Genomic DNA, 72089 nt, shown 5'->3' on the forward strand with positions numbered 1-72089 from the left:
ATTTGGTCCTGCTGCTGTAAGTTACATGTGTATGATTGTATGTTTATTAAATCTTTACAACTTGGAGCCCATGGTCGTCCTTGGAATCTCCTCTAACACCATGTAACTGCATATTTGCAATCAAAACCATAGATTTACTACAACGGAATAAATTCAAACATGGAATTTGTTTACAGTTGGGGCAGCTTGAAGCCTGTTTGTTTTTACAGCAGGTCCAGTGTGAGTGTATTCGAAACCGATGAACCATAAAGTAGTATTTATGTTTTGCAGAATAGAAGCTTGTAATCAGTATTGATTAGTTTTTAGTTAACATAAAATGACTCACAATTGAATTGGATTATATCAGGAAAGCTGACGAATTAACTGGGACAGCTTTCCCATTTGTGTTCGCTATCATAAAGACAATGACCCTTCCAAAACAAACATATTCTCTCCTTCATTTGTCCAATATTGTTCTGCAAATTGTTTTCCATTTATTTAAATGATGATCATGATAATGATACTGCTGTGCTATACGGTTGCTGATGGCTCTTGCTTGTTGCCTGCTGCTACTCATTACTCGCAGACATGGAATTATAGTTTTATCACTGTCTCAATGGTTTCCCTGTAAGCTGAAAATCCCTTATTTTATTGTAGTTTTCGTTATTGATTTATGCTGTAGCATCCATCTCTACAGTCAAAAAATATAAAGAATCAACTCTATTGAGCTAACCTTTTTGTCTCAAGCATGCATGTCTTGTTGACTTGAGATTAAGATGTTGATAGATAAACTTACACCATAATTTTCTGTTCCTTTTTTTAAGATGGGGGAGTGAAAAAGAAAAAAAAAAGGTCTTTGCTACAGTTAGAATCTTTAATTAAATTAGATGGTATTAGTTAAAAACTTAAAATTTTGGTTTCTGCCACGTTACGTGGGCACTTTAGGCCAACTGCCCCCCTAATTTATTGGGTAGGATCGTAAATGAGACCACAGATTGTAATTTATTCAAGTTTGATTCGGTCAAAATTTGATAAAAACTTGATTTGGATAGATTTGAGTCGAGTTCGAACTTGATTTTAGTTATTAACGAGTTGAAGTGAACTATTTGATACCTTATTCGAAATGATAGCGAGTAACTCGAAAAAATAATATATTAAAATTTTATTTTTAAATTAAATTGTTAATAATATTAACATTTATATGTTGTTTATATAAAAAAGTACACTATAAGGCTTTTATGTACTTAATGTCTAGGTTCGAGCTTCAACCAAGCTAAGTGTGAAAATGTGTCAGGATTGGAGAAGAAGAAGAGGAACGGCGAGAAAATATCGAAGAACATTTGGGAAATGAAGGTCGAGGGTTAGGGATTGAAGAAACAAATTGGGAATTCAATCAGGTGAAAGGTAAGGGGTTACTTACAGAGCAGGCCGAGCAAGAGGATGGACTGAAGGAGAAGCCCAAGACAGAAGGCCCAGTACCTGTGAAAGAGAAGAAAGAGAAGAATCAGTTAGTTACAGCTGGACTGGCAATTAATGATTGGCCATTGTAACTAAATAATTAACAGAATCTGGTGTAAATTTCCTTATGCAAATTGAATGATGAATATCTCTCTCTCGTCTGAATTCTCCTAATTCTTCTTCTCCTATCTCTCGTCTGAATTCTTCTCCTAATTCCTTCTTCTCTCAAAAACTATAACAATTGGTATTCAGAGCTTTGATTCTGGCAAAAATTTCTGGGGGGCATGACAAAGAAGAACCAGTCTATGGCGGAAACTGATTTAGCGGATACAAAAACAGATTGAAGACTTAGCTGCTTTGGTGAAGAAGGGGCAAGAAAACTAATCCACCTAAATGGTGGGAGACTCAAGAGAATAGAATCACTGCATTAGAGTCCAGAATGGCCACTAATCAGGGTTATGTGAAGGAACTGTTAAAGATTCTGACAGGCAGGAATGAGGAACAGGAGCATTCTACTGATGAGCAGGTACAATCTCCTGATGAGCAGGTACAATCTCCTGATACTTCTAAAAATAAGGACAGAAATCCTGTTTTGGTGACTGTGGTGAATGACAAGTCTAGATTTACCTATAAACCGGATGAACCTGGGTTATTAAAGACTAAACCGGATGCATGTTTAGCTCTTAAGAACAGTTTTAGGCCTGAAAATCAAGTGGGTGAAAACAGTGATTCTAGACCTAATCTGTTTGGATTGGAAACTGAAAAAAGGGGGCCAGGAGGTTCACTTAACAGTGCTGGAACTATGTGGCACAAACCTAAGATAGATCTACCATTTTTTGATGGGGTCAATCCTAGGGGATGGATTCAAAAATGCTTAAAATATTTCTCTATTTGTAGTGTTTCGGTTGAGCAAAGAGTAGAGGTAGCTACTATGTATTTGACAGGCAAAGCAGAAATATGGTTTGATGGATATATAATGAAGAAGCACCATGTAACATGGCATGAATTTGAAGCTGATATCTGTCACAGATTCAGTGATAGATCTTTCTGTGATATTGTGGAAGAGTTTACTAAATTGACTCAAAAAGGATCAGTGGAAGATTATCAGGAAAAATTTGAGGAGTTACAGCCCTATATGTTGTTGCAGAATCCTACTTTAACTGAGGAGTTCTTTGTATCACTTTTTATTAGTGGTCTAAGAGATGATATTAAGCATAGGGTCAAGGCTTTGGATCCTAGAAACTTGTTTGAAGCATGTAAACAGGCCAAGCTTTATGAACTTTCTGTGGAGTTTGAAAATAAAAGATTAAGGCTTCTTTTAAAACCCACCCTACCCAAACCCCATATCTATGTCTAAGACACCTGCTATGCCAGTGTACAAAGCTGACCTCATCATCTAATCCAAAACAGAATCTTATGGATTATAGAAGACAAAATAATCTTTGTTTCAAATGTGGAGAGAAATATTTACCAGGCCATCAGTGTAAAAACAGGCAGTTCAATATGATGACTGAAGAGATTGATAATTTTCCTGTGGAAGTTAGTGCCACTGATGCAGAACAGATTCAGCAGCCAGAAGAAGAAAATCTAGAAATTTCTATGAATGCCATTACGGGTTGTATTGGCCATAATACTTTGAGAATTCAGGGTACTATTCAAGGGAAACCCCTGAATATCTTAATTGATAGTGGAAGCACACATAGCTTTTTAACCCCTAAATGGGCTGATGTTGGTATACAGATTACTACCCCTAATCCTCTGGCTATCACTATGGCTAATGGCCAGAAATTATTCAGCTCAGCTCGTTGCAACAAGGTAGAATGGCAAAATGGGCCATACTTTTTTACATGATTTTAGGCTGCTTAAATTGGGAGGAAGTGACATGGTCTTGGGGGTTGATTGGATGAAGTTATTCAGTCCAATACTAATGGACTTCAACAACATGACTTTGAGCTTTGATTATCAAGGGGATCAGATTTGTATTCAAGGTCAACAGCCCTCTAATGAATTACTACAAATTTCTGGAGCTACACTACTTAAAATGTCGCATGGGATTCAGATATTTTGGGTCAGTTGTTTTATTATATGGATGGGAAGTCTATTATTCCTACTGAAATTCAACATGTGTTGGATCAGTACAGATCAGTTTTTGATGAACCTAAAGGGTTACCTCCTCAGAGATCTCATGACCATGCTATTCAACTCAAATCTACTGCTACACCTGTCAATTTAAGGCCTTACAGATTTCCTTACAATCAAAAGGCTGAAGTGGAAAAACAGATAGCTTCTATGCTTTCTTCTGTTATTCAACCTAGTAAGAGCCCATTTGCTTCTCCTTGCCTTATAATTAAAAAAAAGGATGGAACTTGGAGATTTTGTGTGGATTACAGAGAATTAAATAGTATGACCATCAAAGACAAATTTCCTATTCCTATAGTGGAAGATTTGTTGGATGAGTTACATGGGGCAGTATACTTTCAAAAATTGATTTGAGGTCAGGTTATTGGCAGATCAGAATTAAACCTGAAGATATTTACAAGACAGCCTTTAGAACTCATCAAGGTCATTATGAGTTCAAGGTAATGCCTTTTGGTCTTACTAATGCTCCTGCTACATTTCAGGCACTTATGAATGAATTATTCAATTCTTTTTCAGAAAATTTGTTTTAGTTTTCTTTGATGATATATTGGTATACAGTAGCAGTATGCAGGATCACATTGAACACTTACAGCTGGTTTTAGAGGTGTTAAAGGTGAATCAATTATTTGCAAAATGGTCCAAGTGTTTCTTTGGACAAAATCAGGTGGAGTATCTTGGTCATATTATTTCTGTTGCAGGGGTATCTACTGACCCTAGCAAGGTGGAAGCTATGCAGAATTGGCCTAAGCCTAAAACTCTTAAATCTTTACGAGGATTTCTAGGCCTAACTGGATATTACAGAAGATTTATCAGAAATTATGGCATTATTAGTAGGCCTTTGACAATTGTTGAAAAAGGATGGATTTCAGTGGACTGATGCTGCTTATAAAGCTTTTGAGGATCTTAAATTGGCTATGTGTTTTGCTCCAGTTTTGGCCTTACCAGATTTTTCTAAAACATTTTATCTAGAAACAGATGCTAGTTCTGGAGGTATAGGGGTTGTTCTTTCACAAGAAGGAAGACCTATTGCTTATTTAAGTCAAGCTCTAAGTCCAAAAAATTCAGCATTATCTATATATGAAAGAATACCTTGCTATTCTCTTGGCTGTTTCAAAATGGAGACATTATTTGGAGAGTAAATCTTTTATTATTAAGACTGATCATGAGCCTCTAAAGTTCTTTTAGAACAGAAACTGACTACCACTATTCAGAAAAGAGGTTTGACAAAGCTTCTGGGGTTGGACTATACCATACAGTATAGAAAAGGGAAGTTGAATGTTGTTGCTGATGCCTTATCTAGAAGATGGGAGGATCAGGCTCACTACTTTGCTTTACAAGCTACTGTTTTAATACCTGCTTGGGTTCAAGAGGTGGAAGAAAGTTATCAAGAGGATACTTTAGCTCAGTATTGGATTTCAGCTCTTACTATTAATCCTACAGTTGACAGTAAATGGAAATATTCTAAAGCTATCCTTAGATACAGTGGTAGAGTTTATATTGGAGTTCATGGCAGTCTTAGGTTGAAGATTATTAAGACCTTACATGACTCCTCAAGGAGGCCATTCAGGAGCTCAAGCTACATATTATAGGATTCGGTCACATTTTTACTGGCCAAATCTTAAAGCTATGGTTGTTACTTATGTGAGAAGTTGTGAAATTTGCCAGCAGATTAAGGTAGAACATGTAGCAAAGCCTGGTTTGCTACAGCCCCTTCCTGTTCCTAGTCAGGCTTGGGAGATAATCACTATGGATTTCATTGAAGGTCTGCCTACTTCATTTAAGAAAAATTGTATTTTGGTGATTGTGGATAAGTTTACAAAGTACACCATTTTTTGTCTTTGGCTCACCCTTATTCTGCAACTGAGGTGGCTAAGTTATACCTAGATAATGTGTATAAGTTACATGGCCAACCTAAGATGGCCATTTCTGACAGAGATAAGACATTCACAAGTGTGTTTTGGAGGGAGTTAATGAAACAGTTGGGCACAAAGACATTTTTCAGTACTGCTTACCATCCAGAAACAGATGGACAAACGGAGAGAGTCAATCAATGCTTAGAACAATATTTGAGGGGCCTTTGCTTCTATCGACCTAAGCAATGGGCTAAGTGGCTACCATGCAGAGTGGTGGTACAACACCACTTATACTGCTAAAGATAACACCTTTTCAGGCGTTATATGGGTATAAACCACCTATTATGGTTTGGCCTATTGAGTCTACAGTACAGACTATATCAGAAATAATGAGCAGTAGAGAGGCTACCAGACAGTTGCTAAAAAATCAGTTGCAGATAGCAAGTAATAGAATGAAGCAGCAAGAAGATAAGAATCGAACTGACAGAACCTTTCAAATTGGGGATTTAGTTTACCTGAAATTGCAGCCCTACAGACAGACATCGATTGCCCTGCGAAGAAACTTGAAGTTAGCAGCAAAATTTTTTGGACCTTATCGTATTCTGGAAAGAATAGGAACAGTCGCATATCGCTTGGATACCTAATTCTTCTCGGTTGCATCCGGTTTTTCATGTCAGTTTACTGAAGAAGTTCATAGGCGATTCTTCCATTGTTGCTACTGATCCTCCTGCAGTAGATGAAGAAGGAGAAATACAGATTAAACCATTGAAAATTATGGCCAGAAGAATTATAAATAGAAACAGTAAACCTGTTACGCAACTTCTGGTTCGCTGGGAGAATCTTGCTGCAGAAAATGATACTTGGGAAGATTACTCGACTCTGAAAGGGCAGTTTCGGCGTTCGATCCTTGGGGACAAGGCTCGTCTCGAGGGGTGGGTATTGTCAGGATTGGAGAAGAAGAAGAGGAACGGCGAGAAAATATCGAAGAACATTTGGGAAATGAAGGTCGAGGGTTAGGGATTGAAGAAACAAATTGGGAATTCAATTAGGTGAAAGGTAAGGGGTTACTTACAGAGCAGGCCGAGCAAGAGGATGGACTGAAGGAGAAGCCCAAGACAGAAGGCCCAGTACCTGTGAAAGAGAAGAAAGAGAAGAATCAGTTAGTTACATAGCTGGACAGCTGGCAATTAATGATTGGCCATTGTAACTAAATAATTAACAGAATCTGGTGTAAAAATTTCCTTATGCAAATTGAATGATGAATTTTCTTCTCTATCATCTCTCTCTCATCTGAATTCTTCTCCTAATTCCTTCTTCTCTCAAACTATAACAAAATGTTTCGAGTTTAAGTTTTCTCGAGCTCGAATAGAGTTTAATTTTTGATTTTGAATTCAACTCATGCTTGACAATTTTAAGCTCACGGATTTTTTAGTAGAGTTAAATTCAGCGATACTGATTTACAGCCTTATCGTCTCATCATTTACAGACCTAGTGATGGGGATTTAGATTTAATAAAAATCTCAAAGTTCTTTGCTTAGGTGAAAACAAAAACTTAAACGAAGAGACAACTTTGGAAGTTCATGCCACAGAGTGCAGCAATGCTTATGATAGTGTCAAATGGCAGATGTCTGAAAAGATCATAACAAACAAACCCATCCTTTTCTCCCCATTGCTTCGAGTACTACAGAGCTAAAATAATTGGTCCAATCGTTTGTCTTTGCTACCTTTTCTTTTCAACTGGCATCTTTCCACTTTCATACCTTTACTGGCAATGACATGCACATATGATAGCATATTTGGAGTAGTTAAGCAAAATATGGAGCTTTAACAACTATTAGAGGGAAAAAACATATTTGGTTGGTGTTGCTTAACTTTCATGGCTGAACGTAGCTGAAAACCCAGTTTGTAATAACTAAAATAATACGAGGCAAACATAATGACAGAGAGAGTAGAGAGGTAGCTGTTGAGGTGGGGATGCTTGGAGTGTGTATATTTTTCTCAGTCAACGACATACTTTAAGTGGGAAAACGTTGACAGATTACGAATCAAAACAGAAAGATAATTAATTTGCTTTTCCCTGTTAAGGAAATGGCTAAAAATCCCTTGCAACACAATGGGGTCACGCTGAAGAATCACTCCCCCAACACATTCACGACACCATGTTAGAGGTATCATGAAAGCTGACAAACATAATTCACCCACAAAAAACCCTTTCTTCTTTCTACTTTTAGCTTCCATGGTTAAATTCTTAAAATATTCAATGGCTTCACCCTTTAAATTGGCTCCCCTCCTCGCTTCCACTCCCTATCTTCCAACTCTCACAGCTTCTCTTCCCAAATGGCTACCTTTGACACTTTCTGCTTTCTGTGCTTATGCTTGTTGATGTGGTATTATCTTCAAGCTTTCCCTGCCATGGCACATGAATGGCCTGGAGGAGGCTCGACCAGGTTCTATGTTTTCAAGGTCAATCCATCAAATGCATGAAATACCGTGCTATACAATTATCTTTATGTTCTCGTTTCTGGTTTTTTCTAACTGTGAAGTGTACTTTTTCATTGCAAACAGGTGCAAACCTTGAGAGTTTCTAAACTGTGTAACACCAAGGAGATTGTTACCATTAACAAGATGTTTCCGGGACCTGTCGTTTACGCCAAAGAGGACGATCGAATCATCATCAAGGTCTCGAATGAGACCCCCTACAATGCCACCATTCACTGGTATTATCAATCAGAAAAGTCCAAAGGTTTACAAATTGTATATCATTATTAATCATTGCGCCCTGTTATTTTCCTAGGCATGGTGTTGGGCAAAAGCTATCATGCTGGTTCGATGGTCCATCTTACATCACCCAGTGTCCCATTCAAGCTGGCCAGACTTTCACGTACGAGTTCACGATGGTGAAGCAGAAAGGCGCCTTTTTCTGGCATGCCCATGTTTCTTGGCTAAGGGCCACTGTTTATGGTGCCATTGTTGTGTATCCTAAGACTGGGGTCCCTTACCTTTCAAGCATCCGTACGAGAACATATAATAATCCTAGGTATATATATATATGATCTCCTTCGATCCGACATACCAAAATACTTAAAATAATGTGATCAAATGTGTTTGGTGATGATGATCAAATGTGGCAGGGGAGTACTGGCTAAAAGATGTAGTGCAACTTGAGCAACAAGTTCTAGCAAGCGGAGGAGCCGCTCCACCGGCCGATGCATTTACCATTAACGGTCACCCAGGCCCTAACTACAATTGCTCCTAAAACGGTATACAACATACTTAAAACACTAATTCTTTACTGTATGTGGTTACATTTGGTCACTTGCTTTGATCATGGTGTGCAGATGTCTACAAGATCAATGTGGTTCCCGGGAAGACATATATGTTGAGGCTAATCAACGCAGCGTTAAACATGGAGAACTTCTTTGCCATAGCTTATCATAAATTAACAATTGTGGAGGCCGATGCTGAGTACACCAAGTCGTTCATCACGGACCGTGTGATGCTGGGACCGGGGCAGACCATGAATGTCCTTGTCACAGCTGATCGGCCCATAGGAAAGTACTCCATGGCCATGGGACCTTACATGTCTGCCCAAAATGTTTCGTTCCAAAACATATCGGCGATTGCTTACTTCCAATACGTAGGTGCAACCCCTAACAGTTTATCGTTACCTGCTAACTTACCTAGCTTTAATGATAACCTTGCTGTAAAGACTGTCATGGATGGTCTTAGAAGCCTTAATCCTGTTAGTGTTCCAAAAGAGATCGATACTAGCTTGTTTGTCACATTGGGATTAAATATCAACAAATGCCGGTCCAAGACGCCGCAGCAGAATTGCCAAGGCACGAACAATGGGACATTTGCAGCTTCCATGAACAATATAACCTTCGTGAAGCCCACTGTATCTATTTTGGAAGCTTACTATAAGAAGATCGATGGCTATTTCACCGAGGACTTCCCCGGGGCACCACTTAAATTCTATGACTTTGTCAATGGGGCACCAAACAATGCTCCTAATAACACACAGGCCATCAATGGAACTAGGGCCAAGGTCATCGAATTTGGAAGCAGGGTCCAAATTATCTTCCAGGACACTGGCACAGTCACAACCGAAAACCACCCGATTCATCTCCACGGCTACAGCTTCTATGTTGTCGGATACGGTACGGGGAATTTCGATCCGCAGACCGCAGACCGCAAACTTCAACTTGATCGATCCACCTTATATGAACACAATCGGTGTCCCTGTGGGCGGATGGGCGGTAATTCGGTTTGTGGCCAACAATCCAGGTAAGATGTAATTGTTTTTACAATGAAAATTGAGATCCCTATTACTCATATATTCGGTTGCTGTTAAACAAAGTAGAAATTGATTTGTTTGTATGGTATTAGGGGTTTGGTTTATGCATTGCCACTTGGACATACACCAATCGTGGGGATTAGACGCGGTGTTGATAGTGGAGAATGGGAAGGGAGAGCTGGAGACTTTGCCTCATCCTCCTGCAGACATGCCTCGCTGCTAGACCACCATGCATTGAAAAAAAAAAGAAGAAGCTCTTGATATTTCTCACCAACTATTGCTTTAGGTGCAAGTATGTTATATATTCCATTTCTCTTTAATTGGGATTGTCAATTTGTGTTTGTAAAGATTGGAGGAATAAAACCCCACATTTCTTTTCCTTTCATTTCCCTTATCCACCACTCTTTTTTGTCTAGGCCTTTTGGGATATCAGATCTCAGTCTCCTTGATGCAAATAGGTCCATCATATGCTGGTCTTTGGTTAACGTAGAGGGTTATTTATAGGAATAATATTCTTTTTAACCTGTTTTTTTTAGTTAAAATGACACTCAAATAATATTTTAACTCAAATAATATCCTTTTAGATTTTGGAATTTCGAGTATTTTATAAAAAATACTAATTATTTTTAACTGATGTATCCATACAAATCTGATTAAGTATAAAAAAATATATTTGACTCAAAACAATAAATTTTTGTAATTATTTACTTGAATATAGTCTTCTAAACATTTACTCATTGAATGATTGAAGAACACTCACACACAACAAACTTGTGCCTGTGCAAATACATGTTTCTAACACATATGGCATGCATGAATATGATTTCTTTTTGAATAAAGTTCATAGATACTTTTATACTTTTAACTCATTATTATTCATTTATTTCATTTTAACCCTGAATAATGTTAGTGCGTCGCATGAATGATCTGCCACATAGATAAAGATGTGTCTGGCCATATTAGTGCCATTTTGATTAAAAAAAAACTTAGAAATGGTATTGTTACTATAATATTGCCTAGGATATAGTAACCGTATTAAAGATAGATCAATCAAACTGTCATTTGTACATAAATTATATATAAGTAGTAAATTTCATCTGATTTGATTAATTTTAGTCTCATATTTTGTAAATTTTAAAATTGTAGTCCTAATCTAAATGATACAAGAATAATATACTTAAGTTCTTGAGATTCAAAATGATGAAATTGGACAACATGAACTAAATCTACAACCACCGAGAAGAGAGGATCAAGTTGACTTTACTGAAAGCTAAGGGGAAACCAAACCATATAAACACTGCACATCCGCCATTAAAATTTTAATGCATTTTCATATATTGAACAAATCCTGTCTCTACCTCATAACATTGTAGTTTTCTATTTCTTTTCCAAAAAAAAAGGGGTAAAGTTAATATGCAAAGAATTGTTTTCTATAATCAATTCTTGCAATTGGGTAATCAAAAGTTAAATAAAGGAGCTTCTAGTCAATAACTACTTAACTACATCACAATGGGTTTGATGCTACGAAACCAATATTTTTCAGAACAAATACCTCTCACAGGTTGAAGACAGATGACTTAGCTTGGCTTAATCGCATAAGAACAGCAATCCAAATGTAGCACATCAGTGGAATATCGAAATAGACAAACCAATGATTTGACAAATGCAAGCAGCCGCCACTATGGGCCAAAACCTGTTAATGCATTGCGACTGCCAATTATTATGCAACTACCCAACAAATCATGAAAGCAAACTAACCCCACCGGTTTTTTCGGAAGTATTTCCTGTCCACCGGCTATAAATCTACTCCTCGCGCACTCTGGCTGATGAGTCGCTTTCCTGAAAGACCCCATCAAAACATCTCCAGTTGTATGGCAATATAGACAACTTCAAATGGGACCAATCAATTGGTATGGCCATGTAATGTGGATACAAATTAAAGAATAATATCCAATAAAATCCAACTGGCCATTTTCAGACATCCGATTCAACTAAGTACAGGAAAAGAATGTTGAATATAACTAAGATTTAATTCCACAGTAACAGACCTGACAACCTTAGTTGGCCGGTAAAAGGAAAAGTATCACCTTGATATCCAGATCTACTGCTCATACTTATGTTTGTCGGTTCAATACCACATATTGGTACCAATTTGGACGTAAGCTTACACCCAGTGATGCGCAAATTGGAAATCAACCAAGCATAAATGATTTTAGCCCCACAAATCTGAACAGTGAAAGCTTCAACATCTGTGACACCATTCTTGTTTTGCTAAAACCAAACATGGCAAAATTTTGAAGTCTCAATAAAGCTAATGGTGAATTGGTAATCCATAATTTTGAAATGACCTGATCCGTCCATCCCAACCAGCTGTTACAATTACGAGGCCCCAAGAATGAGATGCACTCTGACAAGACGTCTTAAGCAACTTGTACTGACATTTACACATTGCAGATGATACAACCAAGGAGTTCGGAAGGGGGAGCTGTTCCTCTGGCCAGGTTGCAGTACCCTTGGGCAAAGATTCAGAGAAAAATCCATGGCCCAAAGAAAAACGTTCAGAAGAGGAAAATGGTAATTTGTGTTGAGAGCTCTCGCTCAACTCAGACTGCAATAACCCAGTATTCCCATTACATGTCCGTGTGCTAGAAGAAACTATGGGTGATGGCACACTTCCTGCCATATTTGAGAAAATAGAGTTTATAGATGTCATGCCACACCAAGGTATGGCTACTGATGCATTATTTGAGAAAAAGCGTTCACAAGACCAATTGTTTTTTGCTTGGGGAACTGGTCCATCCTGGATAACATTGTTCCACACATAGACATTAGAATCTTCACTTGCTGAAACAATTCGCATTCCATCTGAGGTAAATGAAGCAGATATCTGGCTCCCTGCATTCTGCAGACCTGTAGATAACACATAGCCATGTAATAAAAGAGTAAAGCAAGCAAAAAAAAGTTTCAAAAGTGAAACAAAACACCCAAGTTTTATGTAGTAATTTCCTATCCATTTGGTAAGGAAACAATGTATTAAAACATGTAATAAATCGTTCCTTCTTTTTTTCCCCCCACACCTCCCAACCAATAAAACATGTATGCCACCACTTTCCATTCACCTCAGACCCAAAAGGGGAAAAGCATCTTCATATGAGTTTGAGAAAATCTCCTTCAATGACTCCAATTTGGGTAGTTCAAACTTTGATAAATGTTTACTCTCCTACTTGCAACACTTATTTTCCATCTCAATGCATCATTAAATCAGGCAAACAACTACCTACCTCGAAATTTGCAGACCACATCAACATCATGGAGGATTCGAACTTGTGAATCAGCAGAAGTAACCATCAATTTATCCGGGTCCCCAGGTGCAAACTACACGATAATCTCTTTATTAATTTTCAAATGCTTGGAAGCTTGGTTAAGGACAGATATTTCAACAACAGAATGAGGAAACAGATGGTAATCATCATACCTGAAATCCAGTTATCCTACTGCATACTGATTTCTTCTTACTGCGTAAACATATTTGAGCATTAAGTTGCAGATGGTTATCTGATTTGCATAAATAATACCAGTTAGTGTTTCCCAAACAAATTAACCTCCAAAGAGGCATCTATAATAGGTTTGGTAGAGAGCACATGGTATTTGGATGAGATAAAAAAATGCAAATTACCTGTCAACAATACCATGTTGTCAATTTTAAGTACAAAAATATTCAGCTTAAAGAAAATGGAAGCCACAAATATGAAACAAGAAGATTCCACAGAAAGTCCAAAGAAAAAATTTCAAAAGGGATGCTCACCAACATCCCCCTTCATATTGCAAAAGTAACCCAAAGTTATTTATTAACAACTTGGATGAAACAATTTTAGCAGAAAGTAAACTCTTCACCAAAAATTAAATCAAGTGATATTAACAGGCAGCAGATAATCTTTTTCATTTCCTCAGTTCCTCTTGATCTCTGCAGGCCTCCAAACTTACAAGTTTCTGACACAGATTGTTCAACACAAAAGATTTTTTTTGTTGTTGAAGTTTTTAATTTCCTTCAGCCAAAAAGTATTTTGATGATATCCTCGCACCATTCTATTTCAATGTATTAAAAATGGTCAAATCTAAGAAGAGTATGATTAGTCCTAGTGACAGCTAGATAAAGAGTTAAAGTTTCCAGATCCTAGAATTGCAATATCGCAGATGTTGAACAAAAAACTGATTTTTCATAAAGGGGACTAGGGAACTAAAGATAATATACCTGAAGCATCATAAAAGCGGCAATTTCCATTCATAGAACCAATAACTGCACCCTGCAGAGAGAAAAAGAGAATTAATGAACTCAAAATCCTAAAAGTCAATTGCAAAATAACTTGGTTAAGAAAAGCTCCATTGAACCTTTCCGTCAGGACGATAGCAAACAGCTGTAACGATATCTGTCACGTCAGTCCAATCAACAACTTGACCACCAGGAATTTCCCAGATGCGCACTTTCCCATCTATAGAACCACTTATGAAGTAATCATCATCCACTGGATTAAATTGAACGCATGTTACTGCATCACATAGCAATAAGAACAAGAACAGTTATAATGGTATAAATCACAATGCCAAAGGTGATTGTTCACCTTAATAGACATTTCTATAACAAAAAATAAGATATGATAAAACTCAAGTATGGATTCAACTATGCTACCATAATCATTGTGGGCAAATACTTTTTGACATTCGTCATATCCAACTTGCCACAAGCGAACTGTCTTATCAACAGAGGATGATAGAATATGCTGCAATAAATAAATCTTAATAACAAACCAAATAAATTCTAGCAAATTGTTTCAGAGTTGAAAGCAATTACTGACCTTATTCTTTGACCAAGAGAGGTCCAGGACCTCCCCACAATGCCTGCGGAACTCATGGATAGGTTTATCTAAAATTCGAAAAACCTTCCGAGGGAAAATGACATAAGTTGAGTCTGAAATTTTCTTCACTCTCTTTGATTTGCCATTTTTCTCTCTGTCCACGTTAAGAGGAACCAATTCAGAAAAGTTATTTACTGTGAAGTAGACACATGAAGGATCAACATCGTGGATGTCAGAACTCCCTGATCGTTGAGACTCGGAAACCTGCCACACACGCACAACACCATCTTCACCTGCACTTGCAAGGTACCGACCATCAGGGCTAAACTTCATTGTTAAGATTGACCCTTCATGAGCTTGGATCTCTTGCCCCTTGTAAACAGCTGAGAACTCCTTTGACTGCTTCTTGTATGATCTAACTCGAACCATTTGAATCCTAGCCTCTGTACTTGGATGACAATCATTGGATATCATTCCGGCAGATCCAACCTGCCTATCAACGATGCAAGCAACAGCACCTAACCGTCTAAGCCATTGGTTTTTCCCCTGCTTTATTTCTGGCCCTAAATCGGAAACACCTTTGACTTCCCGTCGCATTGCTTGTTGAACTACAGGGGATAAGCCAAGCATCCTTTCGAATTCATCAACCGTAAGCAAATGATTAGACCCTACTTCCCGCAGTTTCCTGAGCATTCCATCCTGACTAAGTTCATCCACAATGAACTCTGTCCCATCATCCAAATTCTTAATCCTACACACAAGATTATCATCCAATGCCGCATCTAACAACTCCCTGGCATCACTTGATGAACAAGAAATGGAAGACTTACTGGAATAAAAACTATCAGAACTAGATGATCCTAAGACCGCTACGCTCTTCTCCATAATTCTATCAGTCTCTACTTCAATTTCATCACGACACAAATTAGAAGGATCTTCCCTGGCAGTCTGATCTACACTTAAACCCGCCCATTTCAGGAATTTATCACGACGTTCACGAATGCTACTGAGGTTTTTAATCCAAATTTCAAATCCAAAATTAGCCGGCATCGAATTGATGGACGTGGAATACTCAGAATCAGAATTCTCCGGGCAATCGGATCCTGACTCAGATACAGAGGTGACATCTTCGCGGGTGTCAAAAAATTGATCATCCTCTTCACTTAAACTCCCCATCATTATTAACTCTTCAGTTCAACGTCCTCTCACAAAAACGAAAACCCTGGGCAATGTTCTAAATCCCCTACAAGGATAACGTGAGAAACAGAACAACAAAACCCCAGAAATAAAAGGAAACAAAAAGAAAAAAAATTATTTCATATTCAGAACTACCATACTAATACCCAGAAACACATATCCCAACTAACCCTCCCCCCAAAAAAAACTAATAAGATGATATAACGTTGAACAGCTTTAAAGCAAAACCCAAATCCCAAAAACAAATGTAAACAAACGGATCAGATATGTAAAGCAATAAGAAAATAAGCAAAGGATAAAACAACAAACTTTCGATGAACATATAAATAAGATTGAGTTTCTCTTTTTTCTGCAAAAAAAAAAAAAACAAAAAGTAGGAAAGGTAAAAAAGTGATATAATGGGTAAGGATTTGGGCACCTCGAGTTTTCGTTGAAAAGTCCGTCGAGCCCAATATACGACTTATTCATCACATCACATCACATCATCACCTTCCCAATTCCCATGGAGATTAGAGAATCAGAGAGGGAACAAAGATTACTTAAAAAAACAAAACAACAAAAACTAAATGGGAAGTAGTTAAGTAGAAAAGTTGAGGTGACAAAATATGGGAAGGGAAATCTCGAAAGGAGTGAAAACGGGTGGACTATGGCCCGAGAAACAAGATTTGGAGAGGCGAGCTTTGTTTGCCTTGCCTTGCTGTCCTGCCCGTACTATTTCCACTTTTTTTTATTTGAATTAATCAATAATATATAATATATTGATCGACTAATTAAGATTGAATATTATAGAGTCGAGTGCGATCCTTCTAATCTAGTTTATTTCATTCACAAACGTCAGGATTCGAACTATTAACCTTACTTAAAATCTAATGTATCATCCCACTAGACCAACTTATTATTGGTTTTTCAACTCTTTTTTACTTCAAAGTAATTAACCATCTTAATCCCTTCAAACTTTCATTTTAATTTCATTGATATTTTCAGTGGCTGTAGATTTAATTGCATTAAGTGTTTGGAGATTATAACCCGCTTAAGAATTATAAAAACATTCAATTAATGAGATAATTGTATATGATCCTTAAGCTATGATATTTATTTTATATTGGTTCTTAAAATTTAAAATAATTTATTTTAATCCCTAAACTATAACTCTCAATCTAAATTAATCTTTAAATTTTAAAATATTTTATATCAATCCTCAAGTTATGATATATTATACCTGATGTGCGATTAACTCTCAGTTTATCTAAAGAAAGTTATACTACTTTATTAAATTTTAAAAAATATATTAAGCGTGATTAAAATTATGTCAAGTGTTTTTTATATTCTCTTAAAAACCATCATTTTAATATTATTTGTAGCCAAAAAAAATTTACAGTGCATGAAATAATATTTCATATTTTTATTTACTTTAATTATTCGTACGTTGAAATATAACAACAATAATAATAACTTTTTATGTGCATAGTTAAGTAGCATCATATATATATCGATGATAGAATTTTAACTCTACAAGGAAGATTAAAAAAATATTATCATTAATTAAAAGTTTAAATAAAAATTAAATAAAAAGTATAACGAATTTTAAATTTATTTATAAAATACAAAACACTTATCAAATGTAACAAATAATATACATTATCGTATAACATATAAATTATATCTTTGCTGTATAACGTGAAAGTGTTACTTATTATTTTATGATGAAAAAGAAAAGAAAAGTATTATTATCCAAAGCGTGTCGCTGACAATTTCAAAGACAATACCATTGGAGGAGAGTGAAGAGCTGGTTGAATTCAACGTAATTACAAATGTGACAAAATTCTGAGAATTTTCATTTAGAATTTTAAATAGAATAATTGATTTTTTTATTACATCAAACTCAAAATTAAAATATTTGATCACAAAAATTAAACATGCTATTTAATCTTTTAAGTTTGAATATTTATATTATTATTATTATTATTATTATTATTATTATTGAGAATTGTTAAATATATAAATGGACCAGACCAAACTAATAAAACCAAAACCTTTTTGAAACAGAATCATTTGAGGTTAATTGGTTTAGGTTGGTTTTTTGGGTTTCGTCAATATTCTGTTGCTTAATCAAAGAAATGGAAAACCGTGATGCCGGCTTCATGCTAACTTCAGCAGTTTAATTATCGTAGTAATGTAAGAAATTTCGTATGCATGCATGAAGCTGTCTGCTGTTGAACCAGCAATTAACCCGGTTTTCAAGCTCTCGCAAACCTTTACAGGTAGTATTAATAAGGATAAATTTCATGTTCAGTACTTAAACTATTACTTTTGTTTCATTTTAGCATCCCGAACTTTATTTTTTTTAAATCATTCCTAAAATTCAGTTTAAGTATCATTTTGATATTTCGCCGTTAAAATTTAAAAAGTATAAAAATTAAAAATAATCAAATTTAAATAGATAGACCTTTAATATTTGATTGAAATTTAATTTAACATAAATTTTCTTCTCATTGTCATCTAATTAATTGTTCTTCTTGATATATTTTAATTTAAATATTTTTCATGCATGTCGTGGTGCCTGCCCCATAACAAACCCACTTTCACACAATAATGAATATTCCTACCATGTACCCCCAAATTCGAAAAAACAACATTCAACAAAATTTGAAAAAGAATATATATTTGTATATATCATAATTCAATAATAATGTACGACAGCAAAAGCAAGCAAGCAACCCATATGCCAAAAATATTGCTTCTATAATGCCATTATCCTTCCTTTAATATTCCCCTAGGGATGAAAAACATCTAACTGATAGGTTTCGATTTGAACTGATAATATCGGATTATATATTTTTATGTCGGATTATATATATATATATTTTAAATTTGATTAAGTTATATCAGACTAAATTATATCTAAATTTTAAAAAAATCATCTCACTCCTAGATAATTATAAAAACAGTCTATTATATATTATTAATTAAATTTTAATATAACCAATAATCAGCTAGTGTAGTGGGATGAGGCGTTAAATTCTTTAAGTAATGTTAAGGGGTTCGAACTCCAGCGTTTGCGAATGAAGTAAAATAGGTTGGAATGATCGTCCCCATAATGGGTCACTGCAAATTTAATCTGGATTAGTTAGTCAATAGATCATATATCAATGAATAATTCAATATATATATATATATAATCATTTATTTTCACTAATCTAACGATCTTGAATATATGTAAAACTAAAATAATTTTATAACAGAATCTCATCCCATTAACGTATAAGTTACTAGATCCCAACCTTAAAACGAGTAATTAAATAAGTTTGGAAGTTGTTGCCCTGTCAAAATTAAGATTATGTTGTGAAACTATGTGCAAATTTTATATCGATAATGTTTAATCTTGTTGCTCATAATAATGTATGCCCTCGTTGTCAAAAAAAAATTTAAATTCAAATTAAATAAAAAAGAAATATATGAATATAAATATTAAATCATATCTGGGTCGATGAAAAACCCACACAATTCGTGCCGCTTGTCATCGCTATATGCCCCCAACAAATTACGTTTTGAAATTGGAAAGTTCTCGATGCCGCTGGTGCAAAGTCATTCACGCCAAATGCTCTGCTTTCTTAGCCAAAAAAAAGAAAATCCAAATAAATATCATAGATATCCAATCTTGTGGCTATAATAACTTAATCAATTCTCTTTCTTAAATCCATTTGTTCCTTTTTTTCTTTCGATGTCTCACGTCTAATCAGCGGCCAAACCATTAATCAAACTATTTGGTCGGAGTCGGACCCCTCCATGATGTCACTGCAGATTTGAAAGCCATGGCCTGCAAGCTTACAAACCCACAAGTGGTCGTATAATACAGTGTCCCACATTAAATATTTGCCTTTTGCATTCACGTATTATTTGCCTACTTTTTGTGTCAAATTCAAGCCATCCACTCAAATCGAAATGTTTTCGATGCACAAGTAGTTTAGAGCAAACGGGTAATGATTGTACTGTTTGAGAGTTACAGTATATCCAACTGTTCCTACTTTGATGTCAATGTCAAATTACAGACACTTGCATTGCCAGTCAAAATAGTTGAAGTTTGCCGTAGTGATTTATCCATGGAAATTTGAGATGTCCCACAGATTGGGAGGCAATGACATGACTAGGAATCTAACAATCACTGCAATCCCCGTTGAAAACGAGCATCTGATGTTGATAGGCTGTTGTATGTGACTCAATCAAGTACCTGTAAAAAAAAAAAAATTATATAAGCATACTTACAGGGCAACAGCGAGGAACTTTCTGTTGGGTGTAAGCTGGTTTCCATAGTCCATCTGCTCCCGCCAAGTCGAGCCATTGTACTTCCCTTGATCTTCAGTAAATGGGTTTCCTTTCTTCCGGTGAAAGAAACGGCATGTCACCTGACAATATGGCCAATGCTGGTTTAACATCACAAATAAGCATATTGGTCATGCTTTGGGTTTGAAATGGTAACAATATATAAAGTTAAATCCCACATGATATAGAAAAAGAAATTGGTGATATTTTATATGCTATTCCCCTCTTGCCTTAGTATTAGTGGATGTGTTTTTGTATACACACGAGCTGCCTATTGGTTTGTTATTTGTGTCGTTGACACATATCGCACGCTTACAAATTTTTGAACAAAATGATCTTTTTAAAAGTTTTAAGTTTAAATAATTTTTTTTTAATATTTATAAATTGATCTTTTTGTGTGTATAAACTTTTTAATATTTGTTACTGAAATTATAAGAGCATTTTGATAATTGATTTCCAGTCGTTGTCTAGATTAATTATAGTAATTGATATGATCGTTAATTAATTGATTGAAAGTTGATAGAAGACAACTCATTAATGAAAATTAATAATATATATTTTTGATAATATTTAATCATTTCTTTGAGCCTATAAATAGCGAACATTTATGCTCACGTCAATCTATTCAAATACATTATCTTTTTATACACTTTTCTCTTAAATATTCTCTAATATTGCAAAATTGATCTTTCCATGTATGAACTTTTTATAATTGTTACTGAAATTATAAGAGCATTTTGATAATTGATTTTTAGTTGTTGTCTAGATAAATTATAGTAATTGATTTGATCGTTAATTAGTTGATTGAAAGCTGATAGAAGACAACTCATTAATCGAAATTAATAATATTTTTTTTACCGTTCTTAATCATCTCTTTGAGCCTATAAATAACAAACATTTATGCAAATCTATTCAAATACATTGGTTTCACCTCAATTTTTAGGTACATAAATTTTGAAGGACTATGTTAACTTAAGAGCCAGTGTCTATTATGTTAACCTCTAACGCAGTGTCTATTTTGAGGATTATATCAATCAGAATGATTTTATTTATAAAACAATAATGTTTTTACGACACATTTAAACTCTATTTTATCTGTATATATTTATTTCGTGTGGCTATATTTCGTTTTTACAATAATATTATTTCTAACACTTTGTACATAAATACAAAAAATGAAATCCAATTCAACATTTGACGATCAACAAAGAAAGAACAAAGGAGTCGTACGACGAAGTAAGACAGGTTGACGTTGGTCCAAGCCATGCCGGGAGAGCAACCAAAGATGGAGAGAATAAGGAGCCAAGCGAAGAAGAGGATAACTCCAGGATGCATAAACCAATCCGTGTTCCGGTTCAGATCCTCCAGTGGCTGCGTTTTCACGTAAGACACGTCATATATTTTCAAATACCTGGCAACAAAATTCCAGAGACTTTTATCTGTGAAAGGATGATGAAAAATGCTTCTCAACATGGTTTTACTCAAAGACTCATCTTTTTTCATGTACTTCCTCCGGTTTAAAAAAGGCTAATGCATTTGATAAATCAATGATACTCGAATTAATATCTCATCCATTGAATTTCTGTCAATTACTTTATGATAATCATCTTTGTAGGAGCCGAAAGAAGAAACACAAAAAGCTAATAACAATGCATTTTAACAAGCAACCACTGTCCCTTGCTTCATTTACTTCTTTGTTAAAAGCTGTTTCGGAGTACACAGCTTAATCTGCTTGAAAACGATGATAATATGCACTTATGAGCTATGACAGATAGGGAGAGACAATCACATATTGAGTTCAATAAAATACTGCATCATGTTACAATGTCATGAGTTGTCTGTTAGAAGCCTCATTTTCCTGAGCCGCTTCATCATGGGGCGCTGCCCAGCCGAGGTTCGCAGCCAAATCTTCCACGGCTACCTTTATCACATCGCTTCGAACGCCTATATCGGTCGCGTACCTGCTCATACAGTACATCCCAGCAGTGACCGTCGCCACACCTACAGGACTTGGCATCAACAGATTTAGTGGAGAAGAAATGAGAGCAGCCAAGGGGGCACTGATCACCGATGAAGCCTGACCACTTCTCCCGAACCCGAGTTTTTCCATAATCAGAAGACCAGTTTTGCAATACAGAGCAAAGTCCTCACAGTTATTCTGGAATATGTCGTAGTATCCAAATCCGTTTTGAAGAAGATACATTGCTCTGTGGATAACCGATCCAGGAGGGTCGGACACTGCTGTGGTGCATGTCCCTCCACGCACTTTGGCAAGGAAAACTGATGGGGTCACGCCGTACTCAAAGCAGTAGAGAGATCCATTCCGAAGGAAGCAATTCAGGCATGAGAGTACTACGCCACTGTTTGGCTGCCGAAAACCGCAATCAGGAAAGATCGGGCAAGCTGATTGGGGGGATATAGGATCATATAGCTCAGAAGATGACTCAATGCTGGAATCCAAGTTCCTTTCAGGTCTAAAGTGAACCACCTTGCTTCCACCAACAAAGATACCTACATGATTTGACATCCAACAAGCTCATAAGGTTAACAATCACAAAAGCAAGTATGACACAGGAAGCAGAAGCCGGAAATATGCTTTGGAATCTCAACAATCAGATAAAGACAGAAATCTAAAGATCGAAGGGATCTTGATAACGATGGTGACTTCAAAAGACATAATTCAGTTGAGGATGAAATGAGATTAACCATCAGTCTAACCAGTAACCACCAACAAGATGAACATCAATGGGATCACTAATATCAGCAAAAAGTTCAAGTTTTACACAGTTAAAGATATCACAATTGTAAAATAGAAAAAACACAACTAAATCTTTGTGCTAAAGATATCACGATTCGGATTGAAACTTCGATAACAACACCAACTCCTAACAACAAGAGCGAAGAGAACGAAAAACATCTAACAGTTTTCAAATAACCGTGGCAAGCTAGGAATTCTACTCAAAAGTTCTCGACGTGATTTACTAAATGCAGCTATCAAGCAACTATTTAACCCATATAAATCACTTTAGGATTGCCAATGAAAACACTCTCCAGCAGCTTAAGATAGAGACAACATAAGAATGGTGAAATTATAAAACCACTATTATCTCTCTTCTACTTTCAAGAAAAACTCCAAACGGCAGATCCAATATGGAAATAAAGGTTTTTTCTTTTGCTGATTTTCTTACACATCACATATTCCAATGGTGAAAAGGAGTAACTTTTACCGGTACTTTGCGAAGACCCAGGAACAATATCGGCACAAAAATAGTCAAAAGACCCAAAAACAAAACTCGCAGAGGGTAACATGGAAAATTATCGAACATGAGTCAAATTGACAAGAAAAAACCCAGAGAATCAGAAATAAATGCACAAATCAGAATGCAAATTGTTTACCGAGTCTTTACATTTCTGGGGTAACAAAGGATCGAAAGTCCAAATTGAAGTCAAAGGAGGAGAGAAAAGCTACCATGGTGAGAGTAGGTGAAAACAGCTCTGTAAGTGTAAATATGGTCTCCTGGTTTGATCTCATTCCTCTCTACCTTGTTTGAAAGCAGACCCATTTTTACCCTTCCCTGCGTCTTCTTCTTCTCCACGGCTCCTCTGCCTCTGACAATGTGGCTTAATCACGGTAGATCCCACATAATCAAAGCATTGTGGTTTAATCTTATTGGCTCACCGAATCAAGACCATATATCGGTTCCTTTTGTATTTATTTCTTTTTTAAAAGGTCACCATCATTATGGAATCACAATGATGAATAACACGTCCCTCTTGCTTTTTCCCTTTTTTTTTTCCAACTGCTGACTATGAAAGGGTAGTTTGGGATTTTAAACCCACCATTATGAGGCATCAAGGAAGTTTATCGAACTAAAGATTATGACTTGTGAGCATGTCAATGAAAGACGACAATCAAAAGCAAAGGGTTTCCCTGGCCCTGGGAAAAAGACAAGGAAACGACAAAGGGCTTTGGATTCCTTGATACATTACGAAGTTTCTTCATTCCTATACCTTTCCCAACCTTTTATATGTAAAAGATGATGTTTGCTTCAACCTTACATTTTGGTTATCCAATGAAGTAATTCAACTTTCTAGCATTCGCTTTACAAAAAGTCCAACAATGGTGTATCTTATAATACAACAATGATGACCTTGTCCCAGAGTTTCCACAATATGTCCCATCCTTGATAAGAAAATTCTTTGGGTTATGATGCCATAAAAAACAATCACGCATTCAGTACAATGGTATTGGTTGTCAGAAAGCATGAACTCCTATGATCTTAACTTGAAGTTCCAAAGATCATCATACAAACTCATACAAGGATGCATCAAAAGCTGGAGACTGTTGGAATTATATAAGCAATGGAGACATTGCCTCTTAACTGTTGCGGAAGACGGCTATCAGATAGAGCAAAATCGCAACCGATAATTTGAGAAAATAAAAATGAAGATAAAAAGAGACACAAAATTTACGTGAAAAATCCCTAAATAATATAGGGTAAAAACTACGGATAACGGTAGAAGAATTTTATTATGAGAAAATATGAATTACAACTTCTCTCGATCTACCAAGGAGAAAACAATGATAATTCTCTCTTAATAAATAGGAGAAAACAACTCTCAAGAAACTCTCTAAATTCTCTCTAGTATTGGAAGAAAGCTAGAATGCTTTGGGATGGTTTTGAAGCTAAATAAGCTAGGGTATTTATAATTGAAACTTAAGGACTAATTTGTAAATATCCTAAATTTTAGTGACTAAAGTTTGTAATTTGCCCTTACCAATTTCAACCAAAGTTGCAGCCAACTTTGAATTTAATTAGCTGCCGGCTGCCACCCCATTAAATCTTCCAATTTGCTGTTTTGACTTTCAACAATCTCCCACTTGAAGATTTGATTGGAACAATCATATCTTCACACCATTCTTTCTACCTTGTACCTTCATGTTGCTTATGTTTCTGACATTCCACAAGAGGATCGACACCAGGTAAATTTATCAGCGTTGATTGCCTTCGTCATGAAATCTGCTATGTTGTCTTTGGTATGGATCTTCTGCATATCTATCGTCCCTTCTTCCACCTTTTCACGAACTAAAAGGTATTGAACTCGTATGTGTTTTGTCCTTGAATGAAATGTTGGATTCCTTGCTAGATGCAAGACGCTTTGACTGTCACAAAACAGAGAGACATACTCTTGATTGTGCCCAAGCTCCTCCAATAACATCTTCAACCAAATTGCTTCTTTACTGGCTTGTGTAGCTGCTACATATTCTGCCTCTGTTGTGGATGTAGCCACAACTGATGTAATTTTGAAACCCAGCTTACAGCTCCACCAATAATTTTGAACACATATCTTGTAGTAGATTTGTTTTTATCCAAATCTCCTGCATAGTCAGAATCGACATACCCATTTATAAGTAAGTTTGATCCTCCGTAACATAATGCAACATTTGAGGTCCCTTTGATGTATCTAAGGATCCTCTTTACTGTATTCCAATGCTCTTTGCCTGGATTCACCATGTACCGACTAACCACTCCCACTGCTTGTGCAATGTCTGGTCTTGTGCATATCATAGCGAACATTAAACTTCCCACTGCTGATGCATACGGTACTCGAGACATCTTCATCCTCTCTTCTTCACTGCTAGGACTCATATTGGAGGATAATTTGAAGTTAATAGGAAGAGGGGTAGAAATTGGCTTACAATCTTGCATGCTGAATCTTGACAAGATCTTCTTCAAGTAATTCTTTTGTAAAAGCCAAATCTTCATATTACTTCTGTCTCGGTGAATTTGCATCCCTAGAATCTTGTTTGCTGATCCCAAGTCCTTCATTTCAAATTCCCTAGCCAGTTGTGCCTTCAATTCTTCAATATGATATTTGTTGGGTCCTGCAACCAACATGTCATCCATATACAACAACAATATAACAAAATTGTTATCACAAGACCTCTTGAAATAAGCACAAGGGTCTGCATTAAGTCTGTTGTATCCAGACCTCCATTATCTATTCTGAAACACTTGATCTTATTTCCAGAATCAAGTTCCACCCGCGCTTTGAAGTTTTCGAAAGTTGAGAACACATCTGACTTCTTCTTAATAGGGTACACCCAACATCTCCTGGAGTAGTCATCAATAAATGAGACAAAGTATTTTGCTCCACCTAGGGATATAACTGGTGCTTGCCATACGTCAGAGTGAACCAATTCTAGAACACTTTTGTCTCTAGAATTTGATGTGTTGAATTTCAACCGGTGCTGCTTACTTGTTATACAATGCTCACACAAAGGAAGTGATACCTTTGTTAAACCTGAAAGTAGCTTTTTCTCCACAAGGACTTTCATTCATTGTTCTGACATGTGTCCAAGTTTCTGATGCCATAGCATTGCAGAATCTGAACTACATGAGGCAACAGAGGCTTCTGCTTCTACCAAAGTCTCCTCCTTCAACATGTATAAGTTTGCTGCTATCTTTTCACCTTTCAGCACCACAAGCGCTCCACGGAACACCTTCATAATTCCTTTTCGTGTTTCAATCTTGCTTGCATTATTATCCAATAATCCGTAGGATAATAAATTTTTCTTCAAGCCTTTCACGTGTCACACATCTCGAACAACTTTAATTGTTCCATCATACATCTTCAATTTGATGGTTTCCACGCCAATGATCTCTAAGGCATGATCATTGCAACTATACACAGATCCTCCTGAGACAGGTTCATAATGATGGAACCATTCTCTTCTTGAGGTCATGTGATATGTTACTCCCGAATCAATGAGCCATATATCTGCAAATCTTTTCTGCCTTCCAGGGTGGTTGACGCTTCATAACATAGAGCATCTCCATCATCTGAAGTGTTTGCGGTATTGCCTTGTGGGTTGGAGTTTTTATTTAGACTCCAACAATCCTTCTTCAAGTGAGCATTCTTTCCACAGTTGTAGCACTTTAAATTCTTCTTGCTCCTCGACTTCGATCTACCATGTTTGTGACTGCTGCTTTGGCCACGTTCTGTTGATCTCCCTCTCATCGTTGTCAACGTTTCTGCTTGTTGCAGATTTACTTGTCTGTCTTCCTTGTTCTTGCACCGATTTTCTTCTTAGAGAACATCAGCTGCAACGTCATCGAAGACTAGACTGGTGACATTACTGTTTGTCAAGTTGATGATAAGTTGATTATCCGAATCAAGTAGACTTTGAAGTAGAAGTTCAACACGTTCTTGTTCTCCTATTGTACATCTTAAGGATGTAAGTCGAGAAAATAACGTGTTCAGTGTGTTTAAGTACTCCGTCACTGAAGTAGATTCTGACAATCTGAGAGTGTACAATTTCTTCTTAAGGAAAATTTTATTGTGTAGCAATGTGACCTCATACAATTTGGTGAGATGATCCCATATCTCCTTAGCTGTCTTCTTCTCCTCGATGCTTGACAATACTTCATCTGCTAATGCTAGATGAAAGTTTTCCATAACATTTCCGTCCATTTCGATCCATTTGTTGTCATCTGTGAAATCCACCGGCCTTTCACTGATAGCTGCTAGACAACCGTCTTTCCTCAGGATGACCTTCATCTTCAATTTCCACAATGAGAAATTTCTCCCATTGAATTTTTCAATATCAAATTTCGTTGCCATAGCTTCTTTTACGGATAGCTCCCACTATTTCACTATCGTGAATAGTTCTCTGGAACCTTCAAAGAATGGGTAATAACTTCTTACTTTCTTATGTTGGATGATCCACCTTTTGGTGGCAACCACAAAGACAATAAGTAGATATTACACACTCTAATCTGACTCGGATACCAATTGTTGCGGAAGACGGCTATCGGATAGAGCAAAATCGCAACCGATAATTTGAGAAAATAAAAATGAAGATAAAAAGAGACACAAAATTTACGTGAAAAACCCCTAAATAATATAGGGTAAAAACCACGGACAACGGTAGAAGAATTTCACTATGAGAAAATAGGAATTACAACTTCTCTCGATCTACCAAGGAGAAAACAATAATAATTCTCTCTTGATAAATAGGAGAAAACAACTCTCAAGAAATTATCTAAATTTTCTCTAGTATTGGAAGAAAACTAGAATGCTTTGGGATGGTTTTGAAGCTAAATAAGTTAGGGTATTTATAGTTGAAACTTAAGGACTAATTTGTAAATATCTTAAATTTTAGTGACTAAAGTTTGTAATTTGCCCTTACCAATTTCAACCAAAGTTGCAGCCAACTTTGAATTTAATTAGCCGCCGGCTGCCACCTCATTAATGCTTCCAATTTGCTGTTTTGACTTTCAACATTAACAGCTATTATTCCTTCCATCCCGTGTCAATCATTAGTGCATCCAATCAAGGTAATATATAAAAGGGGGAAAATAAAAGGAAAAAAACAGACTTTGGCGTCGCTCGGACTCAAACCGGAGACCTTCAATGTGTTAGACTGGTGTGATAACCAACTACACCACAACTCCATTTTCCAAATTATCAATTAAACTATAAGTACACTAATAAAAAAAGTACAATTGCTGTTCCGAAAAAGGTATCAAAAAGATCAATGGCGTCACCCGGACTTTAATCGGAAGCCTTCAAAGTGTTAGACTGACGTGATAACCAACGAAACCACAAAACCATGCGAGATTAACTCAATAAGTGTCCTTCATAATTTTACCAATTTATGTTAGAATTTTACTCTTTAAGCAATTCTTAAATCTTATGTCCGTTGTTTTAGAGACACTGCTCGAGAAGTTGACCTCTAATAAAATGCTGGATCATCTGAGGCTTCTGACTCAAAGTAAAACGGAATCTGTAAAACTATGGTTTTGATTAATATACAACTCTGAACAATATCTTATAATGGTGAATGCAACTGAAGAAGTAATACCAAGTTAACGAATTGGTGAAGACTTCAAATTAAGCAGAGAATTGAATGTTATGAGCTTCCCAAGTTGCTGCTCAATGCTCATCCCCGTATGTGGCGGACAAATTTCTGGATGTTCGAATTTGGAACTAAAGCCGGAGACTGATGCAATTGAAGCACAGTATCGACAATGATTTCAAGAACTATGCAGACATTGGAGGCCTACAGTATCGACAATGATTTCAAGAACTATACATCGACCATTTTCTAATTATTATTCTGTTTCCTTCTACTTTTGGCTGAAATAACTCTGGACAAAACCTTATGATGAATGCAACTGAATATTTAATACCAGTTAATGAATAATGAATAGGGAAAGGCTAACAGATTAAGCTGAGAATTAAGTATTTTGAGCTTGTCAAGTTGCTGCTCAACGCTCATCCATGCATATGGGGGACGAAGGTCTAGGTGTTGGAAATGAAGCTGGAGCCTGATGCAATTGAAGCGCAATATCAACATTGGTTTCCAGTGCTTTCCAAGATGAGGGAGTAGGCACTAAAATGTTTGCTGTTTAGAAATTAACGTGCCACTGTTTGATACAAGAAAAAAGGTTGGCATCGCCCGGACTCAAACCGGAGACTTTCATTGTGTTAGACTGACGTGATAACCAACTACACCACAACACCTTGTCTATTCAGCCTGAGAATAATACTACTAGGTTTTTTAAAACTATTTTTTTATTCACTAAGCGAATTTAAATTTTTTTGTCGATTGTTTCAGACATACTGGTTGAGGAGACCTCCAATAAGTTGCTGGTTCGTCTGAGGCTGCTGATTCAAAATATAAATGGAATCCGTAAAATTATGATTTTGGTTGATCTAAACAAAAGCTTATGATATGATGCATGCAAATGGAGTAGTGATACCAAGTTAATAAATTGGTGAAGACTTCAAATTAAGCAGAGAATTAAATGTATGAGTTTCCCATGTTGCTGCTCAATGCTCATCCCTCTATATGGCAGACTGATGCAATTAAGAATTAATATGTGTTCAATACAATCATAATTAATCTTCTTTAATAATTTATATATTTTAAAGATCATATCCATATTCGAGTATGTATCAAAAACAATTTAAAATTATAAAGATCATATTCAACGTTTTAGTACATAATCCTTTTTCCAGCCCCATCGATTTCCATTTCTACTCAGAGGAGTGCTCCGTTACATTGAAAAAAAGCTATACAGTTCTTATACAGTTCTTAGTATTAAGGATGCTAAAAGAAGGAAAGTTCCATATAATCCAAGAAAAAAATAAAGCAGCAAACTCATTTATGCATTATTGCAGCATTAATTAACTCATGTCACTGTTAACATGTTTCCATTAAGCTGAGCAAATAAATCATGTGTGAACCAAATGCTTTGTTTTATATACGGGGGATGATCAAAGCAAATGCACTATCAGCAAATATTGAGCTTGTGATTTGTTCCATTTTTAATTACTTTATTCATTGAGAAAAGTAATTACAAAATAAATATGCAGACAAGCAACCTTTTCCCTACATGTCTTTGCAATAATGCAAATGAATTAATGCCGTTGAATTTTTCTTGTGGTAAAATAATTTCAGACGGAAAGTTTTTACCATGTGGCAGAAAGGCCAGAGCTTTTACCTTTGAGAGTGGCTAATAAAACAGTACTGACTTAAGAAACCATCGTATATACAGAATTGCCCCCCAAAAAATAAATGGGAACAAGATTGCATCTTAAAGTTTTTGCCACATATACTCTTACCATAAGACATGTTTGATAACATGTACAGCTCCACCGCTCATAAACTCTAAAACCTCCACTTTCCTTTTCGACGTGGGATTCATGTCCCCCATCTCTAAGCGTGACACTTTGATGATGCAAGACGGGGGGGAAAGCATGTCTTGGGAGACAAGTGGTCACGTATCACGGGCCTAGACCACCTCGATCTGCCCACACTCTTTATTATAGGGTTAAATAGTAGACTGTATATAGGGCAAGGACCAGCGATTGTATTATGAGACAGGCAACTATAAACGTGTGTTGAAAGAGATATGACTCGATTTATCAGAGACTCGGGTTTGTGTAGTGACCCTAGAAAAGAAGTAAGAAACTTTCTTCGTCACTATGTACCTTCCAACTTTAAATGTTGTTTGTCTTCTCTAATGGATAAAATTATTCTATCGACAGACGACAGTTCTGTTTTTCCCATTTGAATTCATGTAACATATGCATGACGGCAGTGATGACCAAGTCTGTGGAATGCTACAAACCTTATTATCGTGTGATATGAAAGTCGTAAATATCGATAAATTACTACTAATAATTTGTATTTCGCTTCTATTTAATAAATTGTAGACGATTATGCTGTTAAAAAAAGAATGTACATGGAAAATGTCCTTATATATTGCCCACTCCCTTGGTGCAAAATCCACCATGCGCACCTTCAGTCCAGTTCCTCCAGGCTCCAGCCACCGAAAAAGAAAAAGGAGCTTCCTTTCGAGAAACCCGTCATGATGGAGAACAACGAAATTAACGGAACACCAACAGCAACAAGCAAGTACGAGGATTTGTTGCCGGTGATGGCCGAGAAGCTGGACGTGGAAGCTTTCGTGGGTGAATTATGTGGAGGGTTTCGGCTTCTAGCTGACAGGGAAAAAGGGTTGATAACGCCTGAGAGTCTTAGGAGGAATTCGGAGCTTTTGGGCATGGAAGGGATGAGCAGAGAGGAAGCAGAAGGAATGGTTCGAGAAGGTGATCTCGACGGTGATGGGGCACTCAACCAGACTGAGTTCTGTATCTTCATGGTTAGGCTTAGCCCTGGGATGATGGACGATGCCGAGACTTGGCTTCAGAAGGCCATTGACCAGGAACTCAACAATCCCTCTGCTTGATTCTTCTTTGGACTTTGTATTTGTTGTATCTGCCGCATTAAGATGTTCTTGTACTGCAAAAGTTTTATTATTTGTTAATGAAAATGTTTATGATCATGGTAAACAAACCCATTTGAACACGTACAACTTCAATAGATCTGTTACTCCATTATTTCTCAATCTGCTGTGTAATTCTTTTTGTAATGATCTCCGGGACTCTAAATTATACAACCGAGTACACTTAACAACTACCACACTTAAAAGTACAAAGAGAAAACGGTAAAAAAGCAAAAACAAAAGACAGATCTAGGCAGATAGTCACAAAAATACTTATAACTTTGCCATCAATCTGTTGAAAATTGGCACACCAAATTGCATCAATTGTCAACATTATGGGTGACAATTTGGTGGCATTAATGGGGTGGCAAAATTGATCAAATTTGGCCACTAAATTTTTGAAAATTTTGGATGGTAAAACTATGCAATTAGTTATTGTAATTTAGGATATTTACAAATTAGTTCTTAAAGCTTCAACTATAAATACCCTAGCTCATTTAGCTTCAAAACCATCCCAAAGTATTCTAGCTTTCTTCCAATGCTAGAGAGAATTTAGAGAGTTTATTGAGAGTTGTTTTCTCCTTTTTATCAAGAGAGAATTATCATTGTTTTCTCCTTGGTAGATCGAGAGAAGTTGTAATTCCTATTTTCTCATAGTGAAATTCTTCTACCGTTGCCCGTGGTTTTTACCCTATATTATTCAGGGGTTTTTTACGTAAATTTTATGTCTCTTTTATCTTCATTTTTAATTTCTCAAATTATCAGTTGTGATTTTGCTCTATCTGATAGCCGTCTTCCGCAACAATTGGTATCAGAGCTAGATTAGAGTGTGTAATATCTGCTTATTGTCTTTGTGGTTGCCACCAAAAGGTGGATCCTCCAACATAAGAAAATAAGAAGTTATTACCCATTCTTTGAAGGTTCCAGAGAACTATTCACGATAGTGAAATAGTGGGAACTATCCGTAAAAGAAGCTATGTCAACGAAATTTGATATTGAAAAATTCAATGGGAGAAATTTCTCATTGTGGAAATTGAAGATGAAGGTCATCCTAAGGAAAGACGGGTGTCTAGCGGCTATCAATGAAAGGCCGGTGGATTTCGTAGATGACATCAAATGGAACGAGATGGACGGAAATGCTATGGCAAACTTTCATCTAGCATTAGCAGATGAAGTATTGTCAAGCATCGAGGAGAAGAAGACAGCTAATGAGATATGAGATCATCTTACCAAATTGTACGAGGCCACATCGCTGCACAATAAAATTTTCCTTAAGAGGAAATTGTATTCTCTCCGTATGTCAGAATCTACTTCAGTGACGGAGCACTTAAATACACTGAACACCTTATTTTATCAGCTTACATCCTTAAGCTGTAAAATAGGAGAACAAGAACGTGCTGAAATTCTACTTCAAAGTCTATCGGATTCATATGATCAACTCATCATCAACTTGACAAACAGTAATGTCACCAGTCTAGTCTTCGATGACGTTGCAGCTGCTGTTCTACAAGAAGAAAATTGGTGCAAGAACAAGGAAGATAGACAAGTAAATCTGCAACAAGCAGAAGCGTTGACAACGATGACAACGATGAGAGGGAGATCAACAGAACGTGGCCAAAGCAGCAGTCACAAACATGATAGATCGAAGTCGAGAAGCAAGAAGAATTTAAAGTGTTACAACTGTGGAAAGAAGGGTCACTTGAAGAAGGATTGTTGGAGTCTAAATAAAAACTCCAATCCACAAGGCAATACCGCAAACACTTCAGATGATGGAGATGCTCTATACTGTGAAGCGTCAACCACCGTGGAAGGAAGAAAACGATTTGCAGATATATGGCTCATTGATTCGGGAACAACATATCACATGACCTTAAGAAGAGAATGGTTCCATCATTATGAACCTGTCTCAGGAGGATCTGTGTATAGTTGCAATGATCATGCCTTAGAGATCGTTGGCGTGGAAACCATCAAATTGAAGATGTATGATGGAACAATTAAAGTTGTTCGAAATGTGCGGCACGTGAAAGGTCTGAAGAAAATTTATTATCCTACGGATTGTTGGATAATAATGCTAGCAAGATTGAAACACGGAAAGGAATCATGAAGGTGTTCCGTGGAGCGCTTGTGGTGCTGAAAGGTGAACAGATAATGGAGGAGAATACACAAGTGAAGAATTTGATGACTTTTGCAGGAAAGAAGGCATCAAAAGACAGTTCACAGTGGCGAACACTCCTCAACAAAATGGAGTGGCAGAGCGGATGAACAGAATCTTGTTAGAAAGAACAAGAGCAATGTTGAGGGATGCAGGCCTAGAAAAATCATTCTGGGCAAAAGCAGTCAATACCGCCTGTTATTTGGTGAATCGAGCTCCATCAATTGCAATAGAGCTGAAGACACCAATGGAGATGTGGACTGGAAAACCAGCTGATTATTCAAACCTCCATATATTTGGAAGTATAGTGTACGTGATGTACAACTCCCAAGAAATTTCAAAGTTGGATCCAAAATCCAGGAAATGCAAATTCTTGGGATATGCTGATGGAGTAAAGGGGTATCGCTTGTGGGATCCCACTGCCCACAAAGTGATCATTAGTAGAGATGTTATCTTTGTAGAAGATAAACTACAAAGAAAAGAAGACGATGATAGCGCTGAAAAGTCAGAGACTACTCAGATACATGTGGAAAAAGAGTTTGAAGAAGGAGATTCTTCTGAAGCAGAACCAGCACATGATGAACAAGAACCAGAGAGTTCTGAAGCTCCAACAACTCGTCAATCATATCGTGTGAGAAGACGTCCCAATTGGCACTCAGATTATGTTATAGAAGGTAATATTGCATACTGCCTTTTAACAGAGGACGGTGAGCCATCAACATACCAGGAGGCAATAAACAGCTCAGATGCTTCACTGTGGATGATGACGATGCAAGAAGAAATCGAAGCACTTCATAAAAATAATACACGGGACCTTGTACCACTACCACAAGGAAGGAAGCCAATTGGTAACAAATGGGTCTTCAAAATCAAGCGAAATGGTGACGATCAAGTTGAGAGGTATCGTGCAAGACTGGTGGTCAAAGGATATTCTCAAAAAGAAGGTATTGATTTCAATTAAATACTTTCTCCTGTGGTTCGACTAACAACAGTTCGAGTAGTTTTGGCAATGTGTGCTACATTGAACTTACATCTAGAGCAACTAGATGTTAAAATAGCTTTTCTTCATGGAAATCTTGAAGAAGAGATTTTTATGCTCCAACCTGAAGGTTTTGAAGAAGACGAAAAGAAAAACTTGGTTTGCAGGTTGAACAAATCTCTGTACGGTCTAAAGCAGGCGCCGGGGTGTTGGTATAAGAGATTTGATTCCTTCATTATGTGCCTTGGATACAACAGACTTAATGCAGACCCTTGTGCTTATTTCAAGAGGTCTGGTGATAACGATTTTGTTATATTGCTTTTGTATGTGGATGACATGTTGGTTGCAGGACCAACAAAGATCATATTGAAGAATTGAAGGCACAACTGGCTATGGAATTTGAAATAAAGGACTTGGGATCAGCAAACAAGATTCTAGGGATGCAAATTCACCGAGACAGAAGTAATAGGAAGATTTGGCTTTCACAAAAGAATTACTTGAAGAAAATCTTGTCACGATTTAGCATGCAAGATTGTAAGCCAATTTCTACCCCTCTTCCTATTAACTTCAAATTATCCTCCAGTATGAGTCCTAGCAGTGAAGAAGAGAGGATGGAGATGTCTCGAGTACCGTATGCATCAACAATGAGAAGTTTAATGTTCGTTATGATATGCACAAGACCAAACATTGCACAAGCAGTGGGAGTGGTTAGTCGATACATGACGAATCCAGGCAAAGAGTATTGGAATACAGTAAAGAGGATCCTGAGATACATCAAAGGGACTTCAAATGTTGCATTATGTTACGAAGGATCAAATTTACTTATCAATGGGTATGTTGATTCTGACTATGCAGGGGATTTGGATAAAAGCAAATCTACTACATGATATGTGTTTAAAGTTGCTGGTGGAGCTGTAAGTTGGGTTTCAAAATTGCAGTCAATTGTGGCTACATCCACAACAGAAGCAAAATATGTAGCAGCTACACAAGTCAGTAAAGAAGCAATTTGGTTGAAGATGCTATTGGAGGAGCTTGGGCACAATCAAGAGTATGTCTCTCTGTTTTGTGACAGTCAAAGTGCCTTGCATCTAGCAAGGAATCCAGCATTTCATTCAAGGACTAAGCACATACGAGTTCAGTACCATTTCATTCGTGAAAAGGTGGAAGAAGGAATAGTAGATATGCAGAAGATCCATACCAAAGACAACATAGCAGATTTCATGACGAAGGCAATCAATGCTGATAAATTTACCTGGTGTCGATCCTCCTGTGGCCTGTCAGAAACGTAAGCAAGATGAAAGGTACAAGGTAGAAAGAATGGTGTGAAGATATGATTGTTCCAATCAAATCTTCAAGTGGAGATTGTTGAAAATTGGCACACCAAATTGCATCAATTGTCAACATTATGGGTGGCAATTTGGTGGCATTAATGAGGTGGCAAAATTGGTCAAATTTGGCCACCAAATTGTTGAAAATTTTGGATGGTAAAACTATGCAATTAGTCATTGTAATTTAGTGTATTTACAAATTAGTTCTTAAAGCTTTAACTATAAATACCCTAGCTCATTTAGCTTCAAAACCATCCCAAAGCATTCTAGCTTTCTTCCAATACTAGAGAGAATTTAGAGAGTTTCTTGAGAGTTGTTTTCTCATTTTTATCAAGAGAGAATTATCATTGTTTTCTCCTTGGTAGACCGAGAGAAGTTGTAATTCCTATTTTCTCATAGTGAAATTCTTCTACCGTTGCCTGTGGTTTTTTACCCTATATTATTCAGGGATTTTTCACGTAAATTTTGTGTCTCTTTTATCTTCATTTTTATTTTCTCAAATTATTAGTTGTGATTTTGCTCTATCCGATAACCGTCTTCCGCAACACAATCTGACAGCCATTTTCGTCCGGGACCTTCAAGCAGGTGATCTGCTCCGAATTCAATGAGCAATAATAAACTGAAACAAAGTTCTGAAGAGATAAAGGAAACGGCAAGCAACGATAAATGGCTTTAAATCACTACCTCTGATAACTGTCATACTCTGGACTACTGTGCTTCCCCTACTGACTCTTCAGCCTGTCATTAGCAGGACCATTATAGTGGTCAGAACCAGTACTCCGAACCTTACTATAATAAGGATTTTCTCGTCTGAGATATGCAGGAACTGGTGATCTCGCATATGAACTATCCACGCGTCTACCAGAACGTCTTCTTTCATGTCTTCCATCCCTCTCAAAATCCCCATATGGCCAGAGCATTAACATGTGAAAACTAATAAAAAATAATTGAGGGCTGAAAATGAACAGAGGGAATACTTCAAGGGTGATTTTACAATTAAGCTAAAAAACAGTTTAATTGCTTTCATACCCATTAAAACTCAAAGCTATCAAGTTTTAGAATGGAGTAACTCAGAATGAACAACAGAACTCACCTGTCATAACTAAAAGGAACACTACCGAGTCTGCAAATAGCATCTGCAACATCATATTCATCCTCAAAATATACAAAACCAAACCCTGCAACATAAATTGAAATCAGAGGTACAAATGACAATTTGTACCATTGGTGCTATACACATGCAACTAGGGGTACATCAGCCATCTCACGGGATTTCTTTTCGGTATGATCTAAGAAAAATGTAACAGCATGATAAACTGAATCAAGATGGTGGTTTATTAAAGGTTAAAACCCAAGTTTTCCAGTGTTGAACATCATTGCAAAGCAGGCTTTGCCATTCAGACAGCAAGAAGGCATGGCACGAGTATTAGACCTTTGCAGGATTCAAAGACGAGTTACAGAACATGAGGCACAAGGGGCTAATCGCTGTCAACCTGTTTGCATGTAATGCTGTATACATGTAGGGGCATAGTCTCTAGTGTTTGTTCTGTACTTTTGCTTGAACTTTTTATACTACTCTGAACCATTATATTCCCCAGTTTCAAAATGTCCTCTGCAGTGGACGGTTCTTAAGTTGACTGATATAACTCTCCTAAAGAAAAATAATGATAAGGAATTATGAATTTATGTGTGTGAAAAAGATTTACAAGAACTGGAAATGCAAATCTAGGAAATTGTGAGGAAGCTACCTTTATTTCAATCATCTTTACATGTTTGAAAGTTTGATTTTGTTATGCATATTTCCAGGTTTTCAATTGCTACTATGGCTATCTGTATTAGTTGCTATCGAAATGTTCAACTCCCTGAATGCTCTTTCCGATAAAAGAAGCCTGCTTACATTGCCACCTTGGAGAAACCCTTGGCTTCGGTGGCCATGTCAGTCTCATTACCCATACTGATCGACGAGATTCTTAAACTTAATGGAAGGCGTCAAAGATATAGAATGAAGGAGAAGACGGCGTAAAGCAGCTTCAAGTTTACAATCGAGTGAAGATACAAGGAAAAATTTAATGGTACTAGGTTAATTTGTAGTCGTAGCTCATTTTATCATCTACAAGGCAAATCATTAGTTAAGTTCATTCATTAAAATTAACAAAACGATCATTAAAGTTAAGTTTACAAACGATGTTGTTGTAGCCTGTAGGAGCCATTGTACATTTGAAGTTCACTGGACCAAAAAATGCATTAAGCTTGACAACAATGACCATTGTTTGAGGATCTTAATCTCTTTATTTTCCTGTACATTAGCCCTTTTTCACTCACCTTCACGCCTTACATCCGAGCATAACGATGTCATTTTAAAGTGAAGAAATGCATTTCATTTAATTTTTAAGCGATTGAGATAAGAGAATATTAGTGTCAGTTTCAACAGAAATAGGGTCTTTTTCTTCATCATTTTGGTTTTGGGGAAGCTACTGTGCTCAAGTTTTAGTCGGTACAAAAATATGGCTATGCTACCAGATGGACCATGCATGTAGCCCACGACAGAATCCAAGAAAACGAAACCAAATCCATTAATGTTTCAAAATAATTCAAGACAATAACCTCCATTTGTTTGTACATAGAATGCATTGAATTAGGGTGGGTGATCTGCTTCTTGCCCTAGCCTCTCCTTTAATGCTAACTTGATCACCAAGCCTGGTTTTCTTTTCAGGCTCCTTTGATAATCCCAATTACTTTTAAATCATCAAAAGTAAAACAAAACATAATTAAGGTCATCAGGGAACAAAACAAACCCTTTTTTGCATCAATTAACTTTTGCAAAAGCGCTTTTAAGAACAACTAGTTTTCATCCGATCCCAATACACCCATTAATGAAAATAAGAAATGGTACACACATGATAAAGCATGAATAGATAGACAAGGACAGGACCGTATTGCCATAGCTTCCTTTCCTTTTCATCAACGACGGGTGTGACTACAACCCTTGAAACGACAGTCTTGTCTGATGCCATCTTTTCCATATTTTGTTTACTTACTCCCACCCCTACCGAAGCTTCTTATTTAATTATCACACTAGCATCACTAGCAAAGAGAATAGGAAACTAAAGAGGGTCTGTGTCAAAATTGAAGCTTTGCTTTTCATCGGTGAAAATGAATGAAGAGATGAATGGTGTTGAGGTCGAGAATCAGCAAGAAAATGTTCCTGAGAAGATAGATTATGTGTATAAGGTGGTGGTGATCGGTGACTCGGCTGTAGGGAAGACTCAGATTCTGTCAAGGTTTACCAAGAATGAGTTTTGTTTTGATTCCAAGTCGACCATTGGTGTCGAGTTCCAGACCAGGACTGTTACCATTAAGAACAAACTCGTCAAAGCCCAGATCTGGGACACTGCTGGCCAAGAAAGGTTAGCTTCTTTCACCCTTCCCCTGTAACTCAGATTTCTTTAACTGCAAATCATTTTCTTGTCACAAAATGATAAATTTCATCAATTTCTGTCACTTTTTTGAAGTGAACAAAAACCCAGGGATTAAACACATGCGATCTTGAAAACCCATTAATTAATGGAATACTAAAAATTATTTATATTTTTTCATTTTGTGTAAATTCGTGTTTAATATTTATCTTAAAAATATAATATTTTCTTATTTAATAAAGGAAAACATACATGTTGTATTGCATCATCTTGAATGTTAGGTGAAACATATCAAAATTAAGATCACCTGTGGCAGTAGGTGGATAAAAGAATATTGCATTTTAAAGATTAAAATCTCGAATTTATTGAATACCATTTATTTTAAATATAATTATGCGTATTAATTAGATTAATTAATTCGAATCGAACTAATCTTTATTAATTAATTCATAATCTCATAATTCAACTAAGCCAACGTCTAAACATTTTGTGGTGGGCAGGTACCGAGCAGTTACAAGTGCGTACTATAGAGGTGCGTTGGGGGCAATGCTGGTGTACGACATCACCAAGCGGCAGACCTTCGATCACGTCGCGAGATGGTTGGAGGAGTTGCGGGCCCACGCCGACAGCTCTATCGTCATAATGCTGATCGGGAACAAAGCTGATATAGTGGATCACAGGGCGGTTCCAACCGAAGACGCGGTTGAGTTCGCGGAGGATCAGGGCTTGTTCTTTGCCGAGACATCCGCTCTTAGCGGTGACAACGTGGATAAAGCATTTTTCAAGCTGCTCGAAGAAATTCACGGTGTGCTCTGTATAAAACCATTGGAGTGTGGAAACGGTGTTGATCACGCCGCGGCATTGAAAGGATCAAAGATCGAGGTGATCTCCGGTCCTGATTTAGAAATAAGTGAGATGAAGAAACTATCCACGTGCTCTTGTTAATTTCCTTTTTTTTCTTAAAATGGAGAGAATGTTTAGTCTTTTACTTTTCTCACCCTGGTTTGTTTTACTTCATAATTTCTTTTGTTTCTTAATGGTGGTTCAATAGAAACTTTACATTATATCATTATTAGTATATATATATTATATTTGTCGGTAAAACTTTAAATTTATATAAATAAACCAATTTAGATATTTTCCAATTTTCACATTAATTAGGATTTCTCTCTCTCTCAAATCGTGTGATCTTTCTCTTTAGTTTTGTTGTTCAGTTATGATATTAATTATAGTGTTGATTGTCGGTATTATTTAATTTTTTATCTATCCTTTTATATTATATTTTTATCTATCTTTTTATATTTATGATACGATTTTTTTTATTTCTATGATATAATTTTCTATATTTCTATGATATGTTTTTCTATATATTTTTGACACGTTTCAATCTTCTCTATCTCTCATTTGGTTGTTTTTTTATCCTTCAAATTTTTCATGGTTGAATTTGATCTCACCTCGATTTGTGTTTGATATAGTTTTTTCACGACGTTCGACTCTGATTCACGATTTTTGATATTCTTTCAATAGCTTAATCTTCTGTTCTAGCTCATTTACCTATGCAATCAAATCTATTGCATCTTTATTTTATTCGAGTTTTTTGTGTTTTTAATATTTTTCTTGTATGATTCTTCTATGATTTTAAAGCGACTAATTTCGTATAAATAATTATAAAAAAATGTTGTAATTATATGTTTAATTTACCCTTATAATTATAAATTATCATTATAATTTTAAAATTTTATTTTCAATAAAATTAATGAATTTTATTTACATTAAAAATGATATAAATAAGATGATGAAAAAAGTTTCTATCTATCTATCAACACATAAATTATATAGGATTGGTGTCATGCCAATTTTTTTTTCTATTACAAAGGGAAAAAGAAACAAAATACTAAGTTGCCGAGAAGCCTCTAGGAAAAGAGACTCCTTTCATGTCAGCATCCAAGGACGACAATACTTTAGATGGAGGATACTCAAGAATGACCAGCTCCTCTTCTAATGAACGACCCATTTTTGATAAGATATCGACGCAAAAGGTCTCTTCCCTGTAAATGTGTTAGAAGGCTAAGCTCCAATGACGCATTTTGAGATTCCGAGTGTCCTGGAGGATTGCTCCCATCGGGTGTAGGGCGACATCTCCATTTTCAATTAGTTGAAGAAAACCCCTTGCATCCACTTTACACTCTATGGATATGTAACCATGATCCCAAGCAATGGTTAAGCTGCTCCTAATTGCATGGAGCTCAACCGCCACACTTGTACAAAATCCTAAGTGTGCAGAAAACCCCAAAACCCATTGATCAACTTCATTACGAAGAACTCCACCGCTCCTTAAATCTCCGGGTTGCCTTGACAAGCTCCATCTGTTGCGGAATACGGCTATCGGATAGAGCAAAATCACAACTGATAATTTGAGAAAATAAAAATGAAGATAAAGAAGACACAAAATTTACGTGGAAAACCCCTAAATAAAATAAGGTAAAAACCACGGGCAACAGTAGAAGAATTTCACTGTGAGAAAATAGGAATTACAACCTCTCTCGATCTAACAAGGAGAAAACAATGACAATTATCTCTTGATAAAAAGGAGAAAACAACTCTCAAGAAAACTCTCTAGTATTAGGAGAAAGCTAGAATGATTTAGGATGGTTTTGAAGCTAAATGGGTTAGGGTATTTATAGTTGAAGCTTAAGGACTAATCTTATAAATACCCTAAAGTATAGAGACTAAATTATAATTATCCCTTTGTCATTTTTCAACAATTACAACTCCTTTTTGACTTATTATATTCGGTGCACCCCATATTTCTGACTTTTAACAATCTCCCACTTGAAGATATGACTTGAAGATTTGATTGGAATAATCATATCTTCACACCATTCTTTCTACCTCGTACCATCATGTTGCTTACGTCTCTGATAGGCCACAAGAGGATCGACACCTAGTAAATTTATCAACATTGATTGCCTTTGTCATGAAATCTGCTATGTTGTCTTTGGTATGGATTTTCTGTATATCTACCGTCCCTTCTTCCACCTTTTCACGAATGAAATGGTACTGAACTCGTATGTGTTTTTTATTTGAATGAAATGATGGATTCCTTGCTAGATGCAAGGAGCTTTGACTGTCACAAAACAGAGAGACATACTCTTGATTGTGCCCAAGCTTCTCCAATAACATCTTCAACCAAATTGTTTCTTTACTGGCTTGTGTAGTTGTTACATATTCTTCCTTTGTTGTGGATGTAGCCACAACTGACTGCTTTTGAATCCCAGCTTATAGCTCCACCAGCAATTTTGAACACATATTCTGTAGTATATTTGCTTTTATCCAAATCCATGCATAGTCAGAAGCAACATACCCATTGATAAGTAAATTTGATCATCTGTAGCATAATGAAATATTTGAGGTCCCTTTGATGTATCTCAAAACCCTCTGTACTGTATTCCAATACTCTTTGCCTGGATTCTCCATGCACCGACTAACCACTCCTACCATTTGTGTAATGTCTGGTCTTGTGTATATCATAGCGAACATTAAACTTCCCGCTGCCGATGCATACGACACTCGAGACATCTCCATCTCTTCTTCACTGCTAGGACTCATACTGGAGGATAATTTGAAGTTAATAAGAAGAGGGGTAGAAATTGGCTTACAATCTTACATACAAAATCGTGACAAGATCTTCTTCAAGTAATTCTTTTGTGAAAGTTAAATCTTCCTATTACTTCTGTCTCGGTGAATTTGTATCCCTAGAATCTTGTTTGCTGATCCCAAGTCCTTTATTTCAAATTCCATAGCCAGTTGTGCATTCAATTATTCAATATGATATTTGTTGGGTCCTGCAACCAACATGTCATCCACATACAACAGCAATATAACAAAATTGTTATCACCAAACCTCTTGAAATAAGCACAAAGGTCTGCATTAAGTCTGTTGTATCCAAGGCACATAATGAAGGAATCAAATCTCTTATACCAACACCTCGGCGCATGCTTTAGACCGTACAGAGAGTTGTTCAACATACAAACCAAGTTCTTCTTTTCTTTTTCTTCAAAACCTTCAGGCCGGAGCATGTAAATCTCTTCTTCAAGATTTTTATGAAGAAAAGTTGTTTTAACATCTAGATGCTCTAGATGTAAATTCAATGTAGCACACATTGCCAAAACTACTCAAACTGTTGTTAGTCGAACCACAGGAGAAAATATTTCATTGAAATCAATACCTTCTTTTTGAGCATATCCTTTGACCACCAGTCTTGCACGATACCTCTTAACTTGATCGTCACCATTTCTCTTGATTTTGAAGACCCATTTATTACCAATTGGCTTCATTCCTTGTGGTAGTGGCACAATGTCCCATGCATTATTTTTATGAAGGGCTTTAATTTCTTCTTGCATCGCCATCATCAATAGTGAAGCATCTGAGCTATTTATTGCCTTCTGGTATGTTGATGGCTCACCGTCCTCTGTTAAAAGGCAGTATGCAATATTACATTCTATAACATAATCTGAGTGTTAATTGGGACGTCTTCTCATACGATCTGATTGACGAGTTGTTGGAGCTTTAGAATTCCTTGGTTCTTGTTCATCATGTGCTGGTTCTGCTTTAGAAGAATCTCCTTGTTCAAACTCATTTTTCACATGTATATGTGTAGTCTCTGACTTTTTAGCGCTATCATCGTCTTCTTTTCTTTGTAGTTTATATTCTACAAAGATAACATCCCTGCTGATGATTACTTTACGGGCAGTCGGATCCCACAAACAATACCCGTTTACTCCATCAGTATACCCCAAGAATTTGCATTTCCTGGATTTTGGATTCAACTTTGTTATTCCTTAGGAGTTGTACATCACGTACACAATACTTCCAAATACATGGAGGTTTGAATAATCAGTTGGTTTACCAGTCCACATCTCCATTGGTGTCTTCAACTCTATTGTAATTGATGGAGCTCGATTCACCAAATAACAGGCGATATTGACTGCTTCTGCCCAAAATGATTTTTATAGGCCTGCATCTCTCAACATTGCTCTTGTTTTTTAAAACAAGGTTATGTTCATCCGCTCTGCCACTCCATTTTGTTAGGGAGTGTTCGCCACTGTGAACTGTCTTTTGATGCCTTCTTTCCTACAAAAGTCATCAAATTATTCACTTGTGTATTCTCCTCCATTATCTGTTCTGAAACACTTGATCTTATTTCTGGAATCAAGTTCCACATGTGCTTTGAAGTTTTTGAAAGTTGAAAACACATCTGACTTCTTTTTAATAGGGTACACTCAACATGTCCTAGAGTAGTCATCAATAAATGAGACAAAGTATTTTGCTCCACCTAGGGATGTAACTAGTGATTGCCATACATCAAAATGAACCAATTCTAGAACACTTTTGCCTATAGAATTTGACGTGTTGAATTTTAACCGGTACTGCTTACTTGTTATGCAATGCTCACACAAAGTAAGTGATACATTTGTTAAGCCTGGAAGTAGCTTTTGCTCCGCAAGGACTTTCATTCCTTGTTCTGACATGTGTCTAAGTTTCTAATGCCATAACATTGCAGAATCTGAACTACATGAGACAACCGAGGCTTCTGCTTCTAGCAAAGTTTCTCCCTTCAGCATGTACAAGTTTGCTGATATCTTTTCGCCTTTCATCACCACAAGCGCTCCACGGAACACCTTCATGATTCTTTTCCGTGTTTCAATATTGCTTGCATTATTATCCAACAATCCGTAGGATAATAAATTTTTCTTTAGGCCTTTCACGTGTCGCACATCTCAAACAAGATTAATTTTTCCATCATACATATTCAATTTGATGGTTCTCACGCCAACGATCTCTAAGGCATGATCATTGCAACTATACACATATCCTCATGAGACATGTTCATACTGATGGAACCATTCTCTTCTTGAGGTCATGTGATATGTTGCTCCCGAATCAATGAGTCATATATCTGCAAATCTTTTTCTACCTTCCACAGTGGTTGACGCTTCACATCATAGAGCATCTCCATAATCTAAAGTGTTTATAGTATTGGCTTGTGGATTGGAGTTCCAACAATCATTCTTCAAGCGACCATTCTTTCCACAATTGTAGCACTTTAAATTCTTTTTGCTTCTCAACTTTGATCTACCATGTTTGTGATTGCTGCTTTGGCCACGTTTTGTTGATCTCCCTCTCATCATTTTAAACGCTTCTGCTTGTTGCAGATTTACTTGTCTGTCTTCATTGTTCTTGCGCCGATTTTCTTCTTGTAGAACAGCAGCTGCAACGTCATCGAAGACTAGACTGGTGACATTACTGTTTATCAAGTTAATTATGAGTTGATCATACGAATCAGGTAGACTTTGAAGTAGAAATTCAACACGTTCTTGTTCTCCTATTGTACATCTTAAGGATGTAAGCTGAGAAAATAAAGAGTTCAGTGTGTTTAAGTACTCCGTCACTGAAGTAGATTCAAGCATCCGGAGAGTGTATAATTTCATCTTAAGGAAAATTTTATTGTGCAACGATATAGCCTCATACAATTTGGTGAGATGATCCCATATCTCCTTAGCTGTCTTCTTCTTCTCGATGCTTGACAATACTTCATCTGCTAATGCTAGATGAAAGTTTGCCATAGCATTTCCGTCCATTTCGATCTATTTGTTGTCATCTGTGAAATCTACTGGCCTTTCACTGATAGCTACTAAACAACCATCTTTACTCAGATGACATTCATCTTCAATTTTCACAATGAGAAATTTCTCTAATTGAACTTTTCAATATCAAATTTCGTTGCCACAGCTTCTATTACGGATGGCTCCCACTATTTCATTGTCGTGAATAGTTCTCTGGAACATTCAAAGAATGGGTAATACCTTCTTACTTTCTTATGTTAGAGGATCCATCTTTTGGTGGCAACCACAAAGACAATAAGTATATATTACACACTCTAATCTGGCTCTTGATACCAATTGTTGCGGAATACGGCTATCGGATAGAGCAAAATCACAACTGATAATTTGAGAAAATAAAAATGAAGATAAAGAAGACACAAAATTTATGTGGAAACCCCCTAAATAAAATAGGGTAAAAACCACAGGCAACGGTAGAAGAATTTCACTATGAGAAAATAGGAATTACAACCTCTCTTGATCTAACAAGGAGAAAACAATGACAATTTTCTATTGATAAAAAGAAGAAAACAACTCTCAAGAAAACTCTCTAGAATTCTCTAGTATTAGCAGAAAACTAGAAAGATTTAGGATGATTTTGAAGCTAAATGGATTAGGGTATTTATACTTGAAGCTTAATGATTAATATTGTAAATACCCTAAAATATATGGATTAAATTACAATTATTCATTTGCCATTTTTCAACAATTATAACCCCTTTTGAGTTATTATATTCAGTGCATTAATGTGTACTTTCGGTGCATTCCATGTTTTTGACTTTTAACACCATCAGTATTCAGTTTCAAGCTCCCCGATGTTGGCGGTGTCCACGCTATTGTGAGATTACGGGTTGAAGCTCGGACAGGTTTAACAGTAGCTGGTAAAATATCTTTTTAAGTCTCTAGGATATTACGCCAAATCTCATAATCCCCTTGAGCAGGTTCTTCAATTTCAAAAATTCTCTTTCATCTCACAGTCCATATAGTCTTCATATGGTAGTCGCAAAAATCGTAACCCATTCTTGTGATTTATTTCTCAAGTCGAGATTGTCGAACAACCAACTATGAATATCCTCTGAAAAGAAATCATTTTGAATGGAACCAAAATGGTAAAGCCATATAGCTCTAGCCGATCCGCAGTCTCTCAAAATGTGTGATAAATTTTCCAAAGGGAATCCACAAATACTAACTAGCCGAATTTGCCATTCCCCAAGCGGCCCTTCGAGCATTAGTGAGGAGTCTATCTCGCCAAGCCAACCAAATAAAGGTTCTCCACCTAGGAGGAACGGGAAGCTTCCAAATCCAAGCAAAACATCCATCCTGGTCATTGGAATCTACAACAATGAGGGAAACATAAGCTGATTGAGTAGAAAACCTACCATCATGAGTATATTTCCATAAAACAGAATCTTTCATGATGAAGAAATTGGGAATTGGGTACCCCGTAATTTTGCTAGCAATTTCCATAGGTACCTTGGCAAAAATTCTATTCAAATCCCATACTTTATCTGTCGTAATAAACTCACTCACCGTTGTCGAGTTATCTGCTAAGGCGGTCGAAAATTTTTGGAGTTGACAGATGGGGGAGACTAACCAAATTATCCATCCAAAATAAGGGATCTTCACCATCTCCGATCCTATGAACCATACCAGTTGCAAGATTTTGTAAACCATAAACTAGGCTCTTCCACGCATGGGACCAAGAAGATCGACATTGATGAGAAATGGAGGCATAGGTCAGCGGGTTATCACCAACGTCATAGACAGATTTAAAAGCTTTAACCCATAAACTATTTGGCTGGGTTGAGAATCTCCAAGCGGTTTTCTCAAGGAGGACGAGATTATGCCGTTTCATTTTTCAGAGACCCAGGTCTCCAAAACGTCTTGGTTTGCATACATCATCCCAAGCAACCAGGTGTTGACCACATTTAAATTCATTGCCACCCCATAAAAACCTCCGGTTAACTTTATCTAAATTCTCAGTTATACTAACCGGTAATTCGGCAGTCATCATTGTGTAGGTAGGAATGGCTGAAGTAACCGAGCTAACGAGAACAGTTCTTCCCGCAATATTCAGGTATTTCGCTTTCCATCCACTAGGACGTGAATTAATTTTATCGACGATCTCCCCTTACGTATGCTTGGTAATTCGACCATGAATCAAAGGTACTCCAAGATACTTTCCCAAATCCGTACAAGAGTTAATGTTAATGACGCGCCCAAACCTCCTTTGATCATTCGAATTAGCATGAGGTGAAATGAATAGCTTGGACTTATCAAAACTAACTTTAGCACCAGAAGATTGACAAAATTGATCAAGTACTCGTTGAATAACATGTGCCTGTTGGACATTAGCTCTCCCAAAAAGAAAGAGGTCATCGGCAAAGAATGGATGCGAGATATGAGGACCATTACTACCAAGCTTGATCGATTTCCACGTGTTCATTTCAACCTCGTTTTGAATCAAATGCCCAAGCCTCTCCATACATAACACAAAGGGATACGGAGAAATAGGATCCTCCTAACGTAAACCTTTAGAAGGACAGAAGAAGTCTGTTTTCTCCTCATTCCACAAAATAGAGAATTTAGTGTTCCGAACACAAAAGAGAATAAGATCAATCCAAGTTTGAGGAAAGCCAAACTGATACAGTGTCTCCTCAATGAAATCCCAACGAATTCTATCATAGGCCCAAGATCGATTTTAATAGCAAATAGACCTTTTTTACCTCTGAAAAGTTTAATTTTATAGATCACTTCTTGGGCTAGGAGGATATTATCAGCTGCTTTACGACCAGGGATGAAACTTGCTTGAAGAGGAGAAACTAGATCAACCAATAAAGGTTGAAGTCTATTAACCAACACTTTTGTTATAAGGTTATATGCCACATTACATAAGCTTATAGGGCGGAGTTGTGTCACCATCTTTGGGTTAGAGACTTTGGGGATTAAGGCAAGAAGCGTGTGATTTAATTCAGTAAGAAAGTGTCCCGACTCAAAGGCTGAAAGTACCAATTTAGTAAGAGGACCCCGAAACTATCCCAAAGCTGTTGATAGACACCAGCATGGAAACCATTATCTCCTGGGGCTTTCCACGGTTTCATCATGAAGAGAGCATGGTGAATTTCCGAATCTGTGATTTAATTTCTTTAACCAAAGAAGGCATGTCGAAGCTGGAATTCTAGGACAGTTCAAGCTTGGCAGTGGAGAACGATTAGTAAATTCCAGCGGAAATAAATTTTTAAAATAATCACAATCCATGTCTTTCAATTGAGTAGCATCATAAACCCAGGAGCCATCAACCTTTTTCAACATTGTAATTTTGTTTCTTCTTCGGCGCGCGATGATAGAAAGGTTAAAGAAACGAGAATTACGGTCACCATGTTGAAGCCATTGCACTCTCGACTTCTGCATCCATAATATTTCCTCTTGTTCCAACACCTTGTTGTAATCCGAGATCAGATTCATTTCCAGTAAATCTATCTGATGGGAGCGATGGTGAACAGGAACACATTGGAGCCCTTTGATCCTTGCCATCAAATGTTTTTTGCGGCCAAAAATATTGCCAAAGTTCTCACGGTTCCAAAGTTGGATATAATCAACCATGGTTTGCGAGCCTTGAGCAAAATCTTCTTCTAACCCATTTGACAGATTACTAATCATATCACAGAAGCCCTTTTCGAACAGCAACATAGCTTGGAAACGAAATGGACGATTCACTTTCGACACCACTTGAGCGGGGGCCATTTGGAGAAGAAGCGGACAATGATCGAATGGAGGCGGGGAAGATGGGTGACCAGAGCTTCAGGAAACATAGTCCTCCAGCTCGGGCTTGCAAGCATCCTATCCAAACGCGCATAAATTTTAGCGATGCCATGCCTCTTATTCCACCAGATGAAGGGAGGTCCCTGAAAACCAAGGTCCATCAAGCTGCAGTTCAATAACATTTCATTAAATAAATGGCATCCGGAGGTAGAGGGTTGTCTACCACCAAACTTCTCATTAGAATTGAGAACCTCATTGAAGTCTCCTGCAATAAGCCATGGAAGAGTAATAGACTGAACAAAATCGCTAAGATTCGTCCAGAGTCTACTACGAGTTTCAAAAACCGGGCTGGCATAGATAATAGAGAGAAAAAAAGGACCAGAATTAAAGCATAAAACTCTCCATGAACAAGCTGGGGAGACGAGAACAAGATATCAATGGAGGTAACTTGATCATCCCAAACGATCCAAATACCCCCTGCAAAACCAATAGGGTCTTCGTTATGAATCTTCTAGAAATTAAGTTTCTTAGCCATGCGTCGAGCCTTATTACCACTTACCAGAGATCCTTGGCTCTGCGATAGCAAAAACACTCGTGGGAGCTAATAATATCCTTAGCATTGCGCAAAAACTCTCTATTCCCTGCCCCTCTGCAATTCCATGTGATCACATTCATTGATAAATAATTTGGTTGATCTCAAGCTGAAGATGCTCGCTTGAGAAAGCATTATCATTTGTATCGATCATCATTACACTCGACTGGGGGTCCTCCTGAATCAAATGCGTGGTCTCTACACTATTATTCAAAACCCGAGAAACATTGTTAACATCAGGAGGTTTCAAGCCTCTACAGTCAGCATCACCCATAACCATGGTATTGCTAGAATCGCCCATAACATCATCTGTGTCTTCATTCCCATTATGAGCTTCCAAAGGTAAAACATTAGTTTCAATAGGGGGGTTAACAGATAATACGTTGGGAGTTTCATGCATGTAAATGGAAGCATTTTGACGTGGTACCTTTGCAACCTTGACTTGAACCTTTGTACCTCGTGGATTAGTTTTGGTTTTATCCTTCTCTGTAGGTAACTAAACCATTTTATCCTTTAACACATGGTCAACTTTAGAATTATTTCCCCCTCCCGGGATAGTGTTTGTTTGAACAACGTGATTGGATTTTCCCGATCCAGATCCCATGCTGTCAAGGGATATTCTCTAGGGGAGAAAATCTCGATCCATCATTAACTCCATGAGACTAGCTATCTTTCTCGGATTTTTCTCCTTGAATTTTGGCAGACTTCCTTGGTTTACGTCGTTGACCTATCTATTAGCTGTAAGTTAGTTTGTTATTAATCTGTTAGTGTGTTAGTTAAATTAGTAACAGTTAGTGTGATTGTATATAAATATTTTAGCTTTGTAAACATTATTTTAGATAAATGGAATATATGAAGTACTCTTTCAGTAAATATCCTTTTTTTAACATGGTATCATGAGTCATACGATCCGTTTCCCGTGAATTCGTTTCTCTTTGTTGAGTAAACACTAATCAAAATTGTTTTAGGTTTTCTCCCCTCTTTTTCCTCTATTTCATTTCTTGCTATGGAAACTTTCGTGCTCGATTTCAATCACTCTTTGTTTCTGCATGCTTCTGATGCACTTGGATGTCTTCTCGTTTCGCATCAACTTCTCGGAATCGAGAATTATGGTGTATGGAGCAAATCTATGAAGATTGCCTTGCTTGCGAAAAACAAGTTAGGTTTTGTTACCGATGATTGCAGGAAAGAAAATTTTGAAGAAATCTTGCGTTCACAATGGGAGAGATGCAATGTTGTTGTGTTATCTTGGATTCTCAATACGATGAGTAAAGAGCTTTCGGCTGGTATTGTTTTTGCGTCCAGTGCTGCTTTGGTTTGTCAAGACCTGAAGAAGAGATTTGATAAGATCGATGAATCTAGGACGTTCTTCATTCATCGTGAAATTGCTTTGTTAACTCAAGGTGCTTCCACAATATCGACTTATTTCACTCGTTTAAAGTTACTTTGGGATGAATATGGAGCCTTAGTTCCATTTTCTTCTTGTGTTTGTGAAATTTCACAACGCAACTCTATTCATCAAGCTCAACAGAAATTGTTTCAATTTTCACGGGTCTCAATGAGACATGCTGCTGTGCAAAGTCAGATCCTGCTTATACAACCATTGTCGTCCGTGAATCACGCGTATTCAATGCTTGATCAAGAGGAATCACAGAGGGTTCATTCTTCTGGTCTCTCTCGGATTTCAATGTCTCTGTTATGTACTCCAATTATGTTGGGAATGGTGATCGGAAGTGATTTTTCGGTGTGTGTGATTATTGTAAAATTCGAGGACATAATCGTGAGATTCACTATAGATTAATCAGTTTTCCTGTCTATTTCAAAATTTTCAAGAATAAAGGGAGTCAGGTGGCTCTAGCTTCTAATCAATATGTTCTTGGTTCTCACAATCAGGTCAGTCTTGAGCCACAACAAGTTGTTGCTTCTAGTTTTCCTGCTGTTGCTCTTGTGTTTACCAGTGGCAGATCCATAAATTTAAGAATAGGGGTATACAATTTTAATTTTATTTTCTTAAAAATAATGGGTATGCAAAAATTGTAATTTTTTTTTCTTTTTTCCTTAGCACATTAATCTAAATTTAACATTTTTTCCAAAATAATGGGGATGCACTTGGCCTCTATGGGAGCTTAGTGCATCCGCCACTGGTGTTTACACGTGCTCAGTACAACCAAATTCTTGATCTCTTGAACAATGAGCCTTCTGCGGATTCAGCAGTAAACCTTACAGGTACGACTTCTTAAAAACTGGCTTGACTAGTCTTTCTTTCAATTGGATATTGGATACAGGGGCCACTGACCACATGCTATCTAATTTTCAAAGGTTAATTTCTCTTATTTCGTGTAACTCGGAATCTAGGCTTGTATATTTACCCAATGGTTAAACAGTCTCTATCACACACATATGTTCTTTTTGCCTTAAACAGGATCATTTCATTACAAATATTTTGTTTGTTTATAAATTTTCTCATAATCTCTTATATGTTTCGAAGTTAACCAAAGAACTCAATTGTAGTGTTTCTTTTTACCCTGATGTTTTCATTCTACAGGATCTCTCCACTAGAAGGATGAAGGGGATTGGTAGAATTCTCGAGGGTTGTATTTTTTTTATTCTTCTACTTTTGGTTCTGGTATTTCTTCTTGTAATTCTGGTTATTTCATGTTCTTCAATTTCCGATTCTTCAAATTGTATGAGTCATGTTAATAATAATGAGCTTTGGCATGCTCGTTTATGGCATTCTTCTTTATCCAATTTACATAAACTACCATACTTGCAGTCTTACAGTTTCATGCCGACAACATACATAAGTGCTCTGTTTGTCCTCTTGCCAAACAGTCTAGGTTACCTTTTCCACAGAGTACTTCTAGGGCATCTAACATTTTAATTTAATCCATATTGACCTATGGGGGGCCTTATAGGATCTTTACTCATAGTGGTTATAGGTCATTTCTCACCATTGTTTATGATCATACAAGGATGTCTTGGTTTTTCTTATTGAGGCTTAAAAGTGATGCAATTCTTTCTTTAAAATAGTTTTTTGCCTATGTGAAACCATTTTTTCAGTCATAATCAAATTTATCAGAAGTAACAATAGTTTTGAATTCTTTGCCAATGAATGTTCTTTATTTTTCTCTTCATTGGGCATTATTCATCAAAGTTCATCTGTTCATACTTCTCAGCAAAATGGTGTTGTTGAAAGAAAACATAAACACTTGCTAGAAGTGGCTAGAGCTCTTAAATTGCATTCCAAAGTACTTGTTAAATTTTGGGGAGAGTGTGTCAACACAACTTGTTACATAATTAATATGTTGTCTTCTTTTTCTTTAACTGGAGAAAATCCTTTTAAACTCCTTCATGGTAAGCCACCTAACCTTTCAAATATGAGGGGTTTTGGTTGTTTATGTCATGCCACTCAACTAAACTAAAAAAAAATTCTTCAAAAGTTATACCTTCCATTTTCATGGGATATTTAGTAACTCAAAATGGATACATACTATTCAATATTGATAAAAAAACTTTTTTGTTAATAGAGATGTGAAGTTTCATGAATACATTTTTATTTTTATTTTCTTACTTCTTTCTCTTCACTTTTTTCCTGCTCAAAATATTTCAGATTCAGATTTTCTAGTTATGCCTTTTCATTCTATTCAACCCGCTTCTTCCTTTCATACCTCTCCCTCTTCTATAACTCCTGTTTCCTCAGATCGGTTTGTGTCTCCTCAAAATGTTCCTCTCTCCTCAGACTAGTTTGCATCACCTCAAGTTTCAACAAATGCTCCTTCTGATCCCGTTCCATCTGTCTCTCTTGATCAAGTTTCTGATTCGAATTAACCTATTATTTCTGATGTTTCTTTGTCCAATAACAATCATATTACTCCTAGGCAATCTACTAGGGTCAAGAAACAGTCAATTTGGTTACATGTCTATATGCAGTCCTACCAATCTTCATCTCTTCCAGGTACTTATCATATCTCTAATTTTCTTTCTTATTTCTATTTACCTGTTAAAATTCAGCTTTATCTTTCTTCTATTTCTCATTTGGTTGAGCCTAAGACTTATAAAGAAGCCATTCAAAATCCTATTTGGATTCAATCCATGAATGAATATATTTTAACATTGGAATCAAATATCACACGGTGATTGGTTTCCCTACCTTCTGATAAGACTTCTATTGGAAGTAAGTGGGTGTACCATATCAAATACACATCGAATGGTGGAGTGGAAAGGTTTAAAGCTCGCTTTGTTACCAAAGGGTACACTTAAAAGGAAGGGGTTGATTATGTTAAGACCTTCTCTCCTGTAGCAAAATTGGTCACTGTCAGGATAATTCTTTCTCTTGCTTCCATTCATCATGGGCCTCTTTTTCAAATTGATATTTATAATGCATTCCTCCAAGTGATCTAGTTAAGAAGGTGTACATGTCTTTGCCTGAGAGTTTTTGCAGTCAGGGGGAACTAGGGTGTGCAGACTGCAAAAATCCTTGTATGGATTAAAGTAGACTTTAAGATAGTGGAACATGAAACTGACAGAGGCATTATTGCTAGCAGGTTACTCTCAAAGCAAATTTGACTATTCAATGTTTACTAAATCACAAAGAAGCAAAATTGTCATAATGATCATCTATGTGGATGATCGTCTAATAACAGGAAATAACAATGGTTTAATGGAGGAACTCAAAGGAATTTTGAACAAAAATTTCAAGATGAAAGATCTTGGTAAACTAAGGTATTTCCTTGGTTTGGAAATATTGAGATAAGAGAAAGGGATAGTCATAAATCAGAGGAAGTATGCCTTGGAATTAATTGAAGAAACTAGAGTAGGGGTGCTAGGCATGTTGTAACACCTTTAGAACAGTATAAAATACTGACTTCAGAAGATCTCATTGACAATTCAAAAGATAAACTATTAGAAGACAAAACAAGCTATCAAAGGTTGATTGGAAAACTAAATTACCTTACTAACACAAGATATGACATTGCCTATTTAGTGTAGTTGTTAAGCCAATTCATGCAGCAACAAAAATAAATCACATTTTGAGACAGCTTTGTTAGGATCGAAGAGGCTCAATTTGATTAATCAAAAAGTGTGCAAGAGGGGTGAATTGGCAAAAAAAATTTTGGGAGTAAGGAGAATAAAAGATAGAAAAATTGACACAGCGATTTATAGTGATTCAACTTCTCAACTAAGTCTACCTCCACTACCTTAGCTCCTCACCAAGGATTTTCTAACAAATTTACTAATTTGTTCTTTCTTTTTACAAGATCAAGAGATAAACTTTACACTCCATAGTTTTTCACTTGGCTAAACTAGAACCAATCCCCTTTACAAAAGGTAAAAACAAGTAAACAAATAAAACCTCTCAAAGGTAGGGTGTTTACAAATTAAAGCTCACTAAAACACAATATTTATAAAAGAATAGAAAAATAAGAATGAAAATTTCATTTCTTGTGTTTGATTGCTTGGATAGGTGTTCTAACCCTTCTTCAAGTATCTTGAACTTGTATTTATATGTTGGAATGAAGTTATTGCCGTTTTTAACCGTTAGGAGTAGTTTAGAGCCATCAGAGATATTTTTCTCTGTAAAATAAAACTACTCAGTACATAGGGTATCGGTGCTTCTACAGGGAGTATCGGTACTACCTTTATTATTTTTAAATAAAACTAGCTATTACTAGTCGTTGGGCCTTACGGTATCGATACTAAGCCCATGGTATTGATATTACTATTTAAAGTAGTATCGGTGCCCCTTTGGGTATCAATATCAATTTTGCATTATGGAATTTGAGCAAAGCCGGTAGTATCGATACTACCTAGTGAGTATCGATACTACCTAGTGAGTATCAATACTTCCTAGTAAGTATCAATACTTCCCTTACCTTTGATATCAGTACCATATGAACAATATCAATATTGTTTATGAGGTATTGATATTGTAAGAACAATATCGATACTGCTTGTCTAGAAAAACATTTTGTGCTTAATTCCAAGTTAACATAGTTCAACAATCTCCACCTTTTTTATATAAAAAACATTTGAAAAATTATTTTTGGCAAAACTCCCCCTTAATAAAATATTTAATGAAAAAGATACCAATTTTTGGAAAATATATGAAAATGTTTAGCTCCCCTTTTTTCATTAAGAAATTGAATTTTTTAAACATACTTCTCCCCCTTTTTGTTATATCAAAAATAATTCAACTTTAAAGTTCTAAAATAACTTTGGAGAGTAAGTGTTAAATTTTATCATAAAATCATTTGAAAAATCAAAAAATCACCCTCAAAAAGTGCATTCCAAACAAAAATTTAGCTTTTAAAACTTAACTCTTAAACCAAAATTGAATTTCAACAAAGAATAAAAAACATGTTAGTAGCACGTGAAATTCAATATATCCAAGTCTAAAATACTTTATGCAATACCAAATGTTGAATTTAAGTGAAAGTGCATAAATCAATCCAAAAATGTTATGCATTTGAAAAATATATATCAATTGTTAAATAGATATCATTTACAATAAATCACTTGCATAAACATTTAAAATTAAGGTCAAAAAATTTAAAATTTGTAAAATCAAAGCATTTGAAAATTTGATATCAATTGTTAGAGATATATTATTTTCATTTAAAACCAATTTTGACCAAAATTCATTATCATTATGATGAACAAAAATTATGAAAAATCATTAAATCTTTAAAGTGTCCATCATAAAGCATTCTTCAACATACATGAGATTGAAAACAATGCATACTCATAAAATCAAAATTTATGCATGCATAAACTAAATGAGCAATCAAATAACCAAAATAGAATCATTAAGCTTAGAGGTTACCCATTCCTTTTTCAAGTGTGGCTAGAGCATTTGAATATCTTCACTTTCATCACCATTGCTCCCACACACCTACAAGAGACATTAAGTAGATTTTGGAATCCAAATTGCTTTGGATCCTTGAACATTAGTTTCAATGCCCCATACTTGTATGTTCCAAATGACCATGAAAATGGTAATGTGAACATTTTGCCATTATGAAACTAGATGAATTATTTAAAATGATTTATTTTTCTTTTTTAATCATTCAAGCTTAACTTTTAAATCAAAACATTTTTTTCAAAACTTTCAATTTTCATTTTTGAAAACTCTAAATCATTTTTCAAAATTTCATTTTGGTTTTCAAAATCCATTTTAGCTTTCCAAAGAAAATCATTTTAAATTTTAAATTTTGAAATTATTTTCTTATATTTTGAGTTCATGGTCTCAAACTCCGAAAATAATTCATCGTATGCATCTTGTAACTCATTAAAAGAATAAGAATTTAATTCATTTGAGTTAGAAGATACCTCGGCTCTTCATGAGCCATTAAGGACACCACATTTGTTGGTTCTTCTTTGTTGTTTCCATGAAGCTTTTTGAGCTTATTCCAAAGCTCCTTGGCACTTGAATAAGAAGAAACTTCTTCATTTACTTCGGGACCAAATGCACAAAACAACATGTGCATGACCTTGACATTAAGTTGAGTTTTCTTCCATTCTTGGGTACTCCACTTGTTGAGTTAATCGATTGACGAAATCAGCCAAGAGGGGGGTGAATTGGAAATTAAAATTTTGTGGAAGCTTTTGCAGAAAAGTAATTTCACATCGATTTAGAGTGGTTTGACTTTATCAACCAAAGTCTACGTCCACTACCTTAGCTATCCACACTAAGGATTTTCCAACAAATTCACTAATTTGTTCTTTCTTTTGAGGCCAAAGAGATAACCTTACAACTCCCTCAAGAATATACCCCAATTCTTGAGAACACTCTTTTCTCAAAGAGAAGATTACAAATTTGCAAACTCACAATAAAAACCTCACAAGGCAAATATGTTTGCACAATTCTAGAACAAAGAAAGAACACTCAAGAATAAATACAATTGAGCACAATAAGTGTTCTTGAAAGCAAAAAGAATATTGAATGAAAAAATAGGCTTGAAATGCTCAAACTTGAGGTTTGATGCTTTCTATTTGATTCTCTCTTGATTCTAGTTGCTTGATGTTTCTTGTTATTGATCAAAGGCTTCTAAGCTTGTTTAAATACACCTTCAAATGATTCTGAACGTTGGGGATGCTTAGTGGAGTCAATATAGCCGTTTAAGTGTGAAAACAATTAATAAAATCAGTTGGGAGCGTCAGTACATCAATGCATACCCATGGTGCATCAGTGTAAAATTCAAATATTTTGACCGTTGGATCCTTAGTACATCGGTGCACTAAGAGTACATCGATGCATCAAGTGCATTCGATGTTTCAAAATAGCCAGAGTGCATCGATGCATCAAATGTATTCGATGTTTTCATAAAATTCTCAGTGCATTGGTGCATGGTATGTGCATCGATGCATGAAATGCATTCGATGTTCAATTTATTTCATGGTGCATCGATGCATGGATTGGTGCATCGGTGCATCACTCTGAAAAATTGATTTTAGGCTTGATTTTGGTTCAAAATCCTTTGCAAAAATTGTTTCAAAAATATATTAAGTATAAAACACAATTTTACACATTTAGTAAGGTTTGAAATTGATCTTAAAAGACTTGGAGTAATAATTTGATATTCGATTAATTGAATCGAATATACTTTAGAAAATCATTTGTAAAATCTTAAAATTCATTTAAACTAATTTGTTATATATGTTTTCAACAATCTCCCCCTTTTTTATATAACAAAACATTTGTGTTAATTTAAGATTTTCTAAAAATTTGAAATCAATTTTGAAAAATTACTCCCCCTTACTATAACACTTCTCCCTTAAAAACATTTTTAACACTTAACATTTATTTCTCCCCCTTTTTGTTAAATCAAAAAGACTCAAAAACTGAAGGCTTTGAAAAACATAGCCAATTGATTAAACATTTTAATTGAATATAGCTTAAGCTGCTAAGATCAAAGATCAAAAGAGAGGTTAGCCATTAGTGTTCATAATCAATATTCATAATAAAATGTGAAATGGTAAATTGGTCATATTTCAACTAAAAAATAACTGATGCATATATTGAAATAAACCAATAAAAGTTCAAATATCCATCAAATAAACATCCAAAAATCAAAGAAAGACAACCCAAAATGTTTTAACAATTTTAAATTCAAGTTCAAACCCAAAAATAATCAAAGCAAGATAAGTCTATTCATCCATCGAAGGATCGGGAGGAGGAGGAGTGTAACGAGCTCTCATCTCAAGCGTGAGTGCATCCAAACGATCATTCATATCTTGTTGTCGAGCTCCCAAGGTAGAGAGCTGGGACTCAATGACTGTGAAGCACAAATTCATGGACGCATACCATAAATCAAATGTCTCCAAAAACGAACGAAAATATAGAGGCATTTGATCTTCTTGTGGAGCTGGTTCTGGTGCAGGCTCGTCTTCAGGTATGTGATCATCGATGTCTTGCATAAGTTGTTGAAATTCAGGATCGTCGTCATCAGCCGGAGCCGGAGGAGGAGGAACACGAGAGGAGCTAGGAGCAGCTCGTGAGGAACTAGCTCCCAGAGTTTGTTTTCGGGTCTAAAAACCCATTGACCGGTTACCTCATCTTGTTTCCAATCTGCTTTCTTCAAGGATGTGAGATTGATTTGATTTTGGAGTGGGATAGGATTGTCGAGAGAGACGTCTAGACCAAGTTTGATAAAGAGGTTAATAAGAAGACATCCATAAATCAATGTTTCAACATGTTTTGAAGGAACAATGTTTATGATGTCTACTAGTTGATTGAATATAATGTGGGGTAGATTTATTTTGATTTTATTTTTAAGACAATACATCTACCATAAATCCCTAGCATGAAGTGTGGAGTACCTACCTCCGGATGGTCTAAACCACCAAGAGATCATCAAATGGAGAAAATGATCGTGATGAGATCGTAGAGTACTAACACTTGAGTTTGGAACATAGGGATATTCCACATTTTCACTCTTATTACATACACCATTATCATCTAACCCAAATCAAAAAGCTATAGTCTCGGGGTCAATATTAATATATTGGCCTAAAAGATAGGATCTAATGGCTATAGTTCCATATTGAGTTTTATTTTGAATACACACCGCATTGGAATAGAAAATGCAGACCAATTGTTGATAGACGATAGGTTTAAGCTTAAACAATTTATCAAACTTCCAAGCTTTAAGAATCGGAAGGTATTCAAAATCAATGTCAACCATAGCTTGAAGCGAAGGAATACGCTCTTCACGAATTCTATAAGTTTGGAAAGAGTTTCTGTACCTAGAGTACAATTCGTCTCTACGATGCTCAGGCATGTTAAAACAAGATCCTAATAGAGATGAAGGTGGAAGAGGAACGGGATTAAGAGGTTGAGGAACGAGAGGATATTTTTGGTTTGACCGACTCGAAGATGACCTAGGTCGTTTAGGATTTGACATGATTAAAGGAAATTGGAATAAGGAATATCACCTGCAATTTGAAACACATGTATGCACAATCAATCCCAAAACTCAAATGAGTCCTCAATAATTCAAGGTTCTATAAACCATATCCCAATGGACATGTTTTGAAAACTATTTAATTATAATATAGTTTTCATGAAAACAACACAATTAAATAAAAAAATTACTAATTTTTCAAAATTATATATATATATATATATATATATATATATATATATATATATATATATATTTTAAGTTCGAAATTTAAAGAAAAAATCTTGAAAAATTGTTTGTTTTTGACGAAATTGGTAGTAAAATCTAGTTTAGAACCAACAAACAATCAATGCCCGATATAATGTTCATCCTAGAACTAATCAAAACTAGTTCTAAAATCAAAAATCAATAAAATAGAGGTTTTTGAAATATTACCTTGAAAATTCGGATTGAGAGGGATGAGGAGTTATTTTGCACGCTTTAATGATATAAGCAGGTTTTGAAGATGAAAAGCACGAAGAAATCGATGATTTTCCGATGATTTTGAGCAAGAGGAGGATTTAGAGTGAGAGAGGGCCGAACGGCGGGAGAGGGATTGAGAGGGATGAGGAGTTATTTTGCATGCTTTAATGATGCATGACCCTGTGCATCGATGCACATTCAAGGCGTACGTCGGTGCATCAGCAAGATGAATCGATGAACATTCAAAGGGATGCATCGATGCACTGTTAAGTGTATCGATGCATGAAGCACAAAAATGTCAAAAATATGTTTTAAACAATTAAAATGCTAAATTAATTAGCTCTAGTGGTATTGACAACTCATATAATGAAAATTAATCATGTTTAAACAATCAATATTTCTCTTTAAACAACATTTGAACATTAATTTTCACCAAATAACATAAACTCCCCCTAACTAATAGCAATGAATGCAATCAAAAATTATCATTATAAGCATTTTTCATTTATTCTTAAAAGTGCTAAAATTATTTTAAACACTAAGTAAAGATAAGTCAGTTAAACCTAATTCTCTCCTAAGTGTCCAAAATCTTTCCTTATCTAAAGGTTTTGTAAAAATATCCGCTAATTGGTGCAAAGTATCAACAAATTCTAGAACTACATCTTCCTTAGCGACATGGTCTCTAATGAAGTGATGTCTAATTTCAATATGCTTAGTTCTAGAGTGTTGGATGGGATTTTTAGTGAGACAAATAGCGCTAGTATTGTCACACTTGATAGGAATAATACCTACTTCAATTCCATAATCAAAAAGTTGTTGTTTCATCCATAAAACTTGTGCACAACAACTACCAGCTGAAATATATTCGGCTTCAGTGGTAGATAATGCAGCACAATTTTGTTTCTTTGAAAACCACGAAATCAACATATTTCCAAGGAATTGGCAAGTACCAGAGGTGCTTTTCCTATCTAATTTGCATCCTTCATAATCCGCATCTGAGAAGGCATGCAAGCTAAAGCTAGAGTCTCTAGGATACCAAAGTCCTATACAAGGAGTGTCCTTAAGGTATCTAAAGATCCTCTTGACAGCTAGTAAATGTGATTCTTTAGGACATGATTGAAATCTAGCACATAAGCAAACACTAAACATAATGTCTGGTCTACTTGCAGTTAGATAGAGCAAAGAACCAATCATTGACCTATATAATTTAACATCCACACATTTACCTTCTTCATCTAAGTCAAGCTTTGTTGATGAGCTCATTGGATTGTCATAAGGTTTCCCATTTTCCAGCCCAAACTTCTTGAGCATATCTTTGACATATTTAGCTTGATTGATGAAGATGCCATCTTTTCTTTACTTGATTTGGAGTCCCAAGAAAAATGAGAGCTCCCCCATCATGCTCATCTCGAATTCACTTTTCATTAGCTTAGAAAATTCTTGGCAAAGAACATCATTAGTAGAACCAAATATTATATCATCAACATAAATTTGAACTACTAATAAATCTTTACCTTTATGCTTTAAAAACAATGTAGTGTCAACCTTTCCTTTTGAAAAACCTTTTTCAATTAAAAAATTTGACAATCTTTCATACCAAGCTCTAGGAGCTTGTTTTAAACCATAAAGTGCTTTTGTCAATTTAAGAACATGATCCGGGAAATTTTGAATTTTCAAAACCTGGAGGTTGTTCCACATACACTTCTTCTTTTATAAAACCATTTAAAAATGCACTTTTAACATCCATTTGATATAATTTAAATTCATGAAAACATGCAAATGCTAATAACATTCTAATTGCTTCCATCCTAGCTACAGGAGCGTATGTTTCATCATAGTCTATGCCCTCTTCTTGAGTATACCCTTGAGCAACAAGTCTAGCCTTGTTTCTCACTATGTTACCACTCTCATCAAGCTTATTCCTAAATACCCAGCTAGTACCCACAGTAGATTTATTACTAGGCCTTTCAACTAATGTCCATACTTTACTTCTCTCAAATTGATTTAATTCTTCTTGCATAGCCATAATCCAATGTTCATCTTTTAATGCTTCTTTGATGTTCTTAGGCTCTATGCATGAAATAAATGCAACATAATTACAAATATTTCTAAGAGAAGATCGAGTAGTTACCCATTTGGATGGATCACCTATAATTTCACCATCCTTGACATAGTTGTACTCTCTTTGGTAAGATACTTCCCTTTCTTCAATGGTTGGATTCTCAAGAGGATCATGAGTTTCCTCATCTTTCGTTTCTTCCTTTGATGATGATTCTCCAACGTCATGTCTAACGTCATTTGTATTTATAATACCTACATCATCATTCAAATAAGAATCCTTCCTCGGAAGGAGATTATCATCGAAAACAACATGTATAGACTCTTCTACAACCAAAGTTTTTTTATTAAATACTCGATAAGCTTTAGAATTTAAGGAATAACCCAGAAAAATTCCTTCATCACTTTTAGCATCAAATTTGCCAAGATTTTCTTTACCGTTGTTCAAAACAAAACATTTACATCCAAAAGGATGAAAATAGCTAATGTTAGGCTTTTTATTTTTAAAAATTTCATATGGAGTTTTCTTTAAAATTGGCCTAATCATTACTCGATTTACAACATAACAAGAGGTATTTTTGGCTTCCGCCCAAAAATATTTTGGCAAATTATTTTCACAAAGCATGGTTCTAGCCACTTCTTCTAAAGTTCGATTATTCCTCTCAACAACTCAATTTTGTTGAGGGATTCTAGGTGCTAAAAAATTATGGCTAATACCATTAGAATTACAAAACTCATTAAATCCAAGATTTTCAAATTCAGTACCATGATCACTTCTAATACTAGTGATAGAGTAACCTTTTTATTTTTGTATTACTTTTGAAAATGTGATGAAATTTTCTAATGCTTCATCTTTAGTACTTAAGAATATAACCCAAGTATATCTAGAATACCAAGACAAATACATATTGTTTTCCACCCAAGCTAGTAGTCCTAGTTGGCCCAAAAAGATCTATATGTATCGATTGTAATACTCTACTAGTTGACACATATTAATGGATTTAAAAGAAACTCGCTTTGTTTTCCTTTTGCACAAGCATCACAGATTTTATCATTATCAAATTTAAGCTTAGGCAACCCTCGAACTAAATCACCTTGAATTAGCCGTTGCAAAACACTCATACTAGTATCTCCTAGTCTCCTATGCCATAACCAACTATCATGTTCATCCTTAGCAACTAGGCACAAATTAGTCATATCAATAGAATCTAAATGCACCATGTATATGTTTCATATTCTATGACCAACAAGCATAACCCGATTAGATGCAACGTCAATGACTTTACAACCATTAATTCCAAACATGACATTGAATCCCTTATCACATAGTTAACTAATTCTCAATAGATTATGCTTTAATCCATTCACATATAACACATTTTTAATTTGTATGGAAGAGATATTACCAATACCTTCAATGTGATCTTTTTAATTATCACCAAAAGTCACTTCTCCTCCATTTTTGGCGTTAAGCTCTATGAACCGGCTTTTGTCTCCGGTCATGTGTCTCGAGCATCCACTATCAAGGTACCATGATTTGGATTTGTTTCTCGTGCCTTGTAGCAATGCTCCTTTTCCTACAAACATAGATTAATTTCTAATTTTTGGTACCCAAATTTTTTTGGGTCCATATTCATTAGTTTCTAAAATCCTTATCCCCTTTGGTATCCATTTATAAAGGACATCCTTATCTTTAGTAGTAATGAATTCTTTAGGAACCCATATACTCCTAACAATTTTACCATTCAAGGTTCGTTGAGGACTTCTATGATTGTAGCTTCTGAAACTTTTCTTAACAAAGTTGGATTTTGAATTCTCACCTTTTTCAAAACTTTTTGTTCCAACCTTATTAAAAGAAGTTTTAAGATCATCAATATTCTTTTGATGATCATCATGAACTTTTGAAAGTTAGTTATGCAAATCAGTATTTTTCTTTTCAAAATCATTAATTTTGATTTGCAATTCTTTGATCTTACTTTCAAGTTCATTTTTGGTCTTAGATATAAGACTATTTTCATTTTTCAATTTTGAAATATCATTTTTGTATTTTGAAAATAGAGTCTTATAATCCGAAGGCAACCTATTATAATCCTCTAATAACTCATCATAAGATAATTCATCCAAATCGAATGAGTTAGAGGTTACCTTAGAATCTTCCCCGATAGCCATCAAGCACAAGTTTGCAACTTCTTGTTCCTCTTCATCGGAACCTTCTTCATCGCTCCATGTAGCTACATGAGCCTTGTGCTTCTTTTTGGATTGACCATTTTCTTCAATTGTGGGCAATCATATTTGACATGCCCATGCTTTTGCATTTATAGCAAATGATCGGGTCTTTCTCATTCGATTCAGTTTTGACGCCTTCATGACGTTTGAATTTTCTTCCTCAGTTGGGCATCATCAACTTTCTGAATCGTTTGGAAAATAATGTCATTTCCTCGTCATCATTATCGTCATTTGAATCACTCTCATCTTTTGTGGATTTGAGAGCAACTCCAATGTTTTTCTTATTCTCCTTCTCCTTTGGTGTCTCATCAATCTTATCGAGGTCCACTTTATCTTCAAGCATCATTTCATGAGTGAGAAGGGAACCGATTAGTTCTTCAAGAGTTAAGGACGTTAGATCCTTAAACTCGATGATGCCGTCTTCTTTGATTGCAACGATTTTGGAAGGGAGTAGACTAACTTCCTCACAAGCTTTTCATTTGAAATGATTTCTCCATATGATTTGAGACCATTGACAATTGTTGAAAATCTATCCGTCATAGCTTTGATATCTTCATTTGGTTTCATCCTGAAATTTTCATAGCTATGGGTTAGAATACTAATTTCAGATTTCTTTACCTCATCAGTACCTTCATGAGTGACTTGAAGTTTGTCCCATATTTCTTTGGCGGTTGTACAAGATGAAACTCTTTCGTATTCATCTGGTCTAAGAGAACAAAATATGATATGGATGGCTTTGGAGTTGAGCTGGAACATTCTTGTATCTCATTCACTCCACAATCTTGGATGAGTGAGAGGCTTGATATATCATTCTTCTATGGCATTCCATGCTCCCATGTCACTTGCTTGAATGAAGTACATCGTTCTTTTTTTTTTCAATAGGCATAGTTAGCCCCATTGAAGAAAGGAGGCTTGTTGACGGGCATCGAATCGAGACCGGAGTCGTAATTTGAAGCGGAGCCATTGATGACTTGATAATCGATGTAACTCTTCCCAAATCGACTCAAGAGGCGATTAAACCTTCAAATGAGTGAGGCTCTGATACCAATTGTTGAGTTAATCGATTGACGGAATCGGCCAAGAGGGGGTGAATTTGCAATTAAATTTTTGTGGAAGCTTTTGCAGAAAAGTAATTACACAACGATTTAGAGTGCTTCGACTTTATCAACCAAAGTCTACGTCCACTACCTTATCTATCCACACTAAGGATTTTCCAACAATTCACTATTTGTTCTTTCTTTTGAGGTCAAAGAGATAACCTTACAACTCTCTCAAGAATATACCCCAATTATTGAGAACACTTTTTCTCAAAGAGAAGATTACAAATTTGCAAACTCACAAGAATAACCTCACAAGGCAAATATGTTTGCACAATTCTAGAACAAAGAAAGAACACTCAAGAATAAATACAATTGAGCACAATAAGTGTTCTTGAAAGCAAAAAGAATATTGAATGAAAAATAGGCTTGAAATGCTCAAACTTAAGGTTTGATGCTTTCTCTTTGATTCTCTCTTGATTCTAGTTGCTTGATGCTTCTTGTTATTGATCAAAGGCTTCTAAGCTTGTTTAAATACACCTTCAAATGATTCTGAATGTTGGGGATGCTTAGTGGAGTCAATATAGCCGTTTAAGTGTAAAAATAATTAATAAAATCAGTTGTGAGCGTCAGTGCATCGATGCATACCCATGGTACATCGGTGCATCAGTGTAAAATTCAAATATTTTGACCGTTGGATCCTTAGTGCATCGGTGCACTAAGAGTGCATCGATGCATCAAGTGCATTCGATGTTTCAAAATAGCCATAGTGCTCGATGCATGGCTGGTGCATCGATGCATCAAATGTATTCGATGTTTTCATAAAATCCTCAGTGCATCGGTGTATGGTATGTGCATCGATGCATGAAATGCATTCGATGCTCAATTTATTTCATGGTGCATCGATGCATGGATTGGTGCATCACTTTGAAAAATTGATTTTAGGCTTGATTTTGGTTCAAAATACTTTGTGAAAATTGTTTCAAAAATATATTAAGTATAAAACACAATTTTACACATTTAGTAAGGTTTGAAATTGATCTTAAAAGACTTGGAGTAATAATTTGATATTCGATTAATTGAATCGAATATACTTTAGAAAATCATTTGTAAAATCTTAAAATTTCATTTAAACTAATTTGTTATATCGAAACAAAAATGTTTTCAACACCACTCCTTCTTATTATTCTTTGGAGAAGAGTAGTTATTCTCGATCATCTCCCATGCATCAAGATCATTGGATTGGATAAATAGCTTCATTCATTTCTTCCAATGATGGTAGTTGGCTCTATTGAACTATGAAAAGCTTGTTGATGGATTGGGAGTCTTCCATGAGTAACGAGCCGGATGTGGAAGCCATTTTCTCAGTTGCTTTGGGAATCGGTAGAGCTTCTTTAAGGATCATCTCAAGGTTGTTAAACCTTCTAATGAGTCAAGCTCTGATACCAATTGTTAGGATCGAAGAGGCTCAATTTGATTAATCGAAAAGTGTGCAAGAGGGGTAAATTAGTAAAAATTGTTTAGCGAGTAAGGAGAATAAAAGATAGAAAAGTTGACACAATGATTTATAATGGTTCGAATTCTCAACTAAGTCTACCTCTACTACCTTAGCTCCTCACCAAGGATTTTCTAACAAATTCACTAATTTGTTCTTTCTTTTTACAGGATCAAGAGATAACCTTTACACTCCCTAGTTTTTCACTTGGCTAAACTAGAACCAATCTCATTTACAAAAGGTAAAAATTAGTAAACAAATAAAACCTCTCAAAGGTATGATGTTTACAAATTAATGCTCACTAAAACACAATATTTACAAGAGAATAGAAAATAAGAATAACAAATTCTTTTCTTGTGTTTGATTGCTTGGATAGGTGTTCTAACCATTCTTCAAGTGTCTTGAACTTGTATTTATATGTTGGAATGAAGTTGTTGTCGTTTCTAGCCATTGGGGATGTTTTCTTTGCAAAATAAAACTACACAGTACAGAGGGTACCGATACTCCTGCCTACAGGGAGTATCGGTACTACATTTGTTAATTTTAAATAAAACTAGTTGTTAGTAGTTGTTGGGCCTTATGGTATCGATACTAAGCCTATGGTATCGATACTACTATGTAAAGTAGTATCTATACCCCTTTGGGTATCAATACCATTTTTACATTCTGGAATTTGAGCAAAACCGGTAGTATCGATACTACCTAGTGAGTATCAATATTTCTCTTACCTTTGGTATCAGAATCATATGAACAATATCGATATTGTTCAGGAGGTATCGATACTATAAAAACAGTATCGATACTGCTTGTCCAGAAAAACATTTTGTGCTCAATTCCAAGTTAAATGAACTTCGAATTATTTTTGAAAACTTTAAATAAATTCAATTCAAGTCCAAAAATATTTGTCATAATTGTTATATCAAAACATAGTTCAACAAGTTTTAAGGGTGGTTAGGTATATTAAAGGTAATCTAGGTCAATGAGTTTTATAAAGTGCAACAAGTTCGTGCCAACTTCAAGCTTCTTGTGATTCAGATTGGGCAACTTGCCCAATTACCAGGAGATCAGTGAGTGGTTTTTGTATAAAATTGGGGGACTCTTTGCTACCTTGGAAATCTAAGAAACAAAACACAATTACAAGATGCCGCTGTTTGTGAGTACTAAATATTGGTGCAGAAATATGTGTAAGTATACACAATCGAACAAGTAATACAGTGATAAGTGAGTATCGTCTCTACAGGGATTGGAGGAAATTGATAAGTTTAATCAAAGTTCTTTACTATGTCACCTAATTAAAGTTAGTGATGGTATGTACAAATGAGAATATCGTGGCAAAGTGAAATGGATGTTGTGGAAATGGAATAATGGTAATGTGGTAGCAAATATATATGTCGAGGCAAAGTGGATAGAAATGTCATGGCAATTTATATTGTATTGAGTGCAACCAAATGAAAATGTAAAGGCAAAATAATATGTAAATACTGGATTTGATTACTAGAACTTTAACTTCCTCACACGACAAGCTATTATGGGAATAAATGATAGGAGTCACTTAGGAAAATCTAAGTCTACTTCTCAGAATGGTCTTACTTCTATGTCTTATCTGGCCGACAGAGTCTACTAAGGGTACCCTATGCTATCTCTAGTTAAGGAACTCGACAGATATAAGATGCCTTGGCAAAATCGGTTGGCGTTAGCCCCTGCAGTGATCCTATTGGTCCAGATAACAGGATATGTCTCGATAATACCTTTTGCGGCAGCATTAACATCTAACCTATCGCTCACACACAACTTCTTTTAGTCGAATAAAATCATATACTTATCTCTAAGGTGGATTAGGCCCAGTTACTATCTAGAACCCCTGATTATATGGTTCATCCCTAGTTTCTCTCGAACACTAAGGATGTACTACCTAGACATTCTCTCGAACACTAAGTAATCTCCTAAGGAATGACTACTCTCATAGCTCCTACAACCTTAAGGCACTAAGCTCCATAAACAAAACATATAATAACATAAAAACAACCATTCATTAAAGCAAATCTTAAATATCCAAAATGAACTCCTACCAATAGGATTAGTTTATGGTGGGGTTCGAATATAGCAAGCACAAAGCAAGTTAATCCGTTCCTTACAACCCAAATAATAAATAATGAAAGCAAAGAGCAAAGGGAATTAGGAAAAGCCTTCGACGTGCACTGTTGGAGCTTCCCTCGGCCACCACGGACTATCCCAGTGAACTAGCTCCTCTCGGACGCCTAGAACGCCACTCTCTCTAGCTTGTCAACGGAGGAATGCCACGAAAAATAGGATTGGTGGAGAACTTTCTCTCCGAATTTTTGGCTCTTGGCAGCGTGTGTAAAGTCTTTTTTCCATTGTGGCTTCATCCTCTATTTATAGGGAGAATTAACCTAGGAATTGTGTTAAAATTCCTAGGATACCCCAAATCATACTTCATTCACGTGAGGGTTGGGCAGAGCTGGCAGTGGTCCCCTAGGCAGCTGGCAATGGTCCAGCCTAAGTGGCTGGCTGAGTGCTCGACAGGATCATGCTGCAGCAGGTAGAGGCTCGACAGGATCAATAGAGTAGTGCGTGTCCAGCAGGATTAGCTGTAGCAGTGCTGGTCCCCTCCAAGCAGGTGTCTTCCACGCGTAGAGATCACATGAAGATAGGGACACCTTCTCTAAAAATATCTTCTTTCATTTTGATCGCTCTCGAAAGGCCAACTGGTTCAGCATTTGCATTCTGCTCAGCAGTCTCCTTATGTCACGCCATTTTCCTTTTGCTTTTTCTTGCTCCCAAATCCTGCACGTCACCAAACAAACACCTTCCCCATAAAGCAACACTGATTGTAAAATAAAATGCAGCGTCAAATATAATTCCACCACATGCAACTATATGCTCCTAAATGCATCTATATAATTCTAAATGGGCTCTTAGACAGTCAATAACTTAAGTGAAAAGGTCCCAAATATGACGTTTTTACGGAGTTATCACACCCCCCAAACTTAAGCTATTACTTGTCCTCAAGCAATGGATAGTATTAAGCAAATAAAAATACCATAGCAAGTTTAGAAACAGAATAATTATATGGGATAAAATTTCAGCCCTCAACATTTGGCTTCACATGCTAGACTAGTTTGAGAAATCAAGTATTGTCCCTTAGGGCAAGATTCTTTGTGTGAGAGTATGCGTGTTTGTATCCAATCCATGCTTAACAAACCTAAAAATTTTCTAAGCAAGCTTTCTCGTTTTGCCACGACATTTACAAATTTTACTCCTACATTATTTTCTTTCTTTCATTTATTCTGGTACGAGTAGAATCAACCCATCACACCTACCATCCCACATTCTAGGTGAATGGGAGCATACCTTCCACCCCCGAGCTAATCAGGTGGGGTCATCTCGTTACTACTTTCTTTCATTCATTCATATGCCATAGCTTCCATTTATTTATATACAATTTCCAGGAAATGCCATGGCATAGCAGAGTGTCCCTCTACAGATATGCCGAAGCATTTATTCATAACTTTATTTTTTTAATATGGGGTTTTCATCATTCAAAGTTTTATGCCACGACATTCAAGAATTCTCTTATAAAAAATTTCTAAGTTTCTCA

At 36.0% G+C, this 72089-nt stretch overlaps 5 protein-coding genes, 1 long non-coding RNA gene and 1 pseudogene across 7 annotated transcripts; 3 read left to right on the forward strand and 4 right to left on the reverse strand.

Moving 5' to 3' along the window:
• Positions 1 to 1871: 1871 nt before the first annotated feature.
• LOC120201582 lies at positions 1872 to 11819 on the reverse strand. Its single transcript, XR_005523659.1, has 3 exons — positions 11534 to 11819; positions 11070 to 11074; positions 1872 to 1883 (listed from the first exon to the last, which is right to left on the reverse strand). It is a non-coding gene; the product is annotated as an uncharacterized LOC120201582 (long non-coding RNA).
• Positions 7351 to 9988, forward strand: LOC120201581 (annotated as a pseudogene).
• Positions 11820 to 11916: 97 nt separating the features above from the next.
• On the reverse strand, positions 11917 to 15891 carry LOC120201579 (WD repeat-containing protein 44-like). Its single transcript, XM_039202170.1, has 7 exons — positions 14580 to 15891; positions 14414 to 14504; positions 14116 to 14273; positions 13979 to 14030; positions 13202 to 13281; positions 13008 to 13101; positions 11917 to 12636 (listed from the first exon to the last, which is right to left on the reverse strand). The coding sequence occupies exons 1-7, from the start codon at positions 15756 to 15758 to the stop codon at positions 12038 to 12040; spliced, it is 2253 nt and encodes a 750-aa protein (XP_039058101.1). The 5' UTR covers positions 15759 to 15891; the 3' UTR covers positions 11917 to 12037.
• A 4037-nt stretch (positions 15892 to 19928) lies between these two features.
• Positions 19929 to 21599, reverse strand: LOC120201586 (ORM1-like protein 2). Its single transcript, XM_039202176.1, has 3 exons — positions 21327 to 21599; positions 20040 to 20179; positions 19929 to 20004 (listed from the first exon to the last, which is right to left on the reverse strand). Exons 1-3 carry the CDS (start codon positions 21597 to 21599, stop codon positions 19929 to 19931), a joined length of 489 nt encoding a protein of 162 aa, XP_039058107.1.
• Positions 21600 to 21782: 183 nt separating this feature from the next.
• Positions 21783 to 43368, reverse strand: LOC120201583. Of its 2 annotated transcripts, XM_039202172.1 has the most exons (3): positions 43359 to 43368; positions 23566 to 23688; positions 21783 to 22607 (listed from the first exon to the last, which is right to left on the reverse strand). In XM_039202172.1, the coding sequence occupies exons 2-3, from the start codon at positions 23657 to 23659 to the stop codon at positions 21916 to 21918; spliced, it is 786 nt and encodes a 261-aa protein (XP_039058103.1). In that variant the 5' UTR covers positions 23660 to 23688; positions 43359 to 43368; the 3' UTR covers positions 21783 to 21915. The 2 variants fall into 2 exon arrangements, with proteins under 2 accessions (XP_039058103.1, XP_039058102.1); XM_039202171.1 differs by lacking the exon at positions 43359 to 43368 and having other exon boundaries at positions 23566 to 23962.
• Positions 31420 to 31897, forward strand: LOC120201585 (calcium-binding protein KIC-like). Its single transcript, XM_039202175.1, has one exon. The coding sequence runs from the start codon at positions 31481 to 31483 to the stop codon at positions 31859 to 31861; it is 381 nt and encodes a 126-aa protein (XP_039058106.1). The 5' UTR covers positions 31420 to 31480; the 3' UTR covers positions 31862 to 31897.
• LOC120201584 (ras-related protein RABA3-like) lies at positions 39418 to 40744 on the forward strand. The gene is made up of 2 exons (XM_039202174.1): positions 39418 to 39763; positions 40273 to 40744. The coding sequence occupies exons 1-2, from the start codon at positions 39510 to 39512 to the stop codon at positions 40715 to 40717; spliced, it is 699 nt and encodes a 232-aa protein (XP_039058105.1). The 5' UTR covers positions 39418 to 39509; the 3' UTR covers positions 40718 to 40744.
• Positions 43369 to 72089: the final 28721 nt, after the last annotated feature.

Source organism: Hibiscus syriacus, unplaced genomic scaffold (genome assembly GCF_006381635.1).
Source record: "Hibiscus syriacus cultivar Baekdansim isolate YM2019G1 unplaced genomic scaffold, ASM638163v2 tig00007671_pilon, whole genome shotgun sequence".
Classification (NCBI taxonomy): Eukaryota; Viridiplantae; Streptophyta; class Magnoliopsida; order Malvales; family Malvaceae; genus Hibiscus; species Hibiscus syriacus.

Excerpts from the sequence above, each read along its gene's own strand:
- LOC120201579 (XM_039202170.1), bottom strand. The coding sequence starts at position 15,758 with ATGATGGGGAGTTTAAGTGAAGAGGATGATCAATTTTTTGACACCCGC. Across the intron at positions 14,031-14,115 it reads GCTATCGTCCTGACGGAAAG|GGTGCAGTTATTGGTTCTAT; the intron begins GTTCAATGGAGC and ends TTCTCTCTGCAG. Across the intron at positions 12,637-13,007 it reads TGTGGTCTGCAAATTTCGAG|GTCTGCAGAATGCAGGGAGC; the intron begins GTAGGTAGTTGT and ends TGTTATCTACAG.
- LOC120201585 (XM_039202175.1), top strand. The coding sequence starts at position 31,481 with ATGATGGAGAACAACGAAATTAACGGAACACCAACAGCAACAAGCAAG.
- LOC120201586 (XM_039202176.1), bottom strand. The coding sequence starts at position 21,599 with ATGAAAAAAGATGAGTCTTTGAGTAAAACCATGTTGAGAAGCATTTTT. Across the intron at positions 20,180-21,326 it reads TCAACCTGTCTTACTTCGTC|GTGACATGCCGTTTCTTTCA; the intron begins GTACGACTCCTT and ends CCATATTGTCAG. Across the intron at positions 20,005-20,039 it reads AAGTTCCTCGCTGTTGCCCT|GTACTTGATTGAGTCACATA; the intron begins GTAAGTATGCTT and ends TTTTTTTTACAG.
- LOC120201584 (XM_039202174.1), top strand. The coding sequence starts at position 39,510 with ATGAATGAAGAGATGAATGGTGTTGAGGTCGAGAATCAGCAAGAAAAT. Across the intron at positions 39,764-40,272 it reads GACACTGCTGGCCAAGAAAG|GTACCGAGCAGTTACAAGTG; the intron begins GTTAGCTTCTTT and ends TGTGGTGGGCAG.
- LOC120201583 (XM_039202172.1), bottom strand. The coding sequence starts at position 23,659 with ATGGGTCTGCTTTCAAACAAGGTAGAGAGGAATGAGATCAAACCAGGA. Across the intron at positions 22,608-23,565 it reads TTTCACCTACTCTCACCATG|GTATCTTTGTTGGTGGAAGC; the intron begins GTAGCTTTTCTC and ends CAAATCATGTAG.